The following is a 72,089-nucleotide window of genomic DNA, read 5'->3' as shown; positions in this document are numbered from 1 at the left end:
TCAAATCTGGTTACCTAAAGCAGCTCACAAGGCAAGACCCAATGCTGCCAAGGAACATCCAAGGAATACAAAGCTAAAGAGGAGGTTCACCAAAACCAACAGTTCCACCTCCAACAAGACCACTCAACAATGGTGGATCCCAAAGAAGGTTCTGCAAGCATAAGGCTACTACGAGGGTGCTACTACCTTGTGGCTACCAAAAAAGAATGTAGGGACTACTGCAGCAAAACATAATTATGTTCCTAATCTACTCAAGAACAAAAGCAGTCAATACCACCTCACTTACAAAAACCAAATCAATACTGGAAACTACGCCTTACCAAGCCTGAAAGAGTCCAGGTGGAAACACAAGCTGACGCATCAATTGGACATCTTCAGAAGGTCTCGGACAGGAAGGGATACTCCAAACTGACATGGGAAGAAAAAGGCAAGTGGGTACCTTTACTCACTTCTATCTTAGAGGCAACACATCAAAAGGAGGACATTGCAACCGAATCAAGTTCAGAGTCTATTCCTCAAAACACAAGCAATGTCAAAGTTTGTCTTACAAAGCCGACAACTTTCAATTAGGCTCCTACACAAGTAGACTCCCTGACTATCAAGGAAAGAGCGTTCTTCCTACAACTCCAACTATTTGGAATGTCGTCGGCATTCTACTCTTTCCCTAATCAAATTCCACCCCCAGTGCAAGACTAGCACTTGTACTCTCTTAATAAGAACTAGAAGCCAGGGCACTTTTTTCCATTGGGTTTTTCCCCTCGGCCAAATCCGGTGTTTAGCACCAATGTTTTTTATTTTTTGTCCTTTTAATTTTCTTTCTGTTTAGTTTGTTTTGTCGGAATAAAACAGATACAAGCACCAAACTACATCTTCCGCTTCAGTACTGCAACTGACAGTCATACAATCAAGTGCAAATAATTCTTCAACAACCAGCGCTTTAACAAAAACAGGTGAACTCATGCCAATCTCTAGTGTTTTCTGTATTTTTCTTGTTGCTTGGTTGTTTATAAATTTCACTTTACTAAGCATGGCAATATGCATCTCCTTTGGTCTAGAGTAGGGATAGCATTTTAGTAGCTTTAGATTTTATAGTGTGAGTTTGACCGTAATTGTTTTTACCTGTTTAGCAATACAAAGTAATTAGTGTTTTGTGCTAAAGGTAGAGTTCCAGACCTAGGACAAAGAGACTAAATTAATCATAGGACCGTCAGTGGCTATCTTGCCCTTACTAGGACATTGCTTAGGGACAATCTAATAAACCTTCCATAACAAAAATTGGCATGACAAAAATAAAAGAAAAGTGTATATGTTTGTGGCCTATTGCCTTGTTATTCATGGTAGGCGAGGGAGGTCTATACCTTTCCTAGACCAATGCCTTGTGTAGCAAGGAATAGCCATACCACGGGTGCGCAAACATACTCTTGAAGAAAGCCCTGTCCAAAAAGAAAGAAAGAAAGAAAAAAGGACACAAAGGCACCAAGAGAAATGCTTGTCTAATCCAGGATGGTCGCCGCCGTTGTGCTTAAAATATTAAACCTTAACACTAAGCAATATCAAGAGTCTGCCAATACATAATTATGTTAGACTTATTAGTGTTGAACCGACATCTTTGACTTAGCATAGGCTAGGTATACTACTTGATAGTCCCTCGATTAACTGTTGTCTTTTGCCTTGTCTAAGCAATATCGAGTCTGCCAATACACTAAAATATTGCTTGTCTAAGCAATATCAAGAGTCTGCCAATACATAATTATGTTAGACTTATTAGTGTTGAACCGACATCTTTGACTTAGCATAGGCTAGGTATACTACTTGATAGTCCCTCGATTAACTGTTGTCTTTTGCCTTCTAGGAAAAGAACAATACATTTGGCATAAAACATTCTTTACTTTAGTTAGCTACAGAGGTAGTAATTATTAAGGCTTGAACAAACCTATTCAATCTCTACACTGCTTCAATGTTTCCTTCCTCTAGCTAATTGGACGTTTATTGCCATGTCTTATTCAGTAAAATTGCTTGTTTTGTTATTGTCTCTCAGTACTTTTGCTTTTTTTTAAAAAAAAGAACACACAAACCACCTATCGTTTTGCTTGCAAGTACACACTGGTGGAGATGCTACTCTTCCTTGGTATCTACGCGCTCGAGGATGTGCGCAAAATAAGAAGGGGGAATGTTGCGTGACGAGTGGTGATCAATGCAAGGATGCAACACAAAGATGCAAGCAGGAAAACAAGAGACTTGACATTCTTATTTAGGGCTCTTGTAAAAAGTTCCAAGTTGTAGGTGAGTGTGGGAGTGGGCTTGAGAATAATCCCACATGGGAAGTTTTGGGAGTTTTAGGAGTTTTAGTATAAAAAGTGGCTCATTTGAGAGCTTATGGACACATTGGGCTAAACTTATGCTTGACCTCTCTTGAGACTAGCTCTCCCTCTTGTTCATAGAGGTGCAAGCTCTTCTCTCTTCCCATCTACACTATTGTATGAGCAATGCTCTTCTAATTCAATGCAATGAGATAATGTTTTTCTCTCTTCTAATTCAATGCAATGAGATGATGTTTTTCTCTCTTCTCATTTCTATTCTCTAGTGTGCATGCTTCTTTGTTGATGCTTGTGGATTCTCTATTAGGCTTTGTGTGGTAGTGGATTCAAGCTTAAGCTTCTCCATAGCTTGTAGCTTATCCATAGGCAAGGCATTGCTTGAGTAGTGAATGAGAATGTATGATTATTTCAAGTTCCATTAAGCTTCAAGGTTTGTGTGCATGCTAGGGAAGTAAGTGCTTGAGAATGAAGTATGCTTTGAGCTTGTGAATGCATTAGCTTAGCTTTCTTCTTGTATTGGATGCATGAATGAGTGGGATGATGAGTGAATGAGCAATGGCAAGATTGAGCTTGTGTGTGTAAAGTCTATGTCAAGGTAGTGGTGTTCATAGCATTTTCTCCATTCGTGGATAAGCTTTTGTGCACCGGTACGGGTTGAATCCCTAGCTCCGAAAGGGATGCAAATCCCATTGGATTGAGCTACACACGGATCATACTACTCATGCTACAAGTGAGAGAGTCTTCTGTCTCTCCACTTTCCTTGTGTGGTCATCAATGAATGTCACATAAGACCTGCAGCCTCCCATAGACATGGTCTTCGTTGGACCCCATACATCTGAATGCACAACATCTAGTGCATTTCTGCTCACATATCTGTTACGTGGAAACACATGCTTTGTTTGCTTCCCAAATTGGCATGCTTCACATATTTTCTGCATACCTTCCACTTTAAACTTTGGCAGCCCTGTCATCACAGTTCCTTTAGTCTGCATAGACTTCATTCTCTGTACATTCACATGTCCAATTCTTTTATGCCAAATGTCTATGTCTGCAACAATTCCTAAACCATTTGCAAACATCCCAGCACTCATTTCAGGCATGTCTACATTCAACGTAAACATTCTGCCCACTCTGTTGCCTTTTGCAACCAACCTGCACTTGTCTTTAAAGTCTTCTCAACATAACAACCATCAGGGTTAAACCGAACCTGCAAACCTTGCTCAATCATCTGGCCAACTGAAACCAGATTCTTTGTTATGTTCGGAACGTGTTCGGAACGTGAAGTACATCTGCAAGGTACTTCACTTTGCCATCCTGCATAGACAATGGCACATCTCTAACATGGGCAATTGGATGAGCAGTGTCATCCCCTGTTTCCACAAAACCTGGTCTTTCCGGGTTTTTCATCTCCTTGAACCACTCCCCATGACTTGTCATGTGGTTCGAAGCACCTGAATCCACATACCATACATCATCTTTTTGTGCTGCTTCAACATTTTCAGACATGGCATTCACGACATGCCGCATAACAAACAACCTTTCATTATCTCATTATTTCTGCTTGAGGATGCATAGTTGTTTTGCTGCACTTTCCCATTTTGCATGTCAGCCTGCTTCTTATAACATTCTGCCTGCACATATCGAGGCTTACCACAATAATAGCATTCATGTGCATCATTATACTGCCTTTGCTAATTTCCATGGCCTCTTTGACTCTCCCTGCCTCTGAATTTGCCTCTTCCGCCTGCGTGTTGTTGTGTATTCTGGGACTGTTGTTGTTGCTGCTCTGCTGGGCCATAATTCTGATTACCTGTTCAGCCATCTCCTTGACCGCGTCCACGGACTCCTCTACCTCGTCCTCTTCTTGAACTTGTGTAGAAGGCCTGTTGCTCTGAACTGTTTTTGCTTTGTGAAGACTGTTGGTCTTCACCCAAGCATAGACACCAAATCTGTAAAGTTGGGAATGTTTTCCCGAGTCTGAATAGACGTCTTGAATGCCTTGTATTGTGGCTTGAGACCACATAGACAGACTTCCACCACCTTATCATCATCATCTACTGACACACCAATAGATGCAAGGAATTCCACAATACCCTTTATCTTCAATGCATAGTCATTCACAGACATGCTCTTTTTCTCCACAGTATGAAGTTCAACTGTATCTTACGTGCCTTGGTATTTGTTTCATAGAGCTTTACCAAGGTGTCCCACGCCTCCTTGGGGGACTTGGCATCCTGAATGTGCCCAATCATGGTGTCCTATATACTAATGGAGAGCCAATACATAACTTTCCTGGCTCCTTGGTTCCAGTCTTTAAACTCTTTCACATCTGCAGCAGCAGTCGGATTTACCGGTATCTCCGGTGCCTCTTCATGCTCACCTTCTATGTAGTCCCAATAGCCCTTTCCCATCAGGAAATTTGTCAACCTGGACCTCCAAGCATGGAAGTTATTCTTATCAAGCTTCTCAGCCACAATCTGGGTTATGCCATCATTTGACATCTTGCCAGACATACAATTTTACCAAAAATAGCACTCTAGTTTGTCCTGCACAAATTGCTGTATTTTCTGCAGCGGTACTGTAGTACTCTCAAATGTCACAACCAGTGACTTCAATGTGCATACATACACCCAACGGCAGCTGTTGACCTCTTTGCAACACACACTGTGTCTGCACAGCCAATCTGTCTTCCTGCAGTTCTTAAAACAGAGTTCTGCAGAGAATCGATTACTTACCCACAGTGCTCGAAATCGCCTGCTTTCTGAAAAACGGAGGTCCAGACACGCCCGAAACGCGTTTTCGGCCTAGAAAAATTTTATCCGATAGGACAGTATAGTTGCCCTATAGCTTTACTCCCGCGAAGAAAGCTCCTCAATCAGAGATCGTTTGCCGATGCCTCCCGTAGAGCTCCCGACAAGGGTGTAGTCACCAACACAAATAGGAAAGAGTAGTTGAAGCTCTTACCCTTGTACTGCTTCCTGTGGTTCTCTTGCTTGCAGCTCAGTCCTTAGCACAAACCAGGCTCTGATACCATGAAAAGATACAGGGGGGAAAAGAGCTTGAGCTCTTGCAAGCGCACACACAGACTCACAAAACCCTAATAGAGAACACACAAGGGGAGAGGCTAAAAATCTTCTTCTTCTTCACTCAACACTCAACACTACATATACAACACTACATATACAAGATAAGAGTACACATAATATGAAAGGTACTCAACCGATACATACACGGGTTCTCTATAGTTGAACCCAACTAAATGAGCTGGCGCTATAACTATGTCAGTCTCTAGAATGGCTGTCACATAGCATGTCATCCCACTGGCCGCATGTCACCCATGATCTCACCAACCATGCCAGTGGTATAAGTGTGGGGCCTATCCCCTAGGCGGGTCATCAGTGTCCACCGCCTCACTAGACGAGCTCGATATCTCAACACCTTATACCAGGCGATATTGGGCAAAACCTCAATGATATAGCCTATTGACTCTCTAAAAATCTCTCATTCTTAAAAAATGAGAAACAAGCAATTGATCTTGGGAAACTAATCTTACATCTAGGGATAGAAAATGGCATTAGACAGTCAATGGTGATAGTTCTAAGTTGGGGCATATGGCTTATGCAAGTGGCCCTGCCACTATAGCACACAAGGTAGTTCTCTCTCTCTCTCTCTCTCTCTCTCTCTCTCTCTCTCTCTCTCTCTCTCTCTCTCTCTCTCTCTCTCTCTCTCTCTCTCTCAAATAAAGAGAAGTGGGGAGACAGAACCAGTCGAAGAAGTAGTACTCCCAACTTCCACAAGGCATCTCCACTCACAAGACAACCTTCATTGCCCATGAAAAATTATTGGGACAAAATTAATTGCCCATGAAAAATCATGGGACACATGGAAATTACCATTCTAACATGCACATGTAATAAAAAACATAATCGCACAATTGGTGCATAAAACAAAATGGGCCTATACATATACAGAGGCCGTTTAACATTTTAAATACTCATGCGAGCATCAAAATGTTCATACCAACATAAGAACATCTTAATTGATATCACATAAGTACATAAATCACTGCATAAAATCACATTTTTGGAGCTCCTACATTTATGACACAGTCAGTGCCTTTATGCATCAACATAATCCTCTTGGTCATGTAATCCTTATTTGGATTAAGGTGTGCATGTCAAGACATCTCCAAAACTACATCACATTTTTGGAGCTTCTACATTTATGACACACTCAGTGCCTTTATGCATCAACATAATCCTCTTGGTCATGTAATCCTTATTTGGATTAAGGTGTGCATGTCAAGACCTCCAAAACTACAACACATTTCTACAAAGAAACTAAGAAGCTCTCTTAATGCTTGTAACCATGTATGTGAATGCACAACGTGCCTATCATATGCATCACATGAACATCATTTCCTTTGGATACATGACATGTTTCCATCTGCAGCCCTGGTTTAGGCATATGCACACCTATGGCTGCAACCATTTGTGTTGATACGAAACAAGAAAAGGAATACTTGATCCTAGCTTTGCATATTTTAGGCATATATGTGGTCTTTGTTTTGAGAGATGCATTGCACTTGGGGAATTGCTAAATTGTATGGGTGATGGGTGAGCAAGATATTGTGGAAAGATAAGAATGCCACATATGATATTGTATGGTGTGTGAGTGTTGACCAAAAGAGTGGAAAAGAGTGTGCCACATGGATGTACACATGTAAAGTGAGTTGAGGGCTATCTATATTAGAAGCCTCATTGTATGGTTCATATCATATGCAATAGAACTTGAGTTTAGTGTGCTACTCTCTCTCTCTCTCTCTCTCATAGATTTCTTGGTGTGGTTTAACCCACCTTAGTTATGCTTAATCTATGTTGCTAATCACCACGATCAATCCCATATTGAGTTTCTCAACATGGTATAAGAGCTAGGGTGGACTCTTGATCATGGTGCATATCTATGTATAGTTTTCTTGTTTATGAGGTTATTTGATTAAGCAATATTTTCATTTTATTATGAAAAAAATTAAGCACGCTCACTATCATTAGTATTGAATTTGGAGAGAGATTATGCTACTGGTGATTGGAGAGATCATGAAGCTACCGACAAAGCTGAAAATGTAAATTTCAGCATTATGAAAACTATTGAATCTACATCAACAACAAAGAAGATGCCAAGAAGTTTTTTGCCTCAAGAAAAGGAAGTTTGGTTCATTGCAATTTTGTCTCATTGAAGTGTTGATTTGAGTATGGGAAAATGCTCAATTTGAAAAGGGTTGCTATGTGAATGGGATTTGCGAATCCCATCACTTCTTACAATGGCAAAAGAAGCATGTTAAGGTACATGGATGCTTGGACAAGGCTAAGCAAGGTTGTGGGCTTAAGATGGGCCCATGGTGTGTGTACATCAATGAAAAGGATGTGTTGAATCACTTATGAATAATAAGTGAAGTTTGGTGGAGGCCATTGAAGGCTTTCATAATTGATTTTGCACACCTAAGGCTTGGTTTCTTGAGAGAAACTTGTGAAGAAGCACCCTTGAAGTTTTGTATGCATGGAAAAGCATGCAGAGTTGCAAGTTCATTTGGGAGCTTGCAAGGCCATGTTAATGGCTTGTCATGGGAGATGCTATACATTTTGGAGCTCAATGTAGCCATGCTAATGGTTACTTGAAACCTCAAGAAGAGAGGTTAAGGGAAGATTGGAGTTGTATAGCAAAGAGAGAGGTGTAAGTAAGGAGCTCATTGGGGATCTCATGATGACCATATTAATGGTTTTTTAACCTCATGAAGGGGTTTTAGTCAAGGTGGTAAAAGCGTGATTGTTGCATGTACTCAATTCCATATGGAGTCCTTGTTCAAGAGAAAAAAGAGTAGGCTAGAAGTCTCCGCAAAAACGAGTGACTTCAATCGCAATATATTTTTACGAAGAGGTGACTGTAGCTACACTCAACTGAGAGAAAGAGTGAGCATGAAAGAGACGTGTGGACAAGCCATAATGGTCACAGTGGACTAGATGCTAGAAATTGGAAGATAGTCCTCCACTCTAATGAAAATGGCAAAGCGTAGCAGAGGAGCGACGATGAAGAAACAACTATGGTGTTTAAAGCTCACAATTGTGAGCTTTGGCTATGGCGGCATAGAAAACCTCCACTCCAATGAATGAATAGCAGGCAAGTACAACATGCAACGAACAATAGGCAGTAGTGACACAACTACAAATCACACAAAGGCAAGAGAGAATAATGGTGGCACGTATGGCCAAGAGGTAGCTGACAAACAGATGCGCAACAAAGAGAGAGTGCAAACAGGTGCCAGTAGCTTACGTGGCCACCGTCACCAGTTGTTGAGAGAAAAAAGCAACGATGACCAACGAGTGCTAGCTCATCTCGTAGAGCGTTAGTCTCTACTCCCAAGGTCTTGTGTTCAAGTCTTGGGGGCCTCGTTAGGTACCTACCCTTGATGGGTTGATTATAAGCATGTATGATGGGTTCGCCATCCCCGGCGGGGCCGCCTCCTCCAACTCACGGAGGCTGGGTGTGTGTGTGTGTTTCTAAAATTTCATGTACTTTACCTTCGAAAAACAAAAAGCAACGATGAATCATTAAGGTGGTTAATGGATAGAAGATAAGGTGGTTGTGGTTTAAAAGAACCATCAAATAAGTACAAGTTCACATGGAAAACATAATAATCATCATGGGGCCATTCACATGTAATCTATTTGGTTGAGATCATAAAGGTGCCAAGAGGAGACATGGTGTGGCCATGAGAGTCACACTTTGACAAACTGGGTGAGCTAAAATTTTGGCAGCCAAGGGAGTCGCATGGTGTGCTCATAGGAGACACAAGCAGAATTGCAATTATCACATAAAATTTATGTCCCCTTGAAATACCAGGAAAATATCAGCTTCACTGGGAAAAAGCTGTGGTTTATTTCTTGCTTGGGCTCACTGCCCCCACCAGCTGTGGCCAAAAGGCATTGAATTTTTTTTCTTTACCCATGGTATGAGGGTAACCGTACCCAAGATCACCGAGAAGCTCAAAACAAGTAGATGTATGCATGTGTGATTCTCGATGGATTTCAAGATGGTTGTGAGAGTAGCCGGCTCTCACAAGTGATGGTGTGCATGGGTTGGTGCCTTTCTTGAACACTGTGGTGGTTCAAAAAGGATGAGGGTGGATTCGCTCGAGCAAGTGGTGCTCAAACAAACTTGGTGTCTATGTTGGGTAGATACAGCACACGCACGACACGTGCGAGTGGGTCTAGATGTGTCTAGCCACATGATGACACTCCAATTTATCATTGAGGGGGAAGTGTTGAGAGGAGATGCATTGCATGTAGGGAAATGCTAAATTGTATGGGTGATGGGTGAGTGAGATACACCTCACTTAAGAGGGGGTGTTGAAATATGTAAGCTCGGTTTATGCGTATGTGGAAAGCACCCTAGAGGTGCAAGATATTGTGGAAAGATAAGAATGCAACATATAATATTGTGGAAAGATAAGAATGCAACATATAATATTGAATGGTGTGTGAGTGTTGACCAAAAGAGTGGAAAAGAGTGTGTCACATGGATGTACACATGTAAAGTGAGATGACGGCTATCTATATTAAAAGCCTCATTGTATGGTTCATATCAAATTAGGAAAAATATGGACTACAAAAAGGGCCCTGTAAGGATTAGCTTAAGTTGCTAATTTTTTGGGTTTAGAATGCTAAACTTGGCTCCATAGTAGGGGACAAGCTAATGAATACCCTACTTTTGAGTCCCTTTTTAGACTAATAACTCTTAGATTCTCTCTTATTCTTACTCTAGGGTCCACTCACTTTTTAGAAAAGTTATCACTATTTCTAGAGTCCATTCTCATTTTTGGAATTTTTTATGTGTGAGAGCCCTTGGACCACTTGCCCTTTTTATGTGGTCCCACACTTCTCTCTTCCCCAAATTTGAAAAACGCAGATCAAAGAGATCCTAAAACTAGGGTTTTTTAAAAATTTTAAAATTTAACATTTTTAAATAAAAAAATGTCCCCTCAATCATATGTAACCTCCAAAAGTACCTTTTCAAGGTCACTTTCAGTTAATAACTACCTCTTCAAGCTCCATACCTTTTCCATCATATCTCATGCATTTATATGTGGTCCCATGCCTCTCTCTTCCCCAAATATGAAAAAAGCGGGTATAATTGAGGGACCCTAAAATTATTTTTTTTTTGAAATTTTTAAAATTTAACATTTTTTAATAAAAAAAAGGGTCCCTCAATTATATGTCACCCTCAGAAGTACCTTTTGAAGGTCATTTTCTACAATAACTATCTCATTTTCTTTTAATCATCTTTTCATCTTACTCTAATCCTTCTTTCATTGCTGACCTTAGTCTAAGCCATGCCTTATTTAGAATATATTACTAACACAAGAAAACGTAAGACATATCTTCATATTCGTGTAGAAGTTCGTGTAGAAGAGGAATATGCATCAATGAAACGTCCTTACATAAGACAACCATTGGATAATGCATCCACTTCTTTACTTAGGACTCAGGGAAAGAAACATGTAGACTTATGGGTTGATGGTGCGATCTATCCACGTGACCCATTAACCTTAGATAACCCACTATTCATTGATCTGACTAGTTTAATACGTCACATTGGTGATGGAGAAAATGGGCTTCTTGGATATTGTAAAATACATACACATCAAATTTGCATCTTCAATCAAATATTGAAGATTTAACAAAATAAGTGTAAAATCTAGAGAATAGGAATAAAGATGAGGGGATACAAATCAAGGAACAAGAGAAAGAATTAAATAAGCTTAGACTCAAATTAGATCATATGAAGAAAACCCTAGTTGGTGCAAGGGAACACCAACGACAACTATAAGAAATTGATAGGCTTGCAAAAATAGGCAATGGTGCTAGGAAAAGGTGAATCATGGCAACAAGGTGATTAAAAATAATTAAGTGTTGATGAATAATTTTAATAAGGCAATGGTGCTAGGAAAAGGTGAATCATGGCAACAAGGTGATTAAAAATAATTAAGTGTTGATGAATAATTTTAATAAGAGTTCTACAACTAACACTTTTCTTCAACATTTATATTTCAGGAACTTTTTGATTGATGCATCGGCCGGGGAATTCACAAACAAATACCCAGAGTCTTTTGAAAGCTTGCATTAGGAAGCAGGACATGTTGGCTATTGTTCGTGACTCCAATTACAAGGGATTTCGTGATGTTTTGACGAAAGATATCATAAAAGACAGTGAGAGAATTTTGAGTGCAAATGATATTCAAAGTTCCTATAACGAAGCAGGTATAAGTCGCAAAGGCTATGAGTCCATCCATGCCATCAGAAAGGAGGCCCTTCACAAGTGAGGGATCAAAAGCCACTTACTTCCACCTCTGTACAAAGTTGCATTGGCAAAGAAGACAAACAATGCACATGTAAGATCCCTTGTCGGTGAGTATTTCCATGTGGAGGGAACAAAAGTATTGAAGGACAAATCAAAGGGTGATATCAAAGTAGATTACGATGCCTTCAACAACATTTTTGTGGATTTAAAGAGACTTCAACAAGCAATGATCAAATTTTATAAAGTCTCTCATGAAGGTTAGGATGAATTAAACTTTCTTATTCATGGGTGAAAAAACAAATAGCACGTATATCTAATTATGTGTTGCTTCATGATTGTAGAGTCTATGGGAGTGGTCTCTTTCATATTGAAGCTAGATGAGTATCAAATTGTCAAAGGGCACAGATTGGAAAGAATGGGACTTACACTCATGAATGAGGCAATGATACATGCAAAGGACAAGGACAAGAACAAGGTGCCTTCTTTTAGTGTTCGATCTAAAAAAGACAATTGGTGGTTAGGAGCTTTTGAGGTGCCAAAGGAGAACCATAAAATGCTAGATTGGATTCCTCAAAGATGTCCTTAGATTGTTAAGGTCATCAAGCAACAAATAAATGGTGGAACAACTTGAAGTTCCATGTGTGGGTACATTTGTAGTGGATTGGCATTTAGGAGGAGATTTGAAAACAATCAAATGTATGCTTGGTTGTGACACAAGTGCTACCTCTTTACTTCCTTGCCCTCTATGCATGAATAAATCAAAGAAAAATTCAATGTGCAAGAAGGAAGATGAATTACGATGGATTGATGGAGTCATGTCATGTAACTTGGAAGCACCGCTAGACAAGGATGCAAAGGATCCTACATGGGATCCCATTATTTCATTCCCATGTGAAAAAATTCACTTCTGCACATTACATGCTATGATGAGAATATTTGATAAGTTGCTCAAATTGCACATTGACTTTGCATTCACTATGAAGCCAGCTGCTCGATCCATGGAAGCCATTTCCAAAGTGGAGGATCTACTCAACTCTCTAGGGGTGCATGGAGGAAACATAAAAAATAGTGAAGGATGCAAAGATGTCTGAAGATAATCACGTTGTGGCGGCACATCAAGTATCAATGAGTGGAGAAAAGGCTAGGCGTTTTTTGCACAACATGTCGGGGAAAAACTCCAAAGCAAGATGGGAGTTGTGGAAAGAGTTATGCAAGTGTACGATTGATTGTGAGACAAGGATGCACATCTTCGTAATAAGTGGGCAAAGGTTTGGGCTTGTTTTGACAAGATGGTGTCGATCATACTGTTGAGTACTACCAACGTTAAACAACGAAGCATATTCAAGACAACAGTCATTGAGTTTACTCAACTGGTCATTAACAGTTGGAGGGAAACATCAATCACCCATTACATGGTACTTTTTTGTTATTATGAAGTTGTTATAATCTATATGTATTTATAATCACTCACGCAATTGCTTGTTTCCAGCATATTGTTTACGCTTATGGATCATAATACTTGGAAAAGTATGGTTCCCTCGACATGTGGAGCACCCAAGGGATGGAGAAGTCACATTATAAGGCAAAGGGAATCTATTTCAAGAACACTCATCATGGTGGAGGGGTGACACGAACAAATAATCTCATTGAAATGTTTGATTGGTTTTTCTGATACACATTGAGTAGAAGCTTATTGAAGGAGAAAGCAAAGGCATCTCAAATTGCAAAAGCAGTCTAACTCCGCATGAAGGAGACCAATAAGGCTAAATGGAACCAAAGTAGTGGGCCAATACGCCATGCTGTATGGCGTGCTACAATGGTTAGAAATGGAAAATTTTGGGTGAAACATTAAATTATAAAGGACATTATTTTTTTTGGTTTCACACTAAATTTTCATTTTTAAAAATTTGACCTAATTTTAAAGTGCCTATAATAAGACTCTATGGCCTCATTTTTGTCATTTCACTTTCACACTTCCTCACTTTCTCGCCCAAGGACATAATATTCCACCTCCGCCGAGAGGGCAACGTGTTGGGAAGACCCTCCCTACCAATATGGGACAAGGAGACTCTACAACTGAGGGGAGCACGCCTCAGATTCTATATTTATAAGCACCACCACAACAGCAGGTAGCAGAACCTCCACCACAACCTCGCTGTGGTCGCCCCAAGGGACATGACTGAAAGAAGGCTCCGCATCCTCCAAGGCCTCAGAACTCGAATGTGCCTCCATGTGCACCAAGGAGGAGTTAAGGCACTCTACGAGGCGATACGAAAATTTGAAAAATCTATGGATCTCCTTATTCCCAAGGCACCTTTCACACGTCTTGTAAAAGAAATCCTATATAGTTACTCTCAAGACTATCGTGTGCAAAGCCTTGCCTTGGGAGCTTTACAAAGAAGCTGTAGAATCTTTTTTGGTGACCTTTTTTGAGGATGTAAACCACTGTGCTATCCATGCCAAGAGGGTTACTATAATGACGAAGGATCTTAAATTAGCTAGACTTTTACGTCGTCAAGACTTGTAATCAGCAGTGCTGATATGTAAAAACTTTTCTTTATCACCAACAGAAAGCTCAATTTTTCTTTGTCTTGTCTCATTTTAATCTTGTGTAGTCATGGATTTTTATTTTGGAACACATTTTAAAATTTTTTAGTTTGAAATATTTTACATTAATGTAACATGTGTAAAATTGAACTCAATTGCACCATGTTTCTCACTCTAAGTTATAAAACACAAAAGTGTAATTTTTTGTAAATTCTTCTAAAGAGTTTACAAATTTATAAATTTTTTTTTGTTCATTTGAACCACAGAATTGAATTCTGAATGTGAAACAAAATTTTTCAAGGAAAACTAGATTTTTTTTCAAATTATCCAAAACATTTTTTTAGAGCATGTACAGGCCTTCCAAGTCTTCACCTAGGCTTCGGGGAGGCTGCATGTGCCTAGAAGGGCTTAGGCCAGCACACACGAAGCGACCTGGGGGCTAGACAGGCAGGGGGAGGGCTTGGAAGGCCTGCCTGTCTGGCCCCAGGTCACCTCGTGCACATACAGCCCACCCCCACCCCCTCCCCCTCCCCCACCCACCCCCTCCCCCCCCCCCCCAAGGCATGGGGGAGGGCTTGGAAGGCATTTATAGGCTCTAAAAAATGTTTGGGAATGTTTTTTTAAAATTGATTTCAAGTATAATTATAAAAAACCAATTAATCAATATAAACTTAAGTACAAAATTGAACTCACTCCATTAAATTACAAATTCATTTAATCAATTGCATAGTAAAAAAAATCACTTTATGTAAAATTCAACTACAAAAATTAAAATTGCCCCCCTCATAGATAGTTCAAAAAAGTGTATTTTTATTACCAAAACAAGATTACATGATAAGCTTTACAATTTACATCCTAGTTTTTTCAATCTTTTGATAGCTTCTTTTGAGGCCTTGCGCCTTCTCTTGTTAAGGGGAAGAGTGCCCGCCATGATGGAATCTACAATGCATGCGGCATCTCTCTCTCCTACACTTTTGGCAATGGTTGTATTGACAAGGACCTTGGGAGCGTAGCCTCCTTGAAAGGTTGCAAAAACAGCCGACTTACTAATGATGAGGATAATTTTCTCCGCATTCTTAGAGATGCTAGACAAACACAACACTTTCAATAAGGCCTTGAGAGCTAAAAGTTGGAATCCTCCCATAGGGCTAAAATCATTGTGGTCAACCACAATGTCTTTTGTAGGAATACGACCCATGTAATGGGCCAATGCAGAGTTAGTTCTAAAGGGATCCCTTGTGCCACCCTTTCAATGTGCCCAGGCATCCAACTCCATGACATGTTGCATACAAACCACATTTTAGTAATCAATCATGCCATGAATAGGAGTAAACAATTGGGGATTATTAACTTACCGAGTGTAGTTCATCAGATGCTATCACATCTGGCTGCTTGATGTTGATCGATGACTTGTGCTCCTCCAATTGTTGAGAGGAGGCGAATGCACCAAGCTGACTTGGGGCAAGCTAGCTTGTACTTCTTTGAATTCCTCCTCGGGCACCTGACCTTTTTCAGCTTCTTGCACCGTACCATCAACTGGTACAAGTTGCTCCGTCATGTATTGAGAGGATTTGTTGTCAAGTGGATAATCTAGCCCAATGGCAAGGAGAGACAAGCACTCATCTTGCTTTACTTTATACATTTTTTCTAATTCCTACAAGAGGAGAAACTCTTCTCCATCTACCACTACGGAGCTAAGCGTACTTAGTGCTAACTCGGGCATATCTGGGGGCTGCCCCTATGTCATCGGCTTCATTCGTGGGTGCATCCACAGTCGTGCTGATGACCCTTCTCCACTGGCCTGTGAGGCGGTACCTTCAATTATTTTTGCATCTTCGTGTTGTTGAAGAAGAACCAAGGCCATAGCTTGCTCCACCACTTGATCAAGGAGCTCAGGCTTTGGATCTACCTCCTTGCCCTTAACTAAATCGGCCAAGGGAATGTCACCGACCTCCTCAACCTCATCATCGGAGTCTTGTTCATTCAACATGAAAATGAATGTTGAGATCCATGACAAAAAGTTGGTGCCAATCTTTCCCTTACCAAGGGCAGCCATCTCCTGAGTGGAGAGCACCTTGAAGTGCCCATCTTCTTGTACAACTTGTTGGTACCTATGCAATCTCTGAGGATAGTTTGCATCGGTTTTATTGATATAGCGTAGAAGCTCGCAAGGGACCCACAGAGTGTTACTATTGGGGATGATCACAGAAAAGGACTTTATGTAGGTTTCCATGTACTCCAAGGTCTCCTTGTAGTCATGTTCAGCGAGGAGGATAGTTGCTTTGAAGTCAATGGTGCGAGAGAAAATGTGAAATAACTCTTGCTGGGGCCAGCCCACTCATTTCTCTCTAGGAATGCAAGAAAGTTCTCATACGCCATGGAATGATCCATTAGAATCGCGATGAGAGTGCAAGCCAAGATGTAGGGAATATATGCTAGCAAAGTGTATGCAAGTGCTAGTGATACAAATGACAAAAACGAGGGACGTTCCCTATTTATAGAAAAAATCAAGGTTTGAAATCAAGAATTTCACACTGAACGAAAAAGGGCCGACCACCCAAAATACTTTATTAAATGTAGTCATTTTAATTAAAATACTTAATCCAAGTAATTTATTTAATGCAACGTATCCAAATAATAAGTTTGTACAAACTTATCCAAATTAAACTTATTGTGATCATTTAAGCTTGATCCAAATAGTCCATGCCATTCATTACATTATCGACCAAAAAGGGAAATTTATTTGGATTACAATGAAAAACAATTATATTGACGTATATTCTTGTAGAGTTTTGATTTCAAGTATCACACTTCGATACTTGAAAGCATGCTCAAATTTATACATCCGATTCCACTACGAGCGATGGATGAAACCCAATCATTAACCCTGAATCTCTCTCCAACCGAAATACCTTGCTCATTCCTAGAGTTGTTAAGAATATACTCAGAGATGGAATCACTGGGTCTCCTATTCGATGTTTCCATGGCTGAGAACTTGCTTACAAGAGGATAAAGTGATTTAAGTAGGATTAGAGGAGGAATAGGGAGGTTAGAAGGTTGCCAGAGTATTAGACAAGAGCTTAGAGAGCCATTAAACCTTGCAACAAGATTTACAAGTGGTTAGAGAGGGATTAAAGAGGTTATAGCAAGATTAGTAGAGATATGGAAGCTTGCAAGAGGGTTAGAAACTTGCTCTACAAGATTAAGGAGAGATTAAAGACACACAAGAGGATTGGAGAGAGATTACAAGCTCACAACAAAGATTAGAAAGATATTAGAAGGTTGCAAGCAAGATTAGAGAGAGATTAGAGAAGTTATAGCAAGAATAGTAGAGATATGGAAGCTTGCAAGAGGATTTGAAACTTGCTGCAAGATTAAGGAGAGATTAAGGACATGCAAGAGGATTAAAGAGAGATTACAAGCTTACAGCAAAGATTAGAAGGTTGCAAGAAAGATTAAAGAGGGATTAGAGAGCTCTAGGACTAATGGTTTGCATGTGTAATCAGTTTAAGAGCATAGAAAGGGGATAGGAAGATTGGAGAATCCTTTTTTCACTATAGAATAATATGGGAGCATTTTTTGGGGATAAAATCACATTTTTGGAGGAGTTTTTTTTCCCAATTTTTAGGGTTACTTTTTGGCTATGCAGGTCTAGTAGGGCCCAAGGGAGGTGAAGTTACACTAGTGAGGCTACTAGATAAAAAAAGGTGATGTGATTGGGGTTACTAGGGGGACAAGCCTAAAGTATATCAATAAATACCTCTACTTTAGGTCCTAAAGCTAGTGGATAGAATGTGTACTCCCCTCCCTCTCACTGGTCCAAACTTGATTAAAATGTCATTAAAATTAATCCTTAAGGACCCTTTTGGTAGTACATATTTCCCCTAATGATATGCAATAGAACTTGTGTTGAGTGTGCTACTCTCTCTCTCCCTCCCTCTCATTGGTCCAAACTTGATAAAATGTCATGAAAATTAATCCTTAAGGACCCTTTTGGTAGTACATATTTCCCCTAATGATATGCAATAGAACTTGTGTTGAGTGTGCTACTCTCTCTCTCTCTCTCATAGATTTCTTGGTGTCATCATTTAACCCACCTTAGTTATGCTTAATCTATGTCGCTAATCACCATGATCAATCCCATATTGAGTTTCTTAATAGTCTTTCCTACCACATTTAAAGCATCCCTTTTCTTTCAATTGATATGTCATTTTACTATCGCGATAATTGGGGAGAACAAATCACTTGCTACCCAGCTTTCTTTCTTGGCTATCTAGGTGATTCATCTTTTGCTTATCCTTTTTCCACATTGATAAGGAATTTTCTAATTTAGACCAACTCTTGATCTCCATTTAGATGCAATTAAGATTTACTTGGATTCCTCGCACTTCACATACAAGTTCTCTATAGCTATGGCATAATAGGTGACTTGTTGGATAGTATGGTTCGGGTAGACTTTAAGACCCTATTGGATGATAAGCATGAGCACTGTAACCTTGTGAAGCACTCTCAAAACTTTGCAATCTATGAGGCACAATTGACTTGCCCTAATCTCGGGATAGCTAATCCCACTCTTTGTGCACATTCTTCTTTTATTTGAAAGCACAAATTGTGTATAAAACATTTCTTTAAAACTAGCCCATGAAGTTACCATAGTGCTAGCAAGCTTCTTGGGGCGAACCACTAATCACTTGCAATATCTTTCACGCGCATTCCAACAAGCCAGACCTATGACTTAAAATGTGATTTCAAATTGCCTAATGAAAGAAAGAGATTTGTTTGGATCAAAGCTTACCATGAAAGTTTTCCATTGTTTTTGTTTACCACATTTGAACTCCTTGATCTCACGTACCTGCATAGGGTTAGTTGGCCTAATTTGTAGCTAGAGGGCCCAAAGATTAGAAAAGAAACTTGTTAATAGTGGCCTAATGTTATAAACACTTATAAGTGATCTCTTTATGATTTTATGGGGGATTACTATATAAGTGGAATGAGTGGATCTATTGTATGTATTATTCTCTTGAGGACAAGATTGGTATGTACCTAGACCATGGGATTCATTCACTTATGGGTCTATCCATCCCAGATGCAGATAGCTTATTGGTGACCTTTGCTAGGAAAACCTTGGTTAGGACACCAAGGTTGACATGCATGATTCTGTGTGATGGATAGTAGCCTTAGCCCTATTCTCAGGGGTTATCCTAGCAGGATCTATGGTTGGGTGGTGAGCCTAGCCTGAAAACCTAAATTTGGACTACTGACGTGTGTCTCATGTTTAGGAGATCTTGGGAGGAGGGAAACTTGGCTTTCCTCATGTGAACCCCTTACAATTGCTATCAAAGCGCCCTAAACTGACAAGAGGCATGAAGATGAAGAACCAGAGCAAGATTTATATGAAGGTTCATCGCTTTTATTGGGGGTTTAAGCAAAAAGCACGTACTCCTCTCTCTTGCTTTTAGGTTTTTGGATTCAAGCTCTTGAGAGATAGGAAACATGGGTGTGTTTGGTCCCAAGGGAGAAGGAGAAGAGAGCCCAATTGTATGCATAAATGCTTTACTAGGTTGATGTTTTTTTGACACGTGTATGTACACATGTAGAGAACATGTGTGCATGGTTGGTTCCAAGGGAGAAGGAGAAGAGATTCCAATTGTATGCATAAATGCTATATTGATGTTTTTTTAATGGGCACGTGCGTGTACGTTGAGAAAAGTGGCGCCTAGTGTAGCACTAGGATATTTCCACAAAATGGATAGACTGGAGGTCCTTCATCACCTTAAGGTTTTGGGGTCTGGATGGCTAGACCAATTTGTGGAAACCGCTAGTTAAGCATGCATTGGGTGAACACAACTATCGCCCCACCCCCCACCCCCCACCCCCCCCCCCCCCCCCAAAACCCAATTTCCCATATGGTATTAAAGCCAAGTTATTTAACCCACAAACCTCTAGTTAAACACTATTATTAATCTCTAATCTCTCTTGTTAGTGCATAATCTCCTATTTTTAACATTATGAAGAAACCCCTTATTAATAGAGCAAGCCATTCTCCCTTCACAAGGCATCATTACCTAAATCATCATTTGAAACAACGAACTAGAGGAGCTCTAGGCACTACTCTACAAGTTAAAACAATTGGGTGAAAACATAACATTTTTAGGGTAGAATCATGCTACTATATATCAGATGCCTTTCTATTTCGGGGAAGTCATTAGTTCAACCTCTTCAATTCAACCTCTCCAACTATAAATAGACCTAATTCTTGAAAGGTTTGGCACCTTCGCAATACGCCTAAGATGTCAAAAATCATTTAAAAAAAACGACGCGTGTTTGTTGATTTCCACTCTATGCACAAACAAGGAATTCTTCTGCCATTTCCATGATTAAACCTTAATTCTTTACCATCAAGCTTGGTTTATAGTGGTCATTTTGAAGCTAACTCATTGTCATTTCAAGCTCCATCATCATTTGTGGGTCCTTCTCTCATCATTAGAGAGATTGAAGTGCTCCAAGTCACATAACATAAACACCAAGGGAGTGTTCTTCTAATCATTGTTAATCTTGCTCTATTTTGATGGGAAGAGTTTAGACACTATCCTTTGTGGTAGGACCTAACCTCAATATGCGAAGCTCATGTGAATCATCTACTAAGAGTCACATTAAAAAGAAGATCAAGAAGAAACCACATTACTATGCTTATGTGAGGGCCATGGGTTTATGTGAATTTTTGAGCACCAATATGCATTTGTATGATGAAGGGAACTTTGAGTAGACACATAATAAGTACACAAGTATTGTAAGGGACTAGACACTACCTTGAGAAACATTATCTCAAAGGTGAGACCTTCCTTGTCTCTTTCACATGGCTACCACAATGAAACTATAAAAATGTGAAGGACATAGCTTCCACACTTGTTGTTAAGTTTACTCTCATGAGAAAAGGCTTATGGAGAATAGCTTTTGGCAAGGAGAAAAAGCCACATACATTGAGGCCATATGGATAGCCAAAGATGAAAAGGGTCTTGCTGTCATTGCCTTAGTACGTAGTGACCATTTCATCCAATATATTGATGGAAAAGAAACCTCTTTTGAGACATGGGAAGAGTTGGAAAAACTTTTCAGTGTCCAAACCAAAAGTTCGAGGATCACCCTACTCATTCAACTTTTTGATCTTAACATGAAAAGAGAAGACATTCACCTAAGGAGGTAAGAAGAACTCGAAGGTAGATAAATACATTCACGGGCTTGATTCTAGGAGATGGTGGCCACTTTATGGTGCTACAATCAGGGGAGATAATGTAGGAAGCTTAAATCACTCAATTAATCATAGATAAGTGTGAGATAATCTCGTACGCTTGCCTATATGAACATCTAATGCAAAGTATAAGATTATTTGATCATCATTTTGTTGTCATTATGCTAATTTTCATATGATTAGTCTTAAGCGCCATGTGATTAGTCTTAATATCTATCTAGTAGTCTCATATGAGGTTAATTCTAGTCCATTATCCTTAACCTCACGATTAATTATTCTAGTTCAATGCATTAACCCTTCCAATCACTTAAATCGGCCTTCACTATTTTCACCTTGAGCAAATCAGCTCAGATCTATAGTTGTGGAGCATTCTACTTATTTTGCAAAGCCTTCACACATCTTATCAGATACTCTAAGCAACATCAAGAACCAGATCTAGCTGAAAATTATCATATCTGGAGGTGACGTAGATTTGACACAAAGCAGAATGATGGTCCAAATCATTCATAGCTCGTAAAATTAGGCATACAGTCTTTTAATTCATACTTCATGCTTGCTGTGATTGAAATCTGAGGCCAATTCAGCAAGCATTTAGTTCGATTTGAGGAAATCTGCACATCAATTGCTTGACCATGAACTCCAATTGTTTGCGATTCTCCAATCGACCCAACTGTGCCGACTGCTCCTCCAATCGACCAACTACAAGCTGTCGATCTGACTACACTTTTTTTTTTTGGGTCACAGCCTGCACGAGAAATCGACCGATTACACAGTGATTCATCTCTTAAATCACCTGATAATTGCTCCACAAATTGCACCATTCATCTAGGCGATTGATGATTTATTGATCTGGCATTCCAATTGTCTGATTCTTCCATGAATCGATAATTCATCTCAACAATCATCCGATTCCTCCTCAAATCGGCAATCCAACTTACCAATCGTCCATGCATCAACTCTCCAGTCGTCCACAATTATTGATCCAACTTGCTGATTGCATTTTTTTTTTTGGGACAATGGGGTTTTTGGGCTTTTATACATCATGTAAATCTTTAAGCATGCTCATTAATCATTTGTACAAGGGAAAGACACTGGTCTTTGAAGCATATTTTTTGCATTACCATTTATAAGATATGGGCATTGGTGAGTGGAAAAAAGAACACGGAGACAAGCCTCTATAGCTTCCCACTCCCCCAACCTTGGAATCACTAGCACAAAACAGGGGCGCCACAGTGAAAGCAAACACCCAGCAAACACATACACTTCCACTATGTGCATGACGAGGTAATCGAAGGCTGGCACAAAGTGCGCTGTGAGAGTGTAAACCCGTGGACTACACCACCAAACACGTCAATCACGCCTTCTCCTGCAAATCAACACACACAAGATACTAACACACAACCATAGCCAGATATATCACCAGTATCATTCAACTTTGATTCCCAGTCAACACTTCATACAAGCTTCTTCCGACACAGAAGCTTTTCCTCACACAACCATCTGACATACACAACACCTTCACATCAACACACCAGATGTATACTCACAAGGCTGTCCCCCATTCATCTTGGCTAATCCCTCTCTCACTTCTTCTCAGAACATCATCACCTCAGTCTTTGAGCTGCCTTTAGACACCAGCTGCAGCTAGCCAACAAAACACACCTGCAGCGCTACCAGCACAGTCTCTGTTTCTCTGTAATTGGCGCCACCCTCGCCTTCCTTTAGAGTCGATGTGCTCTCTTCCTCTTTCCCTGCAGTCGACACACCTCTCCTTTTCTATTGTCCCCACGCTTCTTCCAGCTGCACGCTCTCCTTCCTGGCCTGTAGAGTTGCCGCCAGCCTTCTCTTCTATTGCCCACGCTGCAGTTGATGACCTCTCCTCCTCTATTGTCCTCGTCGCTACAGTCGACGCCCGTTACCAGAGGCGGCCCACTCAGCAAACGAACTTCTTCTCTTCATCGCTACCAGCCGACCTTCCTTGTCTTCGCAGCTTCAGTCGCCGCCACCTCTTCTTCTCTACCTGCGTGCTACCATTGCATCCGGCGCCTCTCTGCTGTCCCCGGCCTGCAGTCGACGCTCTTCTTTGTTGACGTGTGGCCCCTCCCATACCTTTGGCGCGTGCAGTGAGGGGCAACTTGCCAGGGCATTATTGGCAGCTGCCACCTTCCCTTATTTTCTAGAACCTTCAAGCCTTAATTTTTATATTAAGCTTAATTCGCTTAAGGCTGTTCACACTGCCTTAAGTTACATCCCATAAATACCATTCATGCTATTTATCCTTTGCCCAGATCGCATTAGCCCTCATTCCCACCATAGAGCACCACCTATCATAAGGACGTTTCCCACTGGTAGCCATACACACTGCTGCAATGAAAAAAAGCTTCAAACCTCGAGCACCTGCTCCCAAAAAAAAACATGCATGTACTAGCCTACTACAAAACCATCCACTCTATACACCTGCCAGGGTATTCAGGGCAAAGTCTTTTACATGCCATGCATCCCATATGTACACAAGCCCAAAACCCTTTACAAAATTTTGCCTAACAGGCATCATCATGAACTTATTGGAAAAATGTTTTATCATTGCCCACATAATCAAACATAGATAACTCCAAGGTCTACATCGACATGAAGAACGAGATTCGAGAAGAAGAAGAAGCTGATGAAGACCAAGAGAAGAAGGCCTTTCATGAGGCCAACTTTGGGGATAAACGGACCTTATAGATCAACAAAGGCCAGCCCAACGTTCTAAGCTTGTGTAAGCATAGCTAGTATCCTACATGGGCAAAGCATTGGTCATCATAATTGGGTAAGACCATAGAGCACCAGATGCTTTAGCACTCCAATGCCCAAAATCTATCAGTGCTATTAGAGCCATGGGTTGAAGTTTAACCTCTGGGCCATTAGAGAAGCCAAGTTGATCCTCTGAGCTAAGAATGCATGGACAAGTTCAACCTTTGAGTTAAGAAAAAGTGGACAAGTTGAACCAACATGGGGGAGTGTTGAGAAAAGTGGTGCCAAGCGTAGCACTAAGAAATTTCCACAAAATGGATAGACCGAAAGTCCTCCATCACAAGGTTTTGAGTTCTGGATGGCTAGACCAATTTGTGGAAACCTCAAATTAAGCACGCATTGACGTGAACACAACTGGGATAGGTGACCTCCCAATACTTAGTCCCCACCCAATTTCCAATAATGTACACATGTAAAGAGCATGTGCGCATATGTTGCTTGGATATGCAAGCATAGGTATGCATATAAATGGTTGTTCAAATTGCTAAGTATGTTGATGTTGTGTAAACCCTAGCCTAGGAGTACTGTGAGGTTGCACGCAAATAGGTTGTATAGGTTGCTAAGCATGAAACCCTAGCCTGGGAGTACTGAGAGGCAACCTACAATAGGTTGTACAAGTTGCGCATAGCAGTTCGTATGTAGCAATTTTTTGGCTACTGTTGACATGGCAATCGTACAACAAGACTAAGGCTGTGTACAAGTGTGATGAGACATACATGGGGTTGAGCATAGGGTTATTGTTGGTACAACAATCTACATGATTTGCACAAGCATATATATAAGTGTTGATAGGGTAGCCATATTGTACAGCGTGTCTATGCTTGTGTAAGCATTAGAGCTATGCATATTGTACAGCGAGTTATATAGGACTACATTTGCGGTCTTATAGGGCTTGGGTGAATTTGCATGAGGGAAAAAACATCTAAAAACAATTTTATGTCTTTACATTAAAAAGCATTGTTAAATTGATGCCTAGTGGAAAAACCAAGGTTAAATGATATTACAAGGAAAAAAACATATATCTATTTGTAAGCTATGTTTTCTATATTTATGGAAAAAAGGCAAGTTATTAAAAAATGTTTTGGGGCATTTTTTTCTAAATGACTCCTAGGCTATAAATAGCACCCAAAGCCTTTTCTTTCTTCATTGAAACTTTGAAACTTGTGAAGACATTAAATGCAAGGCTCGGTTTGTCCACCAAGAAGATGAGTTTGACATCATTGCCAAGTTCACTGAGTTAGAGATGAAGAACTTGACTTATGACACTTATGTGTAGAAATTCAAAGAACTAGGTGCTTATGCTATACACATGGACCTCACACTTTGTGTGGGTTTTTTTTTTTTTTTTTTTTGGGTGTGGCTTCAATCTAGATTATAAGCTAGAAGTTAGGTGGAATATAATGAGACTTTGGAGAAAGCCATCCAATTTGTAAGGTTTTTTTTTATGGCCAGTTCTAATTCGAGTGCCTTGAAGGCTACCACCATATATCGACCCAAGGATAAACGTAAGTTTTCTCCATGGAGGCCCGTTCGAAATTCACCGACCAATTCATCGAAGCCGCCTAACTAAGAACATTCGTGAGGGCAGATGCTTCATCGTAAAAGGTTCGATGAGACCCAGGATAAAGCTCCGAATGCAATAGAAACGTCTTCTACATAGTTGTTATTTTGTTTCCTTAAATCTTATTAGTAATTATTGATCTTGCTTAAGATTTTTGTGATTGTAACCTTAGTTCATCTATTGGCCCATACTCCTATCTATGTTGAAGAATGATGAAGAAGCTTGAACACATTCTCATTAATATAATGCATGTTTTTTCTTTCCATAGTGTTTGTTATTGGTTTTCTTGAATGTGATTCCCTCTTTTCTGTTGGATTGCTTCACTTGTTATCTGAATGCAAAAATTAAGTCTTCTTACGGTGCATTATGCTCTTTAGAATGTGTTAATAAGGTTACTATGTTCCATATCGTGAGATTGGTTCATTATTCCTTTGTGGAAATCAGTAAGAATTTCTGGCCATCAAACAAGCGAGATTGGTGCGAGGCTCACCTTGTTATCTAGGGAAAGTGTGTTGCATCAAGATTGGGTCATGAGGGGGGCTCACCTCTACTGCTAGATCTGAAAGACATTCTATTTGGAGCATATTTTGGTGGTATGGGACGCTATGATCTATTGCATGTAGGGTTCCGGATGTACCTACATCCTCGGTCATCGTCAAAAGTTTTGTCCTCAAAAAGGTCTGATGATCAAGAGTAAAGTTGTGAATGTGACAAAGACTACTTCTACATAGTTATTATTTTCTTCAAATGTGTCCCAAACATCGATGTGAGATACATGCTGGGAGATGGGCATTGAGTGTACCAAATATCTGAATACAAAACTTAGTCTTCTTATGCTGCGCTATCTTGTATTTAGAATGTGTTAATAAGGTTTCTCTGCTCCATATCCCTTTTCCAAATGGGAAGACCGAGATCGACTCATTGTTCCTTTGTGGAAATTAATAAGGATTTATGGCTATCAAACAAGCGAGATTGATGTGACGCTCACCTAGAAGGTTAGACCATGTTATCTAGGGAGGGTGAGTTGCATCGAGATTGGGTCATGAGTGGGGATTGACCATCTCACCTCTACTGCTAAATTTGAAGGACATTCTATTTGAAGCATATTTTGGTGGTACGGGACGTTAGAATCTATTTCATGTAGGATTCCCAATGTACCTATTTTTCAACCTAGGATATCTTGCTCCTTTGGGGATAGTTAACTTGGGGTGTGCATATTTTCGATAGGAAAAGACTTGATAGTTTAGTGGTTGCATGCAATTTTGATGTAGGATTGGAAAGGTGATACATTCGATAGGAAAAGACTTGATAGTTTAGTGGTTGCATGCAATTTTGATGTAGGATTGGAAAGGTGATACATTCATGTTCACACCAGTGATTATTATATACTGTGAGACCATTAGGTACGATCATTCAGCTCACATTAGACCTTGAATAGGACCGGACCGGACTCATTGAGATCAATTGGCTACTCATAGATTTTATCTTCCGAGAAGATAATAGTTTGTGCTGGATGTTTTGGAAAGGGTACTCACATAGATGCATTCCTCCAGGGATATTCAGAAGTCCACAGACTTGTGACCTGGTCGAATTGATGAGGCATGTGACCATGGCTTTATGGTAGTGTGTTTTTATTGCTGGAGGGTTATCCTCGGTCTACTGAGGTCTAGTAGATCACAATTACTTTACCATTTGATGTAATCATGACAAGAATTTGAATTAGCTCTGGTTGGCAACTAGAGACAATGAACCAATCCTTGGTAGCAATGCTAGATGCATGTTTCTCCAAGGGACCTTCTTGTCAGTTTAAGTGGCCTAATGCTCCTTCCTGTGCAATGTAAAGAGGAGAGAGACCTAGGTGACCAAAAGAGAGAAGCCCCTTGGGCTGGTCAATTTTCCTCACTTGGGCTTACCACCTTTGCATGCAAGTGGTGGGTAGCCCTCCACACTTCGTGGGCTGCCCACCCACGGTGGGTGATCCTTTTTATGGTGTCCACACCCATTAATGAGGGACACCCACTAAACATTAAGTCCACCCAGGTTACTAAGTGCTTGCACATTACATCTTAGTAATAACAATATTCATGCCTCAATCGAATTCAACAAGGTTCAGCTTTACAATGGGCACCTGCAAAAACCCATGCGGAACCACCTTTAAAGTCCCAAACAAGGCCAAGCACAAGTGACCTTGGGATTCCCAATAGTCCCCGCATCATGGACATTCCCAAGGAAAAAATCCACACAATGTCTACACCAAACAACAATTTCACGCGCACAAATCATTTCCCATTCATCAAACATGCAGAGTATGAATGCATAAAAAAATGTCAAGGATAATCTCACGTCTTCCAAAGCTTGTACCAAATAGATTTTCCAAGTAAGGGGTCAAGCTGGTGCAATTGGACAAGTAAACCATCCATCCAAGAAGGACAGCATTAGGTTCCAACTCAATTTCTCTGCTAGCTGCCAAGAGTGATTATCATAACTGAATTGATAGACAAGACTTATCAGTATCGTGGAGGAGGAGACATGGGAAGAGTGAAGAAGAAGGGGGTATGAAAGAGTCAATCCCACTCTTAAGCCAGCATGCAGACTCTTCTAGATGAAAACATACTGGGCTGTAAGTTGTAACAAACTCGCATAGAACATCTTGCGTATAGTCTGTACAATGCATGGCACCATAAGAACTGAAAATCTATGAATAAGAAATTACCAATATGAACCTTTTTTTTTTGGGGAGGGGGGGGGGGGGGGGGGGGGGGGTTGGGTGGGTGGGGGGTGGGGAAGAGAGAAAGAAAGATAGATATATTAACGTCTACATGAGGCCAAAGTGGCTTATGAGACTAAAGTACCAATACATCCAAAACTCAAGGAAATTAAATGTCCCGAGTAGAAAATGAAAAGCATAAACTGAATAACAACTAGCTATAACATGTGGCCAAAGAGGAACTAGTGATACAACTGCCAGGAATATCTGATAAAAGTGTGGAACTGGAAAAATGGTAGGCTATGGGAAGCAGCTGAGATAGACTCATCCCATAATGTCTCACATAGGTCGATCCAGCATAATAGACAAGCTGAAGCGCCGAGGTCGTGCCAATATCGCCTTCAAAAGACCCAAAGGGTCTATGAGACTTAAAGTTAGTACAATGTATCCATGATGAATAATGAGCCATGGAAAAGAAAGAAAATTTGTCCGAAACTCGCTACATAAGCTAAAGTATTTATGTGATGTTACATGATGACACAATAATACCATGCTCCTCCAGAATAAAACACAAAACAGCCATAGCATCTCCCTCTTGTGATGGGAGTTTGACATATCGTCAAAGAATATACTGAATCTGCAGCTGAAGGGTGGAGGGATGAGGCCTCTAATATCTGGGGTGTCTGGCTCTCAAAAGGGATCATGCACACTCACTAGAGAAAGAAAGAAGGTTATATTAAACGTCTTCAAAAGACCCAGTGGGTCTACGAGACCAAAAGTGATACCATAGTGTCCATGTAATCTCATCATGGTACAAAAGAAAACAAAGAGAGTCCTATCACTTACATCATAGGAACATTGAAGTTTTGTTTGCATGAATTACAACCATTGTAAGACGACAATCCTACCATCATAATTAACTGTTACATGGCTTCTCACATCAAAAACTGCATGCAGAACACCCCCAATCCATCATGTTGCAGGTACACTAGTATTATATTTGCAAATCCACATGCCAAAAGCAAGTTCAAGTCATATACTAAAAAGTGGATCGGCCAAGCGTCATCAAGCAAATTCAGTCAACCATAGTGTATATAGAGCTCCGAAAGGTGACCCATGTGATAAAATGGGTCCTAAATGACTTCTCAACATTGGCACATTGTACAGAGCTTAGGACACTTTCAAACCAACTTTGTGATCAAGGGAGATTCTGAGATAGGGTCAGCAAGAAACATCCTAGGAGAAGAATTTTAAGGAGATCCTACAAGCCAAGGGTCCCTTCGCATTCCAGAACACTCTGTGAGTGCTTCATCGAATCCAAACATCTGACAGATCTGAGCAATATTTGATAATGCACCCGGGCAATGGTTTTGCATAGCTACAACCGGGCGAAACAATAAATCCCTCGCCTCCAAAAGTGCAGAATAGTCTCTATTTGGTGTTCCTCCATTCAGTGATAGCAACTCATTTGAAGCTTTTGTAAGGTGTAAAAACACTTGAGAAAGCTCCTCTCGTGTGCTGTAGATGTATTTCAGCGCACCCTCTAGATTTTCTTGAAGCTCTCTCTTGTGTCGGGTCTCTGCACTCTCTGAATTTTCTTGAAAAACTCTATTGTGTCCATCCTCTGCACCCGTCGCAGCATGCTCCCTGTCCCATCTACTAACTCTAGAGCCTCCACCAGTAATTTGTGGGTCTGCAAAAGATGTGCCATCAAGTGTGAACCATACTAGTCCATACAGAGCTAATGTACCCATTTTAACAAGGGTATCCATGTCTCCATCGCGTTACATGTGCTGTATTTACGGGATCCACCTAAAAGCGCGTTTAGGAAATTCAGAGGGCCGGGCCAGTGCTTGAGGAGGCAAATCAGGCCCATTAGACGGCCAAGGCATTAATTTATGTATTAAGTTGAGAAGCCCAAAAACCTTAATGGATAAGATAATGCATTGGACGTCCCTTCTTCACACATAAGCCACCTCAAGAACTGCCTGTTTCACCATAAACGCCTTAGGCGTCCCCTAGGCCCACACATCGGTCAGCTCAAGCACTGGCCTAGCCCTCTGGACTCCCTAATTGTGCATCCACCGAGAGGAATCTCCTAAATACAGGACAAGTGGCACCATTCCAATCCTAACTAAGGAGTAAGTAAAACCATGTACTAGCTTTTACATTGACAAACGGAATGATTTGCAAAGGAAGCACTCATACCAAGCACTATTTTAGATGTCACACTACCTCTAGAGGCTGAAGACTGATGGAGTAAAGATAGTGGACCCAATGCACCAAATGATCGAGACAGATCCCTGCAACCAACAAGCAACTTTAAGCCAAGTGTACAGTGTAACAAGGCCCATTTCTCAATTCAGAAATTCTTGCTGAAATGCCGAGTCTCTTACAAAACCAAAGACATGACTTGCCTGTGATTATCCATCATGGAGTTCATGCCAATGTCCACTGAGCCCCCTTCTGGCAGCTCCTCATTAGTCAGATTTTTGGTTTTCTTATCCTCTGATGAATTAAAAAGAATAAGTGCGAGACAGTTGAAAAAGCCAGTGAGCACTCTACTGTGAAATGGAGAAAATAAAGGATGATTATGAAACTCTTCCAACAATTAGCTTGTCAGCAAGCACAGCATGGATATAATAAACAAATGTCCTTCCTATCACCCAGGTAGGTACAGGAGCTCCCATACCCACCCCCCACCCCCAAACAAAAATAATAAATAATAAATAATAAATAATAAAAACATTTCTTGCTTAAATCTTTCATTCTCTTGGCACCCACTCCTATGCTCATACTCTACATGCCCTCCACCCCCAATACACAAACCGGCACCCTTCTCTTTCTTGTTCATAGATTTCCGTTACTTTTTCCATTTGTATCAGCCTGGGACACTAACGTTGGGACCTTGGAGCACCCCCCCACTTAAACGGGAGCAAAGGGCTTGCACACTTAACTATTAAAGTGATTGAGCACTTAATGCGTGGCCACAGCAAGATTCTACGCAACACTCAAAGAGATTTTGACCAAGGACACCACATTGGGGCCAAAATGCAAAAACCCCCCTGGCCCTCCCTCTTTGGAATTTTATATTGCCAAACCATCCTTCAATCCTCCAACTCCTCATGGAATTGGAAACCTGAAATCGCTGAGACAACTATCTACTAGTTATAACATAATACCCACCCTTTTCAGGATATGGTAATTCCTTGTACGTAGGGAATATCATATCTCCCTCGTAGAGACTCCTAACTATCACACACCACAGCTATGTCTCCTTCAAGCAATCAAAGTCTGAGGGAATCTGGGCTTTAATCAAACTCCTACCAAACATATTCTAGCTATTGCCAGAACTATATGTCGGGTAGGAGGGCAGCTAGCCTGCACATACACACACACACACACACACACAACCTCAAGCACAAAGAAACGTGAGTGCTGGAAAAGATGTACTCAATAATAATGAAATGAAAGTACAAGTGAGTACATATAGTAGCCTAGGGCAAAGTGCCCAACACACATAAGTGTGTTCACACAGGGAAAAAACCTGTATCCAGTCACAAGGAAAAAATGCCCGTGAGTAAGCTGTGTTCACACCTGAACTAGCCGGGAGTGGGAATGACCAATAAACCCCCCTCAAGTGAACGGTGTGAACTGGAAGCAGGGTGATAAAGCTGTGAATGCTGCCCTGCACTATGCTCCAAAGTAAGAGTGATCAAGAGAGATCACGATGGCAAAGATGAACTACAGTGCCAATGGGAAAAGCAAGCACTATATGACGGGAAAATAGAGAAGCCCCAATGTCATAGTGCTAATTCTAGAGCATAGTAGTGCATAAACGCATCACCTGAAATGCATGACAAAGATCATGTGGACATCAACTGCATCAAATCAAGAGGCATCGCATAATGCCCCCTTGAAGGCAAGCATCCAAATGCCAAGCTGAATTGCATGTAATCCACATCAATGACAACAAGAGAGAAAAGCATAGCTCTGTAACTGCACCAGTGATAAGCATAAGAAGAGGTAGCAGATATATGCATGTGTAAAGGCAACAGGATCCAGAAGTGTCAAATCCCCACGGATCTCCTCGTGATCGTTCTCGGTTCGAGACTCGAATCCTGCAAACAAACGAACAAACAAACAAGGGGGGTGCAGGCCTGACTCACCTCCCAACCATGACAGCTGTGGGCGAACCCACAGTCTTGGCTGTCCCCACCGAGCCACGAGCTGAGCTAACTAGGATGATGTACCAACCAATCTCCTCCTCGCGATGTCCCATACTGCCACGAAGCTACCCTCGCGGGCCTCGAGATTGCTGCCGGCCTCGGCTGCATAAAGCAGGTGCACGTCTGCACTAGATCCAGGCTCTAAGACCATAGAGCTCTCACAAGCTCGCGAGACTCTCTATATCCCAATAACTAACCTTGGCCACCCTTTTATAGGCTCTTGGCCGGTCATTGGGCGCCCACACTCGGACACCCGTCCGTCCATACTTGGGTGCCCGTCCGCTAGTATATCCCTAACTCAGCTCGTCAATCAGCCTGCCTAGCTCCAAGCTTCCCCAAGCCTCGAAACTAGTCTTGCGTGCATGTAGCACACGGTAGATACACACTATTCACATGACATACTCCCCTTCCTCTAAGAGCTCACTCCTGAGCTCACTAAAAAGCCAGGGTAATCTCTCTGAAGAGTAGTCAATGTCTCCCATGTAGCGTCCTCCTCAACACGATCCTTTCACTTGATCTTGTATTCCGTGATAAGCGTATTACACAATCTTCTTTCACGAAATCCAAGAATCTTTTCAGGTTCGTGCGGAACAAATGTCATGTCCTCGACATCTATGATTTCTTGAGGAGTAACTAACTGATCTGTTCCACCTAGTACTTCCTTAAGTCTAAGGACATGAAATACAGGATGAACTTTCACATGAGAAGGCAAATCCAATTCATATGCAACTGAACTAATCCATCGTGTAATACGAAATGGTCCACACTATTTAGGGAATAATTTCGGAGATCGACCTGTCCGCAAAGTCTCGGAATCTTTCGGAACTCGCAAATATACTATCGTTCCTTCAGAGAACTCTGTGGATGAACGATGTCTATTAGAATAAAACCTGTCTCGGTCTTGAAGACTTCTAATAGATTCCTTTGCAACTTGTAACATTTCCTGCATATCTTGCAAAAAATTACGTGCTGCATCATGCTGAGAATCCTACTGTAACAAGTGATCTAGGTTGAAAACCATACATAAGCATGAAAGGACTAAACCTTGTACTCGTATGCTTAGTACTATTATATGCAAATTCTAACATAGGAAGATAATCCTCCCATGAACTCTGTCTTGTGGATATATATGCTCGAAGAATATCCTCCAAAATCTGATTCACTCTTTCAGTCTGGCCATCAGATTGAGGATGATCGGAGGAACTCAAATTCAAAGTTGTTTCCAACTTCTCAAAAACAACTTTCCAAAAATCACTCATAAACTTAAGAGTCCCTATCACTGATATCACTGACTGTGTCCTACGGTAACCCATACAGTCTAAACAATTGCTCGATAAACTGCCGTGCTAATTGCGTAGCTGTAATAGTCTTCCGGGTCAGTAAAAATCTAGCCATTTTTGTCAAGCGATCTACCACAACCCAAATAGAATCGTGGCCTTGATGTGCTCTTGGTAATCCGGTAATAAAATCCATGGAAATACTTTCCCATTTATTACCTGGGATTTGCAAAGGATGCAACAACCCAGCCTGTCTAAAGCGTTCAGCTTTATTTGCCTGACAAATTTGACACTTGAGAACATAATCTTCTACATACCCTTTCATCTTTGGCTAATAAAAAGTGTGTTTCACTAACGATAGTGTCCTGTGTACCCCAGGGTGTCCAGCAGAAGGGGCGTCGTGACACTCCTTAAGAATCTTGGACCTAATGTCCGGGATCTGTGGTACACAAATTTTGTCATTACGGAATAGTAAACCATTCCGAATCATCCACTGGCCTCCTGCAGCCTGAATAGTAGACTGCTCAGTCATCGAGTCTTGGTCAATCAATGAGCTCCCGTCCTGGATCTTCTACCAAAATGGACCAAAATAACTATCAGTCCTGCAAAGCCCTCTTAATGACTGAAATAAATCAGTAGAAATCTCAGTGAACGACAAAGTATTCACCTCTCTAACATGACTAAGCGCATCTGCAATACTATTCATGGACCCTTTCCGATAACGGATCTCAAAATCAAAATCTTGCATTAACTCCGCCCAACGAGCTTTCCTTCCTCTCAAATCATCCGCATCACACACATACTTGATTGACTGATGATCAGTCAATACGACAAACTTGGAGCCATATAAATAATGTCTCCAAACCTTGAGAGCATGAATCACAGCATAAAGCTCCTTCTCAAGGGTTGGCCAACGAGATTGAAATGTCGTCTAGCTTTTTACTTTCAAAAGCAACCGGTCTACCATCTTGAAATAGAGCAGCCTCGATAGCATAGTCACTGGCATCAGTTTCAAGAACATAAGGCCAACTAGGATTGGGTAATGCTAAGATAGGTGCTTCCTTAACTTTATCTTTCAAAAGTCTAAAGGCCATATCCAAATCGTTATTCCAAGTGACAGGCTGATGTGACTTACGTCCACGACCTTTCAATAAGTCGGTCATCGGTAGTGTGAGCTGAGAGTACTTCCGTACAGATTTCTGAAGAAAAACAACAAAACCGAGAAAAGAACGAAGTTGTTTCACTGTTCGTGGTATAGGCCAGTCCAGAACCTTCTGAGCTCGGTCATAGTCAATGCTCAATCCATCTCGAGTGATCTTGTGTCCCAAGTAAATGATGTCGGTCATAAAGAACTCACATTTACTCAACTTAGCATATAGTCGATTCTGTCTTAAAATAGATAAGACAATCGTGAGGTGTCTGACATGATCCTCAAGAGTACGACTATATATCAAAATATCATCCAGGAACACCACCACAAATTTTCCCAAATGTTCACGAAAAAGATCGTTCATCGTTTGCTGAAAAGTGACTGGAGCATTGGTTAACCCAAAAGGTAATACGAGAAACTCGTAATGGCCATACCTAGTCCGAAAGGCGGTTCTTTCGACATGCCTTTCATGAATACGTATCTGGTGATAGCCAGTACGTAAATCTATCTTCGTGAAATATTTCGCTCCTGCTAACCGGTCAATCAGGTCATCTGATCTAGGGAGAGGATAACGGTTCTTAATGGTCAGATTGTTCAATCTCTTGTAACCTATACACATTCTCCAAGTATTGTCCTTCTTTCTCCTAAGCAACACAGGTGCACCCCAAGGTGATTTACTTGGACGGATCTGGCTCATCCTCAAATAATCTTCGAGTTGTTTAGCCAACTCTCTTCCTCAACTTGGCTCATCCTATAAGGTAGAATACTGACAGGATGAGCAACAGGGATCAAGTGAATACGATGATCTACTGCCCGTTCAGGTGGTAAACCCGATGGCAGTTCCTTAGGAAATACGTCTTGAAATGAATCAAGTATCTTCTGTAATTCTTTGCTTTCAAACACACTTAATTCATTTACATCCATGGAAGGGATGAGAAAGAAAGAAAGTGGAATCAATACACAATGGAAAGTGGTATACAAAGAAGAATCCATTATATTTCCAAAATCAGTTGTATTTACAAGAGGTCCTTGAGAGGGATGAATACAATCACCTAAAATACTATACTTGGTGTCCTTATGCTGAAAAGAAAAAATATGACTAGACCAATCTATTTGGACTTGAAGAGTCTTAAACCACTCAATCCCTAATAACAAGTCTACATTTTCTAAATGCATTACATAGCATTCCAGAGTATCTTTATAGTCCTGAATCTAGATTGGAAGCATCTCCACCTTGCGATCCCAAACTTGCCTTCCCACAGGTAGGCGTACCTCCTAGGTATGATCGCTGAGTGTCGTATCAAGACTCAATTTCTGCACAAGTTTGTAGTTAACAAAGTTGTGTGAGCTGCCAGGGTCTAGAAGAATGTAAATCTTATGGCCATTCACTTCTCCATAAACTCGGAGAAGATCATGCAAGCCAAATAATTAGAATTGAACAGACAATCAGAACAAGTACTAGGACGAGAAAGTACAGTAATTGACGTACCTGTCAAAGACAACTGGTTAGCTGCCTTTGGCTTGGGTCCTGCTTGTCTTGGTACCCTTTTGCTTTGGGCACTCGTTACGCATGTGTTCTTTTTCTTCGCAGATAAAACAACGTCCTTCCTTCTTGAGCTTTAAAGCCCTAAGGAGTCGTTTCTTCTTCGCTGGTGCCGAGCTGGAGTTCTTCGAAGGTTGGTCCGAAGACTTTCCTTTGTCGTGTTAGCCATAGGTGCAGAGAACTTTCTTTTATGTTTGTTCCCCTCCTCGGTAACGGGTTTTAACTTGGAAGAGGCAGATCCCCTAGGCAGACCCTCCCGTGTCTTTGTGGGAGAGGATTTTCTCCCAACACAGCATCCCTCGTGCGGTTATCGCCATCAAAGAGGGTACCTTGCCTCTTGCCTTTGAATAGGCAATCATTGCCGCCTCTGGCATGGTCTAGGTTTTCGGCTTCCACAGTGTCACATGCACTTTGCACTGTAGTGAATGGTGACAAGATGGCTCATCATCAGTGCAACATTGTACAGTATTAGAACCCTTTAGGATTTGATATTTGTCGTACATCGTGACCCCATTGTAATCCTCGGTCTAGGATATATCAGGCACGAACTACGTAGGTCATTCCTCAGCCTTAGTAAGTTAGTCAATCAGTTCAAGTCCCTTAACCCACTTGGAGAGAATCATTCATGCATATAGATGTCATAGAAGCCTTAGAGTTTGCATCAAGACGTGTGCATTTTGGCATAGCATTCATCCCATATGTATTTAGGCCATCTAGACCATTGCAAAAGCCTCGTAACATTATCTGGTAATTTTTTCATATTTTATAGTATTTATTTAGCATTTTTCCAGCATTTAATACTATCATTACTTTATTTATCCATGTAGCAAGTCGTGTAGCACTTTATGCTGTATCGGCCAGCATTAGTTGCCAGTTGACTAGCACTCGTACATATAAATAGCCTTCAATAGCATTCATATCTCATCTATCTCAACATTCAGTAATAGGCGCATCAGTGTTTCAGTCTACAGCCCAAAGTTCACATCTGTCTTCAGCGTTTTGGAGTAGCATTTCATCCTACAGCCATAGGAGCATCAACGCTTGAGCTTTCAGCCCTCCATCAGTTAAACGCAGCAGCACACAGATAGTTTTCAGCATTCATCTCTTCATCATTTTGCTATAGCCATCCGGTGAAGGTAAAACGCACGCATTCATTCATTTACAGCATTCATATACAACCTAGAAACAATCCATATCTCAGCCTCAGATTTGTAGCCTTTCTACATTCCATTGGGAAGAGTGCATAGACTTGAGATTGGTCATCATTGGTGCTTCTACAGCCGTGTAGAGTTCAGCCCGACTCTTGGTCTTTCAAAGATCTTGCATTTGGCGTATCTAGAGTCCAAAGTCAGTCCAAAGTTATTCTCTTCAAAGTAATAAAGCAAATACTCCTAGCAATAGGAGGGGGCCCTTCAGTGGGTGATTCGGGACCCAATCTGGTGTACACTTCTATCTCTCTCTCTCTCTCTCAATTTCTCAATCTCTTAAAGTTTGAAGTGATGAAAGTGGATTGCTAAACTCGCGAAACTCAGGATAAAGAAGGCGGTGTGAGACTTGTGTAATAGGATCCTTAATTACGAATACTTCCGCTGCATGTTAGACACGGCCACAGCCCCCACACTCACCCTTCTCCAATCAAAGTCACTAGGTCTAGGTTTTCGGCTTTCATGACCATAGCCCCCACAAGATTGACCCTTCTCTTGATACCTATGGATTTGGAAGAACCGACCTCTATCCCGTCTTCAATGAAACCTTAGCAAGTGGTTCTGGCAAGACCCTATCTCGAGTATCTTGGTTTTTCTTTTTTCAACTGCTCAATCAAGATTGGTAAGCGGATCCAAATGAGAAGAATGTAGGGGAGAGGACGACCTTGTGCTTCTTGCAACAAGCAAACTTCTTCACACACACACACACACACACACACAAAAGAGTAGACAAGCACACAATAGAGAGATGGATGGCTAAATTTTCTTTTTTCTTCTTCACTTCTCTATAATCATAACATAAAGATAAGAGTACATACTATAAGGGAAAGTACTCTACTACTAAAACATACAAGGTCTATAGTGTGAACCTGACTATATGAGCTAGCGCTACAACTATGTCATAACTCTAGTAAACCAAAGTGGTTGTATGATGATTTAGAGCCTATAAACCACTGGCAGCATATCAATCATAATCTCACCAACCATGCGAGTGGTGTGGAGGTGTCATCTTGGTGTGTTATCCATATCCACACTAGTTGAGCTCGATATCTCAACACTCCCTCTTGAGCTCAACTCCATACCCTGCACTCCAAGTAAGCTTCTAAACCTGCGTAGCTTCTTTGTACTCAATGCCTTCCTAAAGATGTCAAACCACTTGATCCTTTGTGCTGACATAAGCCAAATCCACATCACCTCCTAGAACCTTCTCCCTCACAAAATAAAAATATAGTAAGGATCTCCAAGATGTCGTCTTAGAAGTATCCAGGAGCATGATGGATTCACTCATGGAAGGGTGGTAACCGTGGTGAGTGATTTTATGAACTCATGGAAGAGTAGTAACCTTCGTGAACTCATGGAAGGGCAGCTGCTTTGCTGAGTGCTTGGATCCTGCATGGGTGGTGTCCATGGTCGGGACTATTTTGGTGTACAAGATGGCAAGTTGGGAGATTTAATCCAAATTACTGTGCACAAGCATCTGCCTGTGAAATGCACTTGCATGTGTGACTTGTTTTGTTGCCTAGACATTGCCTAGTATTTTGCCTGTGAATGTTCGCGGGCATTGGGGACGCATGGACACCCCGTGACACATGTGCACACCTATTTGGGACTAAGGCAGTGTTTTTTTGTGTTTTTCACGTGGTAAGTGTGCACACTTAACTCTATTTAAATATCATGGTATTGCTACTAAAGTTTATGGTTACTAGTTCAAAATCGTTAAAATTTGAGCGGACAAATTTATAAGTTATAAGTGAGTTCACATCAAAGTGGACTATAATAATGTACCGATGCCATTTATTATTGATGGGCACCCAGGCATATGGCTTAAAACCCACGAGTTGCTAAAAGAGGCTCGGGAGATATTTTTGAAGCCCACGAGTTGCTTTTCTGGGAACTCTAGAGTGCTAGACAAGGCAGGGTTACTTGCAGGGCATGTAGGGGAGTCTAGTGCTTATTAGAGCTGGTCGACTTAATCTACAGGTGGCACAAGGCTGTTGGACAGCATACAAAGGTGTCATAGGGCTGGTGGACTGCTTCTACATGTGTCATAGGGCTGGTCAACTTCAAAAACAATCTGTTGGACAGCATACAAAAGTGTCATAGAGCTGGTGGACTGCTTCTACATGTGTCATAGGGCTGGTCAACTTCAAAAACAATTGCTACAGGACTTCGTGAGCTGGTCGATTGTTGCTTTCTCTCTCTATCTGCTGGTCAAATTGCTTACAAGCTTTGGACAGCTGGTTAACTTGCATACAGGACTCCACGGGGCAATTTTCTTGCTGTTTTGGGGCTGGCTGAGTGCATAGGAAGCTTATACAGGGCTGGTCGACACCTTCTCCTCCTCCTATACAGGTTGCTAAAATGATTTGGTCAGAGGGCTGTCTGGGACTGTTTGGACAGTATTGAGGCTGAAATCAGCCATGAAGACAGAGAGGAAGTCACTCCCGGAAAACATGGAGGACTTATGTATGATTTGGCGGAGCCTACGGGTGGCCAGAAAGCTTGAAACAAAGCTGGTTGTGCAAACAGCTGTGTAGACAGCTTTGAGCTAGAGGGTGTGATCACGTACTGGAACTCAGGTGGGCTTGTCAAGTACCCCAAGGTAATCAAGAGAGCGGTTGTTGACTGCTTTGCCCTGGGTTGGTGAGCAAGGGTCTGTTTTTCTTTTTTGTATTACACTGATTTGGATAAATCTGGTGCTAACGGTGGAGTATGACCTCCTGGACACCCGCATCTTGTACAAGAAAAATACTCTGTTGGTAATAAAGATACCTCAAGGGGGGGCTGGCCCAACTTCAGCCCCTAGTGTTGTGTCATGTGCAAGGTTGTCTTTTGGTGTTTACAGGATGTATATGTTCTTCATATTTGCGACAGATGTATTGGAATTTGTCCATGATGTGATGAATGCTGAATGTATGCTGTGTTTTGGCAAATAGTTTCTGTATTCACACGCGTGTCAATGACACATACGTGCAAGTAGCTTATGTAACCAAGCTACCTCACATGTTGCCATAGCTACACTCCTATACTCAGCCTCTCTACTCAACAAAGCAACCATCCGTTGCTTCTTGGTGCTCAGCTACCAACCACTACTCATGTCTCCAGCCCAATCTGCATCTGTGTACCCATGTGCCTGTGCCTGTACTTGTACTCCAACTTCATAGAAAAGTCCATGATGTATTGTGTGACTTTATGTACTTAGAGTATCCTCCTGTTACGTACTTCATACTAATTAGTGGTCTAATCTGGCAAGGTTAGGGGAGCCCTAGAATTAGGAGAAAGCAAGCTAATATAGGCGAGTAAGATTATTAATAATAAATCCATGTGTGTTGGCTATTTATAACAGTTTGGTTATTTATAACAACAATAAACACAATATAAGTGAAATAGGGTTATAATTGATGCAGCCTCACTTCTAGTCTAAGTCTTGGCAAAGACTCCAACCACCACAGTTGTGGCAAAGCACAAATAGGCTTGCCTAGAACCTCTATGAGATAAGATGCAACTAGTAGGATTGCCAGGCTATCATGCATGGATTTGTGGGAGTCAGATCTTGGCCCTTGGCTCAGGGGAGGTTCGAAGCATAGAAACTATGGTTGGGAGCATAGTTGTTTAAAAACGCGTTTTTTTCATGGAATAAAAAACGTGAACGTTTTGAAACGTTTTTTTTTTTTGGGAACGCGTTTTTTGCAGGTGATTTTTTTTTGTGAAAAAAACCTTGGATAACGTGTCGCCGCTTGTACTTTATCATTTGTACTTTTTCGCTTCTTCGATCTTGCTGCCGCTGCCCTCCACCGCACACAAGCTACCACCGCCTGCTATTCGCGCCTGCAGCCTACTGCTGTCGCTGCTCTGCCTGCTGCTCCAGGCCTGCTCTCGCATGCTCAGTGCTGCTCCAGGCCTGCTCCCGCCTGCTCCCTCTGCTACAACCTCCGCCTGCAACAGTGCTGCTTCAGTCTCTGCACTGTACAGGCTGCACCTTGGTCCCTCCTATCTGTTGCAGGCAGTAACCTGCTCAATGCTCCCGCCTCTCTACTGCTCCCACAGGCCACCTCAAACCTGCCCCTTCTACTCCGTGCTCTCGCCTCTGCCATCTGCAGCTCTGCTCCTGCCTTTTGCCTCTTCTACACCCAGCTTTGCCCCATTTGCTCCTAAGTCTTGAAATGAGCCGAACTCCCGATCGAGTGAATGCACATGTAGAGGACCTACCTAATTACAATGAAAGTGGTCAATCCAGGTGGAGATGCAAATATTATAGTGACATTTCTACAGGGAAGGCTACCCATATCAAAGCCCACTTGGCCGGGTTAAAGGGAAAGAGCATTGCTATATGCCCTAGACTGCCCAAAGATGTGGTGAATCAAGTACGAGCACAGATGGCTACAAAGTCTCAAGATGAGGGAGAGGAGTTGTCGGGCAGTGGTCAAGGTGTGATCAAAAGGGCAAAGGATCAAGAAGAGGAAAGTGAAGGATCGGGTCAAGCTGGGCAAGATGTGGCTTCAAGTTCGGTGCACATGCAAATGCCTGTTAGTGGTGCACCGTCACGCCCACCTAAGTTGCCCATGGTGTATATGAATGGTTAATGTTGAATAGTCATTAGAGTGGACATGGCACTCTACTGGTAGGGGACTTCGGTCCATGCCAAGGGTCATGTGGATTGGCACCTGTTTGTGTGCCTTGAGCTTGTTAGTGCTCTGGACTGGCACCTATTCGTGTTCCTTGAGCTTGTTTGTGCTCTGGACTGGCACCTCTTCGTGTGCCTTGAGCCAGTTTGTGCTCTAAAGTGGCACCTATTTTTGTGTCATGAATTCTTGGACTACAATGGTTATCTCATTTATTTCATTGGTAAATGATTTATCTCATTGATACTCGCTATTGAGACACAATTGACTCTTGTGCTTGTGTCTTGTTTCTAGCATGACTTTCTAGATTCCTAGAATGGAAGTATGGATGATTTGGATTTCTCTACGGAAATATGGAATTTTGGATCTCTCGAAGAGATCGTTACATATAGAGAGAATTGGGATTGGTTGAATCTGGCCCTTGATTATTTGGCATATGCGATTGTTTTGTCTCGCCCATTTATTTGGGACATGATTATGATGTCTGGACTCATGGGAGACTGTTTTATCTCGCCCATTTATTTGGGACATGATTATGATATTCGGACTTATGGGGTTGTTTTGCCTCGCCCATTTATTTGGACATGGTTATGATATCTGGACTTATGTGACTCATTTGTCTCGCCCATTTATTTGGGACATCATTTTGAGATTAGTATACTGTATTATGGGGGACTTATTTAGTCTTGCCCATTTATTTGGGACATGGATTCTTTCAATTATATTGGATTTTTGAGACTATCTCATCTCGCCTACTTGATAGGACATGATAATATCTTAGATATATGGCTTGAAGCCTAAAGTTGCGTACAACTTTTAAGAAGCTGGGAAGGATGTCACCGACTTGGACATTTCCCTAGGTGTTCAACCAAACATTCCACACTGAGCGGTGGAATTACATTGGTATCAAAGCATACGGTTCTCTTTCACTTTCATCGTAAAAGACGATCGCCACGAACACTAGCTATCTCTACACTTAGAACACTATAGACAACCGTACAGTAAATGTTGAAGATGCCAACACAAGAGACAAGGACAATCATATACATGCTTCCAATGCTTTACAGGAAGAACATACTCATGTGGCACATACCAGGGAACAAGAACATGTTACAGGACTGAGTATTTTACCTCTCTTTTTTAAGCATTGTGATTATGTTTAATCTTGTTTAGCATTCACTGATCATGTTTAATCCTGTATATGCATGTGTAATTTTGTACATGTGTGGATGCAGATACATGTTTGGTGTGTGTGTACATGTGTTTTTCTCTTACCTTGGTGCAAGTGTAGCAATTTCTCCCTCAAGACTGCTTGTGGGTCAACCAGGTACAGGCAACCGACACGTGGCACTGGTGGCAGTCAGCTAACGTATTGTACACCTGGCTGCAGGCGATGAGAAGCGCAAGGCAGTTGACGTGGCACACCTTGCTGCAAGAAGCACACGTGTGGCTAGGCTGACGCGGCTGCTGGAGCTACACGAATGACTTCTGACTGCATAGGCGACTGGCTACAGGTGATGATGTGGCACAGGCACTGCAGTCTTACAGGCAAACGCGCAAGCGTTGATTTTCGAAAAAGAAAACGCTAGCGCCAAGTTATTTTTTTTATTTTTTATTTTTTATAAAAAAAATAAGAGAGAGAAAAAGCTATTTGAAGAGTTCTTTCTTTTTAGAAAAGCACTTGTAATAGTTTTTTTTTTTCTAAGGGGGAAAAGCATAGCTTTTCACTCCCAAACTTGTATAAATAGGGGGCCAAGGCTCTTGTATTCCACAACACAAATTGGGTGAAAGTTTCAAGGAGATCTCCTCTATGTGGAGCAAGGGGATTTCTTCTCGGGAATTGTACAAGGGCTACGCCGACCTCGAGTGATAAATAAATACCTGCAGGGGCGCCACGCTTTGGGGCCAATTGGTCTTTTGTGCACGAGCACTCTAGCTCCACTTATTCTTTTTCTTCTTCTTCCAAGTTTATTATTCCAGTTCGTAAAGAGATTTAAGTGTGACTAAGTGTGCTCACCGCCCGTCAAGTTTCTGAAGGCCCGTTTCAAGGTTCCATTGTCAGGATTCATCGTCAACTTTTTCAAGTGGCGAGCCTGTGGTCGACACATTTCATTCTGTGGGGCTGGAACTAGTGCGGAGATGAAGGATTTATCTTTGGAAGAGGACGACTACTTCGATGAAGATGAGGAAAGCAAGGATACCTTCCGATATGCTAGAATTTGAAGATGATGATTTTCCCACCTATGAAGCAAAGATGCAAAGTTTGATGGAGGGATTAATGGAACTCGCAAAGGACTCACGTTTTCCACAAAACTTCAAAGCTGATTCTAAACCACGGAAGCAATGGTCTAAGAAGAAAGCTAAGCCTCAACATTCGGCTCCCATCCACCCAAATTTTCAGCCATACCCCAATTCTTCTTCTTGTTTTCCCCCTCCTATCCATGGAAACCCTTTTAATACTTCTCATCCTGGTTACTTTGGCGGAGGCTCTGTCTTTCATTCCACGACGGGTGTACCCAACATGGGCATGACTCAGAGCTATGGTATGCAACCAAGTATGAATGGAGGTATCCCAGGAGGTATGTATGGAACTTATGGTGGTGGTGGCGGAAGTGGTTTTGGTATGCCTGGTATGGGAGGTGGTATGATGGACATGGGATCTAATGCTGTGGGCAATTCTTTTCCCAAACCACATCCATATGATAATCTTGTTCAGGGCGAGAAGCCAAAAGATTATAAAGAGGGTGGTGCTGCAGTAAAGTTTGATACTTTTAGTGGTGCAAAGGATCATTTGAAGGCTCTCACCTTCATTCAACAGTTTGATGCGGCATTTTCTCGTGGTAACTTCACAGAGGCATCTAAGGTACGGAAGGCAGCTTCTTTCGTAAAGGGAAATGCTCTTCAATGGTGGTCGACACTTCTTCATCAAGGAATAGCACCTAACACTTGGGTGGAGTTCAAGCAAATCTTCTCTTCTTTATGGTTGACACCGACTGTTGAGGCAGAAGGTTTTGACAGAATGCTATGCTCCGCGCCTTATGCAGGCCATCGTGGTATTGAGGCTACAGTGAAAGCTTTGGAGGCATTCTTTTATTGGCCTACTATGCGCAGAGATGCTGATGCTTTTGTTCGTGAGTGTATCATTTGTCAGAAGGTGAAGTATGACCGTCAAAAGACTCCTTGGTTACTTCATCCTTTGCCTATTCCAGATAGACCGTGGGAGAGTATTGCTATGGATTTTATCTTTAATCTTCCTAGGACAAAGAGTGGGAATGATGGCATCTGGACTATCGTGGATTGTTTCAGCAAGCAGGCCCATTTCATTCCAGTCAGGAAGAAGATTAATGCAGAGCAAATGGTGAGGATATTTTTGACAAATATCTTCAAGTACCATGGGATGCCCACATCTATTGTTAGTGACAGAGATCCTCGAATGACGAGTTTATTTTGGAGAGCATTGTTCAAGAACATGAAGACTTCGTTGAAATTCTCATCGTCTTTTCATCCACAAACAGATGGGCAATCGGAAATTGCCAACTCAGTTGTATTGGATCTTCTAAAGTGTTATGTTTCAGATCATAAGGAGCAGTGGAAAAAGTATCTTCCTTTGGTGGAGTTTGCTTACAACAACACCATTCACACTTCGAAATACTTCTCCACTTGCTCAGACAAAGGCATAACTGGGAGTAAAGCTTCCCAAAACTTCTTATTATAATCTTCAAGATTTTCACACTTTGATGCATCCAACTTGTGACATGCTGTCATTACATCCACCTCAAAAGTAGATGTGAGCCATACGGAAGAGAACACCTGTTTAAACTGTATCCAACTTGTGCCATGCTGTCATTACATCCACCTCAAAAGTAGATGTGAGCCATACGGAAGAGAACACCTGTTTAAACTGTATCCAAGTAGATGGTGCTATGCCCTGCAGAAGAAGAGTGGACCACCACTGCAATGCATTACCTTTGAGAAAAGTCGCAGCTTTTCTCACTTTAGAGGACTCCGTGTAATTACCACCAGAAAAAGCAACATCAAACTGCTGTAAAAAGGTAAGTGCCTTTAGCTTATCTTTGGCCCCACTGAATGTGTCAAATTTCACAACAGCTCCCCCTTCCTTATAATCCTTTGCCTTACCCATAGGCGTTAGATTATCCTAAGAAAGTGGCTTCACAAGCTACCCCCAACATTCATGCCCATCATAGGGTCAACATTACCAATTCCCACACCTGGCATGCCATACATTCCAGCCATGTTTCCAAACATACCATTATGCATACCGGGCTGCATGCTCCCATACATGTTTCCTTGCATTCCGGGTTGCATGCCCCCAAACATATTTCCTTGCATTCCGGACTGCATAACACCATACATATTCCCTTGCATACCAAGCTGAACACTAGCTCCAAAATTACCTGGAATACCCATGCCTCCCTGAGGATAATCCCCAGTCATGGATTGGAATACAGAGCCACCACCAAAATAACCTGGATGCATAAACTGCTGAGGAATAGATGGCTGTCTGAGAAAGGAACTCTGTGAGTTGGCACCAAAAGCATGTTGCATGTTCGGAAACTGGCCAAAAGATGGATCCTGTGGGAAGGCACCACTATTGCCCTGAGGTGGGTTCTTAGAACGCACTTTCTTCTTCTTCTTTTCAGGCTCAGAACGGGATCTCATAAATTCAGCGAACTTCTCAGTTTGAGTGAGCTGCATAAACACATCCATTACACCTGCCAAACGATTTTTAAATTGAGCATCATCTTCCTCTTTACTAGGCATATCTTCTGGCTGTGTTACATCCTCATATTGTGCATCATCTGCAGCCTGTTCTCTTGCAAGAAAATCCTCAGATTCATTTCGCTCACGAGAGGTCTCTTGCTCTTCCTCTTCATTATAAAAATATTCGTCTTCTATGTCTGACATGTTGCTGAATTTTTCAGCAATGACTTTCCTCGAGGCAACCACGAGCTCACCCCCTTCAGAAAGGGGATGATGGGTCCCGACAACGGAACCTTGGAACCGGCCTCTGGTAGAAACCAAACTGCGGTAGACTAGCAGTCACCCTTCCACTTGTAGTCCAATAAATAACAAAATTAACTGGAGCTAGAATGCCCCAAAACTGAAATGAAATTGACACCTGTTGGCCCCAAAGCTTGGCGCCCCTTTCGGTATTTCTTTATTCAAATTCAATGAGATGTAAAACTGAGTACAACAAAGCCAGCCACGAGAATAAACCTGTATGTCCAATCTGGTAGCCCTCAAGACTTCTTAGCACAGAGGATTCACACACAGATCTGTGTCCCACAAAAGCAACACACTGTGCTTCCCTCTGATCAACCAAGACCATTCAGCAGGGCAGCCTTGAGCACACATCTGGCATATTCCATGAACATGATTCCACAACTCAGTTCAAATATACATCCACTGTCCAGTCTCTGTTTCCACCCTTAAAACTGCCATACCCCTCCTCTCACAAGGGGCCAGATGACACAACTCTGCAAAACAGACATAAGCTAGTGGAAAGAAAGAAAGATTGACAAGTTCAGAGCTTACCGATTCAATGCGTCGTTCTGCACCCGTGGGACTGATCGTACCAGTCTATACTTGCCAAAGACTGTCTGTACTTTCCTCCCTGCAACCACCTGACTGATGCACCAACTATGCTCTGATAAAGCACCGCCTGTAGCTGGAGATGCGCCGCCTGTTATTGTTCAGGCCGGAACAGGTTTGTAACCGCCTGTACCTGTCCGTACAGGTCTACAGTACCTGACTGTCCCTGTCCGTACAGGACTGTACGGACTGTACTTGCAATCGCCTGAATCTGCCCGCCTGCTGCCAGTACTCTGTCGCCTGCAACCAACCTGTGGGCAACAACCTGACCTGCAGTCGTACAGCAGCCAACACTACAGACTGTACTTGATGTCCGTACTACCTGCCAGCACCGCCTGAACCTGCAGAAGATGCACCTGCTCTGTACGGGCAACAACCTCCAGCGCTGTACGGCCTGCAACCACGTGCACTGTACGGCCAGGGTGTGTATGGCCTGTTCTGTACGAAAACCAGCAGCCCCTCCTATGCAGCCAGTCGACCAGGAATTCTCTTCCCTTTCACGCACGTAGCTTGCACGCTTTCCCAAAAACAAGAGAGAGAGAGAGAGAGATGAGAGGCGTGTACCAAAAGTGGAGTTGCCTCTTTCTCCAAAAATATCCTAGACCCCTTTCTTTAATGTTTATTAAAGTTTCTAGGTGCCACTTATGCCTAGGGGCCACCATGGTTAGAACATTAAAAATATTAATGTTCTTGGTCCCTCTTCACACTTGAAGATGTCCACACATCATACCATTTGTCCGAGCACCCCAAATATGAATCATTTAATATTTATTTTGCTCACCAACCACCATGCCCACACTTGTGTTGTTCCACTTTCACAGGGTCATGACAGAGAATATGGATGAGGCTTACAAGAAGGTCAAGGTGGCTCTTCAAAGGACTCAAGAGAAACAGAGGAAAGCAGCAAACCTACACCGTCATCATTGGTTTTTGATTTGGGTGATTGGGTGCTTTTGAGATTTGAGAAGGCTAGACTCAGGAAAATGAAGGGTAAACAGAGCTTATATCCTAAACTGAGTATGCAGTAATGGGCCTTTTCAGGTGATTGAGAAGATGAGTGATGTTTCTTATCTCCCTTCAGGATAGTGAACTTCATTTTCTAGGCTTCTATTTCTTGTCGCAGAAGCTGCTTATTTTCCATTTGCAACTGTATGGTTCATATGGTACGATACCATATGATATCGTTCAGTTTCGTACGATATGATTTTATTTTTATCCCCCCCCCCCCCCCCCCCACCTTGAGAAAAAAAATTCCAAATGCCAAAAAAAATATAGAAATCCTGCTTTAAGAAGATCCCAAATGCCTGCAATACTTCGTAACTTTCGTGTCCGCTCAGTATTCCATATGGGGTTGCTGAGAGACCTAAAATATATGGCAAGGTAGACTGGTAGTGTACACTTGATTGGTAGGATGAGAGAATCTTGCTACATCATTTGGAGATCCCTGGTATAGGTAGGCTAGACAGTCAGATCCTCAAGTTATGTACGAGGGAGAAGATTTGGACATGGCCATTTTGATCTAGAGAGGAGTCCCCAAACCTATCACCCTAGATGCACTGCTCGTATTTGTGTAAGGACGGTCCCTTAGTCATCAACGCTACACTGGGAGACGTTTGGTATTGCATTACCCATGCAGGTTCTTTTTTGGAGACAACTGGGAGATCCAACTAGGAGAGACACATCTCCATGTTCCGGTTCCTCAAGCACTGTATAGACTCTTCCCCCCCCAACCCTCCCTCACATTCACGCTTGAAGCTCCATAGTTTGTAAGTGTTAAAAAAAAACCGTATTTTATCATACGGTATCCGAAAATTTCATATCGTACCAAAAATTCCCATACGGTATCGTATTTTCATACCGTCACAACTATGCCGCTGGTCGTACTAGAGTATCAAAGAGCTAGCACTTAGTGTGAGGTTCTTGGAAATGTGCCTGGAAACAGTCTCTCTCCGTACGGGCTAGGGAGGCATGCCCCCTCACAAGTCGGTCAATGGTAGCTGTGGTCATGCAGAACAAAGGGCCTATAAGAGTGACTCCTAGATACACATACTTCTGCACAATCTCCACTAGGGCATCTCTGTATATGAAAGAAAATCGTGAGGCAACTACGTAAGATGTGTTGAAGACCATAACCTTGGTTTTGCCCAAATTGACCGTAAGGTCTCTCTTCCTACAAAATCTATCCGATGCATTTAAGTGTTTCTGTAAACCCTCTAAGATCAAGACAATGTCGTCAACATATAGCAATATGGGCACTACTATCTGAGCCAATGGTGAACCCCTACCTCCAAAACTATCCACAAATACTGCGATCTCATCAATGTATAGGCCAAAGAGAGTAGGTAAGAGTGGGCAGCCCTGCTTAACCCCAATAGTGCTCCATATATCTCCCGAGGTCCCACTCAACCGAAAACTGCCTCATATAGTGCCATCACACCCCATATCATCTCATGTGAGAACTAGAGCTCCTACAAGCGTCCTCTCATACAGGATCAAGGGACGGAGTCAAAGGCTTTGCGGAAATCCACAAAGTAGCAATACACACGTCTCTTTGAGGACCTCGCCTCCTTTATGATAGCCCGTAAAGTAAAGATATGGTCCAGCGTGGAGAAGTTTCTCCTAAAGCCTGTCTGGCCTGATGCTCTGTTTCCCATCCTCTCTGCCATAGAGAGAAAGAAAGAAAGTTATATTAAACGTCTTCAAAAGATCCAGTGGGTCTATGAGACCAAAAGTGATACAATAGTGTCCATGTAATCTCATCATGGTACAAAAGAAAACAAAGACTAGAGCTATGAGCTGAGAATGTCAAATCCGAGCCAGATGATACAAAGTGGGACCATCATCATACAACCTATGGAGCTAACCCCCGGTAGGGGGAGGGGGGCATCAAGGATATCGAGCATGGGGGGGGGGAGAGAGAGAGAGAGAGAGAGAGAGAGAGAGAGAGAGAGAGCTGTATTAACGTCTACTAGAGGCCGAACTCGACTTATGAGACAAATCAATGTACAATTGTCAATGTCTTCTAGATGTCCAGAAAAAAAAAGGACACAATGAACATGAAATAAACTATGAAAGTACTGAGCTAGTGGGGGGGTGTGATGGATGGAGCACTACTGCTAGAGGCTCAGTACGGGGGCGGGGGGGGGGGGGGGGGGGGGCGGGGGGAGAGAGAGAGAGAGAGAGAGAGAGAGAGAGCGAGAGAGAGAGAGAGAGAGAGAGGAGGGGGGGAGGGGGGTCTCGGGTTCACGGGGATGCAGTAGCTCCAACTAGCCTCTCAATGTACTTGTTATTCAAGGCAGACTATACAAGGTATGCTTGTTGTAGCCTTACATCAAGCACATGTGCCACAAACATGTTAAAGAGACCATGCAATTGTGAGTCTAAGCTTGATATTTACAGAAGGTTTACGCTTGCAGGTAGCAAAGCTGGCTAAAGGAGGATAAAGCCACCATAGCAGTAGTAGCCTATTGGTGCGCCACTGTCACAAGCAAGAAAGGATGCAACACCCAAGTCCTAGGGACTTGACAATGCAAACTTGTATTGAGCGGTGCATAACCTACAATTTGCGACATAGTGAAATCCAAGAGAGGAAAGAGAAGATACAGAAGATGACAGGGCTTTGCGGGTGTTTGGTTGTTTGGGGTTTGGGGGGGGGGATGCCCTCACGAAGAGCTCCAGTTAGCCTCTCTGTGTACTTGATATGCAGAGACTTTATAAGCAGACTACAACGCATACTTGTTGCAGCCTTACATAAGCACGTGTTGAAGAGACTATGCAATTGTGAGTCTAATCATGCTTTATAGAAGCTTAACGTTCACAAGGAGCAACTAAAGGAGCACAAGGAGCAACTAAAGGAGGACAAAGCCACCATAGCAGTAGTAACCTGTTGGTGCCCCATTCTCACAAGCAAGAAAGAATGCAACACCTAAGTCCTAGAGACTTGAGGGTGCAAAACTTGCTGCCAAATCAACATGCTTTACTTGTATTGAGCAGTGCATAACCTACAATTCGCAACATATAAGATTGGGAAGTCCAAGAGAGGTAAGAGAAGGTACAGAAGATAGCAGACCTGGTGAACGCAGTATCGTTAAGCGTTTTCCTTGTCTTTCAACCAGATAAAAAAGAGAGGGGCACCATACTTTACCTTTAGATTGTCTTGAATCAGGAATTCCTGCCATCCCGTAAATCTCAATTTCAGTGGACTCCCTACCAGGCTTCGCATTTGGCACCCTGAAATATCATTCAAACATTACAACATAACCAGCTGCCTTCCCAAAAACTTGAAATATGCAGCTGTGAGGTACAAGCAAGCTTGGAAACAGCCTTTGAATACCCTTTGTTAAGCACATGGACCACCCCTTAGTAACAGGTTGGCCCTTATGTCTTAATAATTCACTTAATAAAAACAACAACAATGCAAGTAGAATGAATGAAACTCCACAGAGTATGATTTCATTATCAACTTCTGATGATATGATGCTGGCAACACTTGTCACTCACAGCCTCAGACTCTTTGCATTAGCATTAAAGGCACAGGAAGAACGTGGTCACTTGTCTTGGATGCTGATGAATCCCAAGCCTCAGCTTTCTCCCCTGCACAGAAGCACAGGCCTTCAGGAGCCCACCCAAGTGTTGTCCTTGTACCATGGCTGCAGCCCTACAGCCCCTAGAGTCCTTTGGACAACCCATACAGCTCTTCCATGTAGTATTGAAGCCCGGCCTGTTCAGCCCATAGACAGCAGTATGCCTTATGCAACTAGGGCACTTGCAGCCCACAGCCTTCAAGCATTTGCTATTTTTTAAAACTCCCTACAACCCATCACTTGTACGCTCGGCAGAGGGGCCCATCTTTTTCCCCCAAAAAAAGACACATCGCTATATTACTTAGTAGAAAAAATAAACCATCTACAAACAAGAGGCATGGAGTTTATAGACCCAAGTTACATCGGCCAAAAAGAAGCTGCGGCATCTGACGTTCCAAAAGAGCAGTAGACTGCATCAAGTACATAGCTTCAAAGGCCATGGACCACTTCAGCTTTTTTGGTGACATACCGCACCACCGAGCTGACCACATCTTGGAATTCACGAGCCGTTGTGTATTCCACCACTGCGACTTTAGCGCCCCAATCAATGAGGTTTGCAATGCTTTGTGTGGCAGCTGGTAAAGCTTCTGAAATCACTTCCTCATTCTCCAAACAGTCCATGCCTTCTCACAGATGGCTCTCCAAGGATGCGATCATTGGGCCTAGGTACCTGTCCCCTATTTTATCTATAACTTTTACCAGCATCCCTTTGATCCTTGTATGTGTTGATTCATTGAGCTTTGTTCTTGGCCCACTATGTCACGTGCATCCCCCACTTGGATGCCACGTGGCCATATCTGTATAGCAAGTGCAAGTCTTAAGAGTGGTAACTGGCCCTTTGTGAGGAACAAGTCAGCCAGAGATCCACTGTAGAGGGTCATGGTCAAGTATGCATGTCTCGCATATGAAGTCAACGCATGTCCTACACGTCTGTAACCCTCTAGAATGATGTAGAGGTGTACCGGCATTTATTAGGCTTCCAGCCAGATGCATGCGCACCAATCTAGGTCATGGGATAGATTTGGTAGAAGATTGTCCCATGGACAGCCATGTACAACCTATCCAAGAGCCACCAATGAGCCCATAGCCCATGGCAATTGTTACAGAGGCCCGCAAAACCCTGTCGGCCCGTGAGCATGCCGACAACAATGATCCAAACGGCATTGTGAGTGCCTTGGTCCTCAAACTTGGTGTGGAACTGTACTGTATAAGTCTTCGACCGGAACCGTGCTTCCACTTGTGGAGGAGAATCTTCTTGGGTCGATAACTTCTACCTCGTCGACCACTTTAGGTTGTTACTCATCTAGAACCTCTTGCAAAGATGATCCAACGTAAGGCTTCAACCATGAGGAAGACAAGTTTTCTATCTTTACATTTTCCATACATGTGTTATGGACCTGGGACCATGGTTCATTGTCCAATGAGCATTGTCTATGACCATGTCCAATGTCCATTGTAATTTGTCACCATTGACACGTCACATGTGACATGCAGGATTGCTCTGCTGGTGGATGCGAGCGCAATTGGAGCGCTTATTCGCTAATTCACACGAAGATCCGTAATCGACTCAGCACTGCACAGCTAGAGAGATTAGTCTACTGCCGAGCAAATATGAAGCTTGTGCGAGATTACCACGCTTTGGGGACACCCAAGCAGGTTAGAAAGTTGAAACTTTGGGCTAGCGTTTATACATATTACAAGCGAATATTTGTAATTACTAATTACTACTTTCTACGCTGTTAATAATGTGAACACTGAATTGCATTTTGTTTTTTAACAGACAGATCCATCAAAATTGAAGTTGGTCTCGGAGGGGAGTGCAGAGGAGACTGAGCAGCAGCAGCAGCAGCAGCAGCAGCTTGTGAGAAACGATCAGGAGGAGATTATTCGCATGCTGCACAGAGAGCTGGAGAGTGTGGATCGACGTGTGACGAGGTCACGTGCGCGAGTTCTCAGTCTCCCGTTAGTCGGGCGAGATGCAGATCCAGAAGTTTCACGACGAGAGACCATTCGGCGAGGAAAGCTTCCTGTCCGTACTCCTCGGAGACGGGCAAATGAGGCTGTTCTTCTCATTCAGCCTACGGAGGATGATGATCCAGGACAGCAGAGTATGATGGCAGAGCCAGAGTATGATGAAGAGGGTAACGTCCTGACAGATGGGGACTTGCTCTCTTCAGGAGTGTCATCATCCTCATCCGATGAGGAGTTTTGAGATTCAGAGAGTAGAGTCTCGAGAGTCGAGTCGAGACTCTTTGTTATTGCTTAGTGTTTTTTACTTTTGAGTCTTGACTCTTGACATCAAACATTTATGATTTGTTATTTGTATGCTCTAGTATGAGCCTTTTAGGTTGACATCAAACATTTGTTATTTGTATGCTCTAGTATGAGCCTTTCTACGTCTATTTTGTCTTGACAGATATACAATGTGCCATTGTGTCAAGTATATGATGTGTGTTTTAAAATTAGTACATGCAAAGTGGTTTATTTTGATTCTTGAATGTTTTATGTACCTTAAATGTAGAAAGGTGTTGAATGTCCTATTGTTTGCCAATGGTACGTATTTTTACGTACATAAAAAAATTTTACTGTACGGAACACCGTACAGTACGTACATATACACAACGTACAGTACGTACACATCAACCTTGGACCAAAGTGAGACAAGTGGCCTGACACTTGTTAGAAAAAGGGATCAAAGTGAGACACACTTGTCACTTCAGCTATTGTGTGGCTCTCCACTTGTCATCGTAACCTTCTCTTGCCATTTTAGCTCATGGGAAGCTCAAATCTATAAATTGGAGCCCTCTCTCTTCATTAATAGAGGCTCTCTTGCTGCACACTAGTTCTACCACTGTTACAAGCTGCCCTAATGATGGCTACTCTCTTTCTCTCTCACTTGAAGGCTGCCCATGAAGAATACCGACTGTTGGGGATTGTTTGGAGGCTTCCATCGCGAATAAATACGCCACTGTACCTACTGTACCAGCCACTGTACCAGCTGTACCAGCCATTGTACCTGCTGTACCGGCTGAATGGAGAGTTGTACTTGTTGTACCCTTTCTATTGCATGAAGACCCGTGGTTTTTGGGGAAGAATCAGTACCCACACGGAGGTATATGGATTATATTGTTGGCTCCGCATTTCTACAGCCTATGTTCTGGCTTGGTTGCCTCATGTTGGGCTGTGTTATGGCATTTGTATATGGATAATCCGGCATCTCCCGTGGGGAGAGTAAGGCCCTCAAAGCTTGTACATGATATTATTCTCCTTGGGTAATAAAATACTCCAAGGGGGGAGTCGGCCCATTCCGGCCTCTATGTGGTGTCACACGTGCAAGCTCCATTTTCAGCATTTGTGGATGTTTTGTCCAGCTTTATGTTTTATGCAAAGTGATAATGGATATGTGTTAAGACTGTGGCCATGTTTAAATGTTTTAATATGCATTGATGGTATCAACAAGTGTGTCAAAGGCCCTAGTCCCCCGGGCACCCGCCGCGAGTTTTAGGTCAAGTCCAATCTGGTGTTCAACAACCACATCAATGAACCAACCAGCTTCAGGTACAAAGAGGCATCAACTGGCTCACAAGGATCATTAACTGTAAGTTTTGTGTTCAGGTCGATCGGTGACGTGATAGGCTTGCAGTTCTCCATCCCAAAGGCCTCAAGCAACTCATGGACATACTCCTGCTGAGAGAAAGAACCCCCTCTGGGTCTGCCAGATCTCCAATCCCAAGAAGAAGTGGAGTAAGCCTAAATCGTTCATCTCAAACTCCTTTGACAAGGCGGCCTTCGTCACTGCAATGTGCTCCATATGATCGCCAGTGAGAATGAGGTCATCCACGTAAAGGATGATCAACGTGACCATGCCGTGTTCCCGAAAGAGATATAGGTTAGGATCTGCAACCGATCTCTAAAATCCAATCCGTAGAAAGAAGGAATCAATCTTCTGATTCCAAGCCCCGGGAGCTTGCTTAAGACCATACAAGGCCTTCCGCAACCTATAAACCATCCCCTTTGATCCTGGAGCCTCAAAGCCTGGAAGCTGCTCAACATACACCTCCTCTTGCAAGTCGCCATTAAGGAACGCACATTTAACATCCATCTGAAATACAGGCCACCGCTGAGAAGAAGCAAGGGCAAGAACAGTCCGAATCGTGGTCATCTTCGCTGTCCCTGCAAAGGTATCCTCAAAGTCGATGCCAGGTCCCTGAGCATAACCCTTAGCCACAAGTCTGGCTTTGTGTTCGTCCACCGACCCATCTGACGTATACTTGGTCTTAAAGACCCACTTGACACCAATAACAGACCATTTTGACGGCCTCGGAACCAACTCCCAAGTGTTATTCGGGGGCTCATCTCTAGCTGCGGGCTCAACCTCCTCAACGGACTGAGGCTGTCTAGCTGGAACAATCGACTGGGAATCATCATCAGAATCATCTGGGTTGGCGGCTCATCAACAGTGGAAACTGGAACATGCTCATCAAAAACCACATCTCTGCTGACAATCTTGTTTCTCTCTGGATCATACAACCTGTATCCCTTGGAAAGAGAGTTATATCCCACAAAGACAAGCTTTTGAGACTTTGAGTCGAGCTTCCCCCTCTACTTCTTTGGAATGTGAACATATGCATCACTCCCAAACACACGGAAATGGGAGACATCTGGATTCCTGCCAAAATACGTCTCAAAGGGAGTCATGTTCAGTACTGAAGTTGTCGGAGAACGGTTGAGGATATGGACAGTCGTAGCCACAGCCTCTCCCCAAAGTGGACGAGGAAGATCACGATGCTCCAGCATCGTCCTCGCCATCTCCACCACAGTCCTGTTCTTACGCTCAATTACTTCATTCTCTAACGACGAACCTGTATTGGCCAGCTCCCGCTTGATGCCATGTTCCGCACAAAACCGCACGAATGCATTGGAAGAAAACTCTCCTCCTTTGTCAGCCCTAAGAGTCTTTATCTGCAAGCTAGACTCTTTCTCCACCATCACATGCCACTCCTTGAACCGAGCAAAAGCTTGGTCCTTCTATGAAAGAAAATAAACCCAAGAGAATTTGCTACAATCATCAACAAGTAGCATGAAGTACAAAGAACCTCCCAAGAATTGCGTCTGCATAGGTCCACACAAGTCAGTGTGTACCAACTCCAAAGGTTTCGAAGCCCGCCCGAAAGCTTGCTACAGAAAAGATTCCCCGTGCTGCTTACCGCGAATGCAAGAACTACAGCGTCCTTGCCTGTAGCCAACATCTGGCAAGCCAACCACCATCTCGTCCCGAAAAGCTCGCCACAACGCATCCACATTCAAGTGGCCAAACCGGAAGAATTTTTCAAATCACCAATCTGAGAACCTATCAAAGAGGAGAGTGCTGAGAGTTTGTATATATCATTCTCCACTCTGCCTTCCCAAACAACCTAGCCAGTCTCGCGGTCCCGTAGAGCAAGAGAATGCTCTTCAAACTCCACCCAGAAGCCAGTCTTGCACACCTCATGCACTGACAACAGATGAAAACCAAGTGCGGGGACGTAAAGAACACGAGAGGAATGCCTCCCCCCTCTGCCATCGGGAATGATCTTCATCCGACCCTCAATCCATTCTCGAGTATCCTTGGCGGTGAAGCCAACTACCACCTCGCTCGAAGAAGATGAAGCATCGGTGTCCAACATCTCCAAGTGCACAAAGGCTGGAGTCTTTGCAACTCAAGCTGAAGAATCAGCACTCTTCCCAGTCCGCTTGGGACACTTCGTCCAATAGTGGCCTTTCTCGCCACAATCATTACAAGTCCTCTCGGCCTTCAGTTTCTCACGATCTAAATATAGTATCCGATGAAGACTTCCCTTTGCCCTTGTTGTTGTTACGGCCTTTCGACCGTTGGCCAGTCAAGGCCTCAAAACCTCTGCCCTATGGAGGGTTCGTGAATCGCTCTTTTTGGTCCAAGACCATAGGCACAAGCTCCTCCCATGTGATGGTGCTAAGCCTGCCCCACTGGTGATCAAAGAGGAGTAAAATGCTGTAGCATTTTGAGCCATGTCGACAAAATACACCTGCAAGCAAACCAAGCACCAATGTGCACTGCCAAGAAACCAAATGTCCTATACAAATTTCTGCCTGCAACCTGACAAGTATAAACCTACACCAAATTGTCTAATTACACACAATGTGTATACATATGTGACAAATCACTGCTGTAATTCCCAATTACATGCTCCAAACTGAAAAGCCCCAATTTTTATGCACTGCAATTGCTTCAATGTGCAGTCAATTGCCCAATTTTCACAAAAGCCCCAAATTCCTGCAACTAGAAGAGGCTTAATTTGCTGATTTTGACCTTAATTTGAAAAACCCCAAATTCCAAGCAAGGCAATATGTTCAATTTTGCATCAAATTGAGGAATCCCTCAAATTCCATAGGACTGAGAGCCGCCAAGGGAGCGGAGGGCAGGGGACCGACGGAGGCACAGCAGGCGACGGTCAGAAGAGCTCATGGCAACGGAAGTTGGCAACGGACGGCACAGCTGCATGCGATGGAACTACAGGAATTCCCAGGACCAGGAACCAGCTCTGATACCAATTGTTGGGAGACTCACACACAGGTAGGGTTCTTGTAGATTAGGGTTAGATGCAAGAAGAAGAAGCTCACACGAGAGAGAGAGAGAGAGAGAGAGAGAGAGAGAGAGAGAGAGAGAGAGAGAGACACACACACAAAATGTGTGGTGATCACAAATGCAAGTCAACCCTTGCATGTAAGTCACATCCATATAATATAGAAGTACAAAAGTTATATGGATAGAGTGTCCTTTCACACTTAATATCCAAGGGGAAAAAGTGCCCTTTGGTTAAGCCCTGTTTACACGTAGCACTACTATAAGTGAGCATATGCCTACAAGGCCATAGAGGGGATAGCTACGCAGTCGGACACACTATGGATCGATCTCATTCACATTCTTCTCTGCTATTGGATCACTCCCACACTCGCATTGGAGCGTGGACCCCTTCGTATACAACCAAATGTGGTTGTCCCAACCCCACTTGGAGCGATTCTCCCACCCCCCCCAACAAAAAAAAGGGGAAAAAATCTGCACTCGGGGTGTTGATCCTTGCCAGCCAGCTCTGCACCTAAGCCACAAGTTCAATATATCGATGAGTAACGATGGGTGTGTGCTTGGTAAAATATACCAACGGAAAAATTGTAGTATGGTCACCTCTGGTGGCTGTGTGTGTAGCAGTCTTTTTGGGTGTGGCAGATGGTTGAGTGCCTCAGCCATTATTGCATTCTTATGCTCCATCAGACGGGCAAACTCCCCTAATCTGGCAATCATTTATAGGAATAGCACAAGACCTCCTCAACAGTAGTCTTCTGTAGGCTCGGGGATCTTCTAATGAGTTTTCTTTTACGATCGACCTTGTCCATTATAACATTTAGTATTCAAACTACAAGGTGCAGAAAACCAAAAACCAAATCCTGTCCTGCCGAGCTTCGCACAGCAATCCCTTTAGTACTTGTTTATATTTAATAGAAGCAACATTTTCAGGGAGAAAAAAAGAAAGGTGTGTGTGTGTGTGTGTGTTCGGGGGCGGGGGGTTGCGGGGGAGAGGCTTTCTGCCTTCAAATTTTGTAAAATAGGATTAAGGGTGCTGTGATGTACAAATTAGGGTTTTCTTGTTGGGATTGAAAGGCGTATTCTACTACAAAACTTACGCGTTGACGGTGGTCTTGTGGACCTGGAGGCAGTGGGTGACCATGCCCCCAGCGGTGGAGAGCTTCTTGGGGCAGTGTGGGCACTTGAAGTGCTTGGCTTTCTGGTGCCCAATCAGCACCTGCTCATCCTCAAACTCGCGATCGCAGTAGTAGCACCGGGCCTTAGGAGGTGGGCTCGCCTTCCTCTTCTTCTTCCCCATCTCTACGCCTGCTTTTCTACTATAAATTGATCACCCACTCCAGCTCTCATTTTGTATGCATGCACTTCTTATGCAAAGAGAAAATTCCTCCTGAGCACCCCTACATGTGCAGTTACATATATTTTATATAATATATATTTGCCTATTTCCTTAAATTAAGAAGCCGCGGCCGGACTCCTCTAGACACTGGTTGCACCATTTTCGATTCGCATCGTGATCGTTCGCACAATGTCATATGAACTCACCCTAAAGCTCACATCAACTTTCCAAGCCTCAAACTCTTCGAACAACTGGATGGGCGGGCATGGTAACGCAAGTCATTAGGCCCAAGTCAAAATCAATATTATACATTTCTTTTGTGGGATTTAAGTCATCACATGGAGGAGTACACACATGGGCACACCTTCAACCCTCATAGCCCATGCACGACACATGCATTGCTTTGCACTTCACAAACATGTCTTGCATACATAGGCACTCACAATAGCTAGCACCTACACCAAACATCATCACATCGATAGCCATCCACGTATACCTTTGGATGGGGGAGCCATGGTGGGCGAAATCATGGTCCATGGTACCACTCCTCACCACTTGGATTCTCTTTGAATGTGTAGGAACCTCCAAATGTCTTCAAAAAAGCAGCTCTGTGCGGTCCATATTGGACCAATTACGTATTCTTCAACTATCTTCACCATCACCATAAGAACCTCACCACCAAAGAGAAATAAGCAATGAGCATGTGCTCATTATGGCAGTCGAGGCTACACATAAAAAGAACTCACCAACACTCATAAGCATGACATGGAGGTCCTCCTACTTCAAACTAATGAATTGAAAGAGGCCATGAGCAGCCACAGCCCATGCGGTCTGCCTCAAAGCCAAACATAGTGATGCCAACGATGAGAGATTAAGAGTAGTCGTCGAGAGCAGCAAATAAATTTGCAATACTATTGCCATGACAGTGGGCCGCCCATGCCCTCGCAATATCTCAAGAGAACTCGAAGCTCACCTCACCATCAAAACCGCTAAGTGGAAGAACACATACCATGCTTTTCAAGACCTCTTGCAACAAAAAGATAACACCGTTTCAGAGACACATGAACAAATCCAAAGACTAGAAGTCGCCACCTTAGATGATACCCCACTTGTGGTAGACAGTCGTGACGCCATAGAAAAATATTACGAGTAAATTGGTTAAGGTTTAATTTACTAAGGCCTAAACCCTGAGATGTATTTTCTTGGAGTTACAAGGATATGAAGAGAGTTGATCCTTAGTTCTATCAGCATCATATCAATCTTAAGGAGGATGTTGTTCTTATCAAGGAACTGCGGTACATAATGAACCCTAATTATGCAAAGCAGGTTAAGGAAGAAATTGATAAACTTTTAAAAGTGGGGTTCATTTATCCAGTGGATAAGGTGACTTGGCTGTCCCCAAGAGCGATTGTATTGAAGAAGAATGGAAAGCTTTGAGTATGTGTAGATTATCGGAAGCTCAATGCAGCCACTCAGATGAATCCTTTTCCACTTCCATTTTAAAATTCAGTGTTAGATGTTGTGGTGGGCAGGGCATGAGATATATTCTTTCTTGGATGGCTTCAGTGGATATACTTAGGCTTTGATGGCTTCAGATGATTGGGTGAAGACAGCTTTTGCTACAGAATGGGGAGCATTTTCTTCTAATGTGATGACATTTGGTCTTAAGAATGCTCCAGCAACATTTCAACAAATGGTTCAAAAGATTTTTTATGATTACTTGCCAGAACCGGCGTATGTTCTAGGGTACACTATTTCTGGAATGTACATACCTACCACGTGTCTTCATCCACGTTGTCATCATGCATTGGTTCATGTATATCCAAATTGGGCTATTATTATCACATTATGGACGGCCTTTCTTTTACTTCCCTTCACTCACTTCGTTGCCCTATTCTTTTGAATGTTGTGTGCCTTCATTATTATTATCATCATGTGTGCAAATATTTTGGCCGTTTGGAATATCACTACCGTGTTTTAACTTTCTCATCACCTACTCTTCATCTTTTGTTTGTGCTCTTTTACTCTCATCTGTTTCGCTGGTCTCACTACTTTTGCTCTCACTGCTTTCTTTGCTCACAGAGTTCATTCGCAGAGCAGCCATGGTTGAGTTTGGGAAACTCATAATAGTTCTCAATGTTAATCTCAACCTTAAATGTGTTTTCATGGCTCACTCAAACCCCCCTTGAAACACATCCAACAAGAGATTACATGGTGAACCGTAACTATCGTGAGGATCTTTCCTGTTGCCATATATATAGGCAGTGATGTGTGTGAACACACTTAAGACCACCGGGGCATCCCTCTTTAGGAGGTTTTTTCCCCCGGCTTGTATATACGCCCATCATTCTAGGGCTAACTTATCTTTTGTACATTGACACAATCTAATACACTTTGTGTTGTGTGCATTCTTGCTTCTTCTTCTCCAAGCTTTGTGTGCTTTCGTGCAACCCTGATTCCAACAATTGGTATCAGAGCAGGCATCGGCTCCCAAGGCTACGCCGCCAGCACTCTCTGACTCATGTTCTTCGATTGAGTTCTGCACAGGTGTTTTTGTCATTTTCTGCAAAAATTTCGATAGTGCAGTTTTCAGCAAAACAGGCATACGTGTTCTATTGTGGACCGTGCTACATAGCACAAGTTGTTTTCTGTTCAGTCTTTGCTTCATTACAGGCAGCTTTTGCATCAGTTTCAGTCAGTGGCCATGGCTGATAACAGCAATGATGTATTTCGCATGTTGTCTGATGAAGACAAACTGGATGGAGACAGCAACTACCCACTTTGGGCATACATGATGCAGCATGTTTTGGTTGCAAAAGGAGTGTGGAACATTGTGCAGGGTACGGATGTACGTCCAGGTTCTGTGGATGTAGGATCTGTTGAGGATGTTGCAGGTTCTAGCAGCTCTACTGTTGCTGCTGTTTTACCCACTGCTGAACAAGCTCGTTGGGATGGTAAAGATGCGCGGGCTCATGCCTTGATTGCACTTTCTGTCAAACGTAACATCACCCCACATATTCGTTCAGCTAAAACAATAAAACAGGCTTGGGATATTCTAGCTGGTTTGTATGCAGGTCGTAACGAGGCAAAAATCGCTTACCTGCGTAAAGAGCTAGAATTGAAGATTATGCAAGAAGATGATGACATGAATGTTTTTCTTGCTGAGATTAAAGATCTCAAAGAACAGTTGATTTCTGCAGGGGAGATTATTCCTGATCATTCTCTTGTGTAGACTGTTCTTGATGCTTTACCTGAAACATATCAAACTTTTGCTTCCACGTGGAGACTTCTTAATGAGGATAGACCTAATGCTGTCAAGTATAATACTTTAGTCAACAAGCTCTTGCAAAGAAGCACAGTCCAGGCAAAACAAGGCCAGGCAGCGTGTAGTTGATCAAGCATTTATTGCTGCCCAGCAACAGAGAAGAAGTGGTAAGGCAGCCCCTTCCACTGTTTCTTCTCCTATTAGTAGGTCTGCAACTTCTTCTCCTTCGACAGGTAAAAACAATAAGTCTAAGAAGGCTCTTGATAAAGGCAAGAAAAAGACCAGGTGCAACTATTCTAAGGCAAATGATCATGTCATTAAGAATTGCCCTAAGCTAAAGGCTAAAGAGGCAAAGAAGAAAGAGTCAAATGCAGCCACAATAGCGGATGCTTCTACAAATGCAGATTTTGCAAATGTTGTGCAGGATACAGAATGGGCGTTTAGCGTGTATTGCTAGTATGACCCATCTGTACATGATGCATGTTTGGCAGTTTCTGTTGACTCTAATGTATGGTATTTTGACAGTGGTGCTACAAAGCACATTACCTCGCATCGTGATATGTTCACTTCACTTGACGCTGTCCCTAATGGGAATACTGTCACATGTGCCAATAATGCTTCTTACCCAGTGAAGGGCATTGGTAAAATAATGCTTACTGCTGCAAATGGCAGCGCTTTCACACTTTCAGATGCTTTGTATGTGCCAGGGATAAAGAAGAATCTATTGTCTGTCTCTGCGCTTGCTAGACTTGGATTTGTAGTCAAATTTGTGGATGACAGATGTACTGTTCATGATTTGACTTCTGGTGATATGATTATTGTATCTGGCACCTTGTTTCGTGGGCTGTATAGGCTCAATTCTTATGACAAGTGTGTGGAAGATTCAGCAAATGCAGTTTCTGATGAAAAGGCAGTTTCAGACGCAAAACTATGGCATGCTCGTTTTGGTCATCTGAACTTTGCTAGTTTGCTGCGTTTGCAGAAATTTGATATGGTTGCTTCATTGCCCCCTCTTGAGGCACCATTGAAACATGTTTGTGAAGGTTGTATTTTGGGCAAAATGCAGCGTTCTGCGTTTCCAAATGCTAGTTCTATGCGGGCCACTCGCAAATTGCAACTTGTACATAGTGATGTATGTGGGCCTATGCAAACTTCGTCATTTGGTAAACACTTGTACTTCGTGACTTTCATTGATGATTACTCAAGGCATGCATGGGTATATCCACTAAAGGCAAAGTCCGAAGTGTTTTTGTGCTTCAAATCGTTTTTGCTTATGGTTGAAAATGTATACAATTGTAATGTGGGCACCCTCCGTTCTGATCGAGGGGGGGAGTACATGTCTAAAGAGTTTGATGCATTTCTGGCTAGTCGTGGGATAAAACACCAATGTACAGTGCCGTATACCCCTCAGCAAAATGGTGTTGCTGAGAGGAAGAACAGGTCACTTATGGAGATGGCACAATGTATGGTCAAGAGCCAAGCTTTGCCACATGCGTTTTGGCTTGAGGCTGTCATGTGTGCTGCATATGTACTCAACAGGTGTCCCACTAAGGCCTTGCAGTCTATTACTCCATACGAAGCTTGGCATGGCAGGAAGCCTTCTATTGATCACTTGCGTGTCTTTGGTTGCTTGGCCTATGCTTTAGTGCCTGTGCAACAACGCAGAAAATTGGATGATAAGGCTGTCAAATGCATTTTTGTTGGTTATAGTGCTGAGAGCAAGGGTTACAGATTGTATCATCCGCCAGTCAAAGCGTATCTTGATTAGTCGAGATGTTGTTTTTGTGGAAGATGCTGTGCTGCCTTTGTTATCATGTACCAAAGAGACAGGTGTGAGCTCACGGGATGTATTTGATACATTGTTGCCTCTGTTTACAGGTGGGAATTCAAATGTAAGTCCTAATGAGGCAAATATTCAGCCTATGCAGATTTCAAATGACATCATAGATCAGCCTATTTCTGATGCAGATTTACAGGATAGGGCTGAAAATGAGCAGGCTAGAGGTATGCCTAAATGGCTGGTGCAAACCTTGCGTGATAGTAAGATTGATGCACCTATGACTAGTCGTACTCGTCCAGGTTTTCAGCATGTCTCTTATACATCAAATTGTTATGCTTTGGCTATGTCTAGTGTGTGTGAAGAGGAAGAACCTCTTTCATTTGATGAGGCACAAAATTCAAAAAATTGGTTGGCTGCAATGCAAAGTGAATATGATGCTATAATGAATAATGGTACATGGTCTTTGTGTGATTTGCCTATTGGTAAAAAGGCCATTGGATGTAAGTGGGTTTTTAAGTTGAAACGAAAGCCAGATGGCAGTGTTGATCGCTATAAGGCTAGGCTTGTTGCAAAGGGTTATGCTCAAGAAAAGGGCATTGATTTTGATGAGACCTTTACTCCCACTTGTCGTATGACTACCATTCGTAGCATTTGTGCATTGGCAGCTCATAATGGTTGGAATGTACATCAGCTAGACATAAAGACTGCGTTCTTGAATGGAGATTTGCATGAGGAGGTGTATGTATCGCAGCCTCGTGGTTTTGTTCAAAGAGGGCAGGAAAACAAAGTGTGCAGGTTGAAAAAGGCTTTATATGGTTTAAAGCAAGCTCCACGAGCTTGGTATGAAAAGATACATGCATATTTGATTACACATGGGTTTCAGAATAGTCCAACAGAAAGCACTTTGTATGTTAAACATGTGGATGGTGTACATCTAATCATTGCTCTCTATGTCGATGACATGCTGCTCACAGGACCAAATGAGAGTCATATTGCTAATTTTAAGGCTGATTTGAATGCCTCTTTTGAGATGTCAAATTTGGGGCATTTGCATCATTATTTGGGGATACAGTTTAAGCAGTGTGATGGAGGTATTGCTTTGTGTCAAACAAAGTATATTGAGACATTGTTGCGGAGATTTGGCCTTGAAGACTGCAAGCCTATTGCTACTCCAATGGAGACAGGTTTGAAGTTGAGTCTTCGTGATGCTGGAGATCACTTTGATGTCACACTCTATCAGACAGCTGTTGGTTGCCTCATTTATGTATGCATTACGAGGTCGGACATTCAGTTTGCAGTCTCACAGGTGAGCAGGTTTATGCATAGCCCAGGGTCTCAGCATTGGAAGGCAGTTAAATGCATCTTTCGCTACTTGAGTGGCACCATACATCTTGGGTTGTTTTATCCCAAGGGGGGATCGTTGCCGCCAGATTTACATGCTTTTTCGGACTCAGATTGGGCTGGTTGCTATGACACAAGAGTGTCCACAAGTGGTTTTTGTTTCATGCTCGGTAGTTCATGCATATCTTGGTTGAGCAAGAAGCAACCTACTGTGGCCACTTCGCGTTGTGAAGCTGAGTACAGGGCAGCTTTCACAGCTACGGTTGAGTGTGTGTGGCTCAGACGGCTTATGGTTGGCTGACTTGGGTGTTGGACAGGAGTCTGCCACCTCTATCTTCACTGACAGTCAGAGTGCATTGGCAGTTGCGAGAAACCCAGTTTTTCATGCTCACACAAAGCACATTGAGGTGCATTATCACTATGTCAGGAAGAGACTCTCAGCAGGAGAGATCAGCTTGGCCTATGTGCCAACACAGGACAACCTCGCCGATCTTTTCACAAAGGCGCTTCCTCGTGAGAAGTTCGAAGCTTTCCGCAAAGCTTTGGGCTTGCTCCCCTTTGTGGATTGATCTACTTCGGGCATGGCACTCCCCTATACATGAGTGCCAGCTCTCGTTCACACCATCACTCCCAGGGGGGATTTGTTGCCATATATATAGGCAGTGATGTGTGTGAACACACTTAGGACCGCCGGGGTACTTTTTCCCTCTTTAGGAGGTTTTTTCCCTCGGCTTGTATATACGCCCATCATTCTAGGGCTAACTTATCTTTTGTACATCGACACAATCTAATACACTTTGTGTTGTGTGCATTCTTGCTTCTTCTTTTCCAAGCTTTGTGTGCTTTCGTGCAACCCTAATTCCAACATTTCCAATGGCCGAGCTCGTAACCCTTAAGGTCTCCAAGCTCTACAACTCCTTGAGAAGCAATTCCATCATGCCTCCCACGAGCGTTGTCACACCGTCGCGTTGCACTACGTGTACTTGTCCCTCCTCTGACCTTACTTCACTCACACACACTCACTAGCATGCATTAGAGAGAGATTAGCAAGAGCAATACTTTATTGCACAATGGGAGAGTTTCTTGTATTATGAGAGATATTCACTTATATACATGGCCATAAGTGTTCACACTCACTTAAACTGTGGCCGACTGGGCACCTTCTTAGGCTCATAAGAGGCCTAATGCTATTACAATGACCACTCTCATAATATATCCATGAAGCACATCACTTGGGACTTCATCCTAACTTGCTACCACACGCTCTTGAAGCGGAAATCGCCATAAGTATTCCATCGGACCATTACGGTTACCCGTCCAAGTTGTAGATCTGGACATCATTCCTTTATATCTTGAGTGTATGACCTTTTGGTGTATCTACCTTGACTCCTTGATATAAAATAATGGTAGTAGCTCTTGTTAACCCTTGGAATGGGTTAACATTCCCCCTTCCTGATGTCGATCGCGTCCTCGTGTCGTGATCACGTTGAAGACCTTTGTGTTGGGAAAATTGATAAGCTTTGTTGATGGCTTTTGATGTTGAGTGTCGTTTAATGCTCTTTGTTCCTTCGAAAGGAATAAGAAGGGCTAGTTAGTAAATGAAAAGGTTAGAAATAAGTTGGAATTCCAAATGGGGTGGGGGTTTTTTGTGACTGATTGCATTTTTTTATTTTTGTGAGCATGTTTTTATGTGGGTTATATTTTTTGCTCACTGTGTCTTTTGCAATCATAAGTAGAGTTACATGTGATTTGTGTTAGTTGGGAAACTAACAAATGTTAATAATGAGGGAGAAGAGAAGGAAGGATCCGAAGGAACGTAGGCAAAATCATCAGAACGAGATTGTGATTCTTTGTTTCTCATCTGATTCATTGAAGCGACATTCATCACTTGAAGAATTTGGCCTTTGTTGATGGCCTATTATGGCAGGATTCTTGTCAAATGTTGTTGAGTATGACTTGTTCGTACATGCTTCTTCATATATGCTTTTTATGCTTGAAGTACATGAAATGAGTCAAATGGACTCTTTGTTGAGCTACTACTTTTTGAAGTAGCCACTTATTGGTTAGGCATGAAAGAATTACATCGACTTATGAGGAAAATTTAGCTTTCTTTGCTAAGGATTATGGATTAATGTGGTGTGAAGATTTAGCTTTGTTTGGAGAGCTTTGCAATTCAAAGGAAGATTCCATGCGATGGGTTGTACCATTGACCAGATTTTCACCCACCATGGCCCCCCCATCTAGAGATATATCTAGAAGGTTGTCAATGATGAGGTTTTGTTGCAAATGTCCTCCAATGCATGAGTATGGATATGTACTCATGGAGCAACTGCCACATTAACTTGGCCAAAATAATAGTAAGCTATAAGCTTAACAAAAACATGTTGGCTATTGAAGATCATTGGGAGGTTCTTGTGATATTCTACCATTTTTAGGTAGGCCCTTTGTGTGACTCCCTTGTGTTTGTATCCCTTTTTTTTCTTTCATTTTTTCTCTCTTAAAAAAAAACCCACCTTGTGAGCAACAGGTTCTTGTGGCTGCTCTTCTTTTTTAGAGAATAGGTTTTCATGTCTGCCGGGTAGCTTCTGCACTCATGCTTCTCATCCAAAGAGGTGAAAAGAGCATTGTTAGTTTGTCCTTGATACGCTTATAAATCTTTGACGTGGGAATTGATTCTTGAATTTGTGGCTCAAATGTTCTCGAGGCGGTAGGTATAGCTAATGTTGGGTTACCTTTGGGTTGACTAAACACACAAACTCTTGTGTAGGTGCTAAATACACGAGAGAGGTTGAGTGGTTTGCTTTGTGTTGCTTGGGCCTCCATTCTTATCAAACTCTAGGTGAAGCTATTGGGGTTAAAGGTGTTGGTGAAGCATTCCTCCCTTTGTTCGATCTTGGCAACCATATGATAGGATTACCATCATAATACCCTTGTTCCTGAAGCACCTGCACAGGCACCATCTTTGATGAACATTACGAGTTGGTTTCTGATGTGTTTGTACATGTTTCTTTCTTTGTGCAGGCTTAGGAGACTTTTTGATACGCTTGGGAATCCAAGCTTTGGTATTACCTTGGTAGTACCCTTGTGCTTGCAATAACCTTTTTAGTACCCACACTTGTTGAGTTACGGGTGTTCTTTGAGGAACTCGCTTAGGTTCTTGTGGGTGATGTTGTGGAGTATTTTGATTCTTCCTTGGCCTTTAAGTTTTGCGTTGAGAAAGAAGCTTTGATTGTCAAGGCACCCAGATTGGATTGGCAACTTCATAGTAGCCTTGGGCTACAAGTAGTTGCTTTTCCACCCACATTTTGATACCATTAAGATATTGTGACCTTGGTTGTCGTGATGGGGTTTTCTTTTTGGATGAAGTGGAAGGGTTGGGGGCATCCTTCACATTGGTTGGTGCCGAGGTTACGGGTTTGAAACTCATGGGCATTGTTGATGATGAGGTTTGCATCTATTGTGTTGTGGTTTTTGATGATGAGGTTAACACTCAAGTCTTCACTTTTCCTTTGGAAGGGGTCGTGGAGGTGCTGCCAGCTTCTGATGAGGATATGCAGTTTTCCTTCAGCTCTCCAAGGGTGTAGTAAAAGAATACAAGCTGAACAATCATAAAGAGGCTTAGAACAGGCTGTGTTTCTGATTATTAATTGGACCATGGGCCTATATCTTTATGCTTCTGTAGGCAAACCAGTTGCATGGGCAGGTAAATGAAGGCAAAACTCCAAAGTATTGGGTGAAATTCAAAGACCAAGATTGGTTTGTACATTTAGTTCATGCATTAGGGATTTTTGGAGGACATTCAAGTCCTAATACTACTACCATGCGGGTGCCTTCGGATTTTTTCACAAAAAAAGAATAAGAAGGATCAAGTGTAGGAGGAAGTTCTGGAAGGTACCTAGGAAGATCAACCTCAAAAGGAATCTAGCGAAATCTGCACTTTCGGGTCCAACTACTACAAAGAAGAGCTTTGGCCCAGTTTTGTTTCCGGACACAGCTGCCTACAGATACACTTTTGAGTGTGCCGAAAAGAGAGTAGTCATTCAGACTAGAATAGAATCAACAAAGGAGGAGGAGCCGCGTAAAGCTAAAGAAGATTTGCAAAACCTCTTGTCATCCAACAGAGGGTACAAACTCTGGAGGCAGAGCAGGTTCATTATTGAGCTCAGGGCCAAAGAGCTATCACAAGCCAATTAGGATAAGGTGTAGATGTAGCAATAGATTTGGGAGGATTGCAGTAGAAATACATGAATGTTGAGTTGCAAAGTCAACATCTTTTGAGCTAGCATATGTTCATCATGTAGCAACATGAGGCCCAAGCCAAGGCAGATCGGGCAAGCTTGCAGGTCCTCTTTTGCAGAGCAGAGTCAGTACTCTTGAAGCCGATGATGATAAAGAAGTTTATGAGTTGTCCGCAAAGCGAGGTGGATACTTATGAAGCCCGCATCCGAGAACTCATGGATAGCTTATATGCAGGCTATATTGTAGAATTCAAAAAATTATTGAAATGACATGCCGCTTGGATGAACTCCATCTCCGACAAGATGATGATGGATCTGGCATAGGCGGATCCGGCAGAGGTGGTGGACCAAAAGGACCTCTTGGTCCTATTCATTAGGCAGCTAGTAGGCTAGGACACTCAGAAGGATAAAAGCCAAACATCAAATGATCCTTAAGGCAAGGGCGAGTAGGTATGCTCATCTATAGATATAGCCTTAGCCCAACTCCATATGCAGTATATTGTAATTTAGGAGCAAGCTCAGGCATTTCATCACAATGCTGAGCAATATAAGAATGAAGTTGACGCATTGAAACTGGCCAAGTGCCTAAATTTCTTGATCTGAGTAGATAATCTCTCCATCTATGATGAAGAGCTAAGCATCTGGGAAGTCATCTTCCACCCCATCTGGATTTTCTCCTAACTCTAGTCTGTACAGGAAATCTGTTGCATGCTTATTTCCTGGGGTGTGCTTGATAGTCAACTCAAACTCTTGTAACAACAGCATCCATTTGGCTAA

General features: G+C 42.5%; 2 protein-coding genes across 2 annotated transcripts; one reads left to right on the top strand and one right to left on the bottom strand.

The window, feature by feature from the left end:
- Window positions 1–29,502: 29,502 nt before the first annotated feature.
- LOC147609244 (uncharacterized) lies at window positions 29,503–60,738 on the bottom strand. The gene is made up of 5 exons (XM_086787768.1): window positions 60,450–60,738; window positions 52,313–52,398; window positions 30,947–31,037; window positions 30,765–30,832; window positions 29,503–30,222 (listed from the first exon to the last, which is right to left on the bottom strand). Exons 1-5 carry the CDS (start codon window positions 60,647–60,649, stop codon window positions 29,780–29,782), a joined length of 888 nt encoding a protein of 295 aa, XP_086643894.1. The 5' UTR covers window positions 60,650–60,738; the 3' UTR covers window positions 29,503–29,779.
- LOC147609245 (uncharacterized) lies at window positions 54,194–55,083 on the top strand. The gene is made up of 2 exons (XM_086787794.1): window positions 54,194–54,407; window positions 54,532–55,083. The coding sequence occupies exons 1-2, from the start codon at window positions 54,240–54,242 to the stop codon at window positions 54,961–54,963; spliced, it is 600 nt and encodes a 199-aa protein (XP_086643920.1). The 5' UTR covers window positions 54,194–54,239; the 3' UTR covers window positions 54,964–55,083.
- Window positions 60,739–72,089: the final 11,351 nt, after the last annotated feature.

This window comes from Cibotium barometz, chromosome 51, assembly GCF_041138505.1.
Source record: "Cibotium barometz isolate CiBa-2024 chromosome 51, ASM4113850v1, whole genome shotgun sequence".
In the NCBI taxonomy this organism is placed as follows: Eukaryota; Viridiplantae; Streptophyta; class Polypodiopsida; order Cyatheales; family Cibotiaceae; genus Cibotium; species Cibotium barometz.
This window is presented reverse-complemented; position numbering and strand designations above follow the sequence as displayed.

Coding starts and splice junctions, on each gene's coding strand:
- LOC147609244 (XM_086787768.1), bottom strand. CDS start 60,649: ATGGGGAAGAAGAAGAGGAAGGCGAGCCCACCTCCTAAGGCCCGGTGC. Junction 52,399..60,449: donor CACAAGACCACCGTCAACGC/GTAAGTTTTGTA, acceptor ATGATATTTCAG/GGTGCCAAATGCGAAGCCTG. Junction 30,223..30,764: donor TCAGTCTTCAGCCTCTAGAG/GTAGTGTGACAT, acceptor CATCTTTTGCAG/ACCCACAAATTACTGGTGGA.
- LOC147609245 (XM_086787794.1), top strand. CDS start 54,240: ATGCAGGATTGCTCTGCTGGTGGATGCGAGCGCAATTGGAGCGCTTAT. Junction 54,408..54,531: donor CTTTGGGGACACCCAAGCAG/GTTAGAAAGTTG, acceptor GTTTTTTAACAG/ACAGATCCATCAAAATTGAA.